This window comes from Schistocerca nitens, chromosome 7 (assembly GCF_023898315.1).
Source record: "Schistocerca nitens isolate TAMUIC-IGC-003100 chromosome 7, iqSchNite1.1, whole genome shotgun sequence".
NCBI lineage: Eukaryota > Metazoa > Arthropoda > Insecta > Orthoptera > Acrididae > Schistocerca > Schistocerca nitens.
This window is the reverse complement of record NC_064620.1, coordinates 196,955,950-197,028,038: the sequence shown is the minus strand read 5'-3', so window position 1 is coordinate 197,028,038 and position 72,089 is coordinate 196,955,950.

Sequence of the window (72,089 nt, the reverse complement as noted above, 5' to 3'; positions counted from 1 at the left end):
TAATTTATCAATCCTGCTACGAGATGTTGCCGTGACGTTAGTGAACTCATCAATGGAGGGGTATTTGATTTCCCATATATCCTTTAATTCTAAACCGGTAATTAATTGTTTTAGTTCACTTGAGAAATTAAAATTAGGTAACTGATCTTTTCGATTTAAAACGCAATTAAAATCACCTCCAAGTAATTTCTGTCTTGGATTTTCCTTAACAAGTACAACAGTTGATCTTTGAAGTAACGTGCCCTGTCAGCTCGGTGAGAACTTCCTGAAGGAGCATACAGATTGATTATAGTCACATCATATATACCTAGTCCTTTCCCCTTCCGGATTCCAGTCGTTCCACCTCACTTCCTGGAATTCCTTCCCTCACCAAAACAGCTATTCAAACACTTGTTTCGTGAGACATTTATGTAACTGACATAACCGGGAAATACTAAATCCGACATTAGAACTTCATGTAACTGGGCAACATCAGTCGCGGATTCGTACAAAAGTTCCTGAAGTGTCGATAGTTTCCAACCAGACGTAATTTTATTTAAGTTTGTAGTGGTGACAGAATAAGACTGCGTTATTGCGCTGTCACTATGTAGTTGTTTCGATGAACTAATTTAGTTTCCTGTGGTTCAGAGTTCAGTTAAACTATTAACAGCTTTCTCGGAAAGATGAACACCGAATAACACTTCAGTCAGTTTATTTAGTTACTGTCCCGTCCTTTTCCTATTTCTGAGGTTTTCTGTTGTACCGCTAGCAGAGTGATTGCCTTCTAAACTTTCTGATTTGTTTCTCCAGTTATTCGTGTAGGTCTGTTTCGTACCGAACATTCTTTGGGCTTGGGTCGCCCTTTTCGGATTTTCGCTTCCCTTGGTTACGAGCTACATTCACATTTGGTTGCGTTATTATTTTACTTTACGACTCATCTGGAGCAGCAGCAGATGCTTTCTCAATTTCTGTTGCTGGCGCCTGTCCTGCGGTGTTGACCGTGATTTCAGTTTGGCCGCCGGCCGCGGTGGTCTAGCGGTTCTAGGCGCTCAGTCCGGAACCGCGCGACTGCTACTGTCGCAGGTTCGAATCCTGCCTCGGGCATGGATGTGTGTGATGTCCTTAGGTTAGTTAGGTTTAAGTAGTTCTAATTTCTAGGGGACTGATGACCATAGATGTTAAGTCCCATAGTGCTCAGAGCCATTTGAACCATTTGAACCCATAGTGCTCAGAGCCATTTGAACCATTTGAACCATCAGTTTGGCCACCACTTCCTTGTTATTGATAAAATATCACTTACTTGATGCTGCAGTTTTGCAGTTTTGCAACCTCTCCCTGAATTTGTTTACTAACAGATAACTGCTGATCTTTGCAATCGGCTACTGCACCTGTTGTCTATTGCAAATTAATACTGACTACACTTTCTTCATTTCCTGGTACCATATACGTATTCTCTTTCTGTTCATCAGTTTCCATTCGCATTTTGCCTTCGGGTTCCTCTGCCTCATTATCGCACTGTTTTTGCTTGCTGAGTGAGGGCGTTGGATAGGACAGCTCGTCCTCTGAACAACTATCAGTTGCCTCCAGAGGTCGTTTTTTCGGTTGCATTTCAGTTTCACGAGTAGTGGTGAAAGGGGCTTCCCTTTGTTGTTAACGGAGGACATTGATTGTTATCGTGGAGGTGGACATCAGCTTTGCCTGCTGCTATAACATTCTCAACCAGTTGATCCGAGCTATTCTTTGGTAACAGATCATTAAAGGTAAATTTCTGACACCGTATCAAATTACTTTTAACAACAACAGTTGGCCGCGGACATTCCTGTCTGAAGTGGCCGATTTCGTTACATATATGACATGTAGCTTCCTGTACATACAATTTGCGCCTTATACCCACAAACCGTTATGTGAGACGGAATATTTGTCTTGACGTCCATCTCTACACAGCGTACTACGTTGAAACATTGCAGTTTAAAGCGAAGCGACCGTCTTTCATTTGCAATTGATTTGTCGTCCCCATAGTTTCAATGAGCTTCCTGAATCTTATCATTTTCAGTTTCAATGGGAAGATTCAAGCTGTATAGATGGAAACCTTACTTTTATAACCATTTCTACTTCATAGCCTCACTTTGGTCACACGTTTTCAACAGTGGCAGCCCTGAATAACTTGAATAACTTGACATAAACACAGTATTTTTGTGATCCATTTGCCAGGTGTTGGCGGTTTCAGAGCTGAGACCAATTACCTTTGTTGAAAAATGGTTCAAGCGGCTCTGAGCACTATGAGTCTTAACATCTGAGGTCATCAGTCCCCTAGAACTTAGAACTACTTAAACCTAACTGACCTAAGGGCATCACACACATCCATGCCCGAGGCAGGATTCGAACCTGCGACCGTAGCGGTCGCGCGGTTCCAGAGTGAAGCGCCTAGAACCGCTCGGCCACAGCGGCCGTCAGTTACCTGTGTAATCCAGTCATCTGTTTCCAGGGATGTCGGCTAAACCGGGCGGGACACCTTGTTGAAAGCAAATACCAGAGTATTCTACCTGAGGTTTGTAGCTATGGTTAATCCAGCGACGAAATTTCGGTTAAACCCCCAAAATTTCAAGTAGCATCAGCACGACGAGAAGGAGCCATCAGATCACAAGGAATATGAACGAACACGCAGATTAAAGGACGGATAACACTTAGCGAAGCTGAAGTACAGCGATGTATACACGGAATTGCAAAACAGCAGTAAACAGCGTCCACTCGCTAACGCAGCTGTAACTGAACTAACACCAGACCACGAGCTGCGGACAACCTCTTTGCTACCTGATATGTGCTTTATGGGACTGGCTATTCAGCCACACTAGCAGATTACTTTTACTCTCACAGAGCTAAATATTGAAATTTGTCTTGTTCACTCTCATTCACGCTTTTCAGTCATCAGGTTAGATGAGGAAGGGATGTATATACCGACATTTGCACATAGATGTATTGAATATGCGTGGTCGTGCTCGGACAGTTATTTCACAGCTGGTTAGCAATCAGAATACATGAGTAACAATCCCACTGTATTTCTGTTTCTTCGTGAAATTTAGCCCTACTTTACGTTCCACTCTTAAAAAAGAAAATTACTTATTTCCAAGACTATGACCTTACAAATTGTTATCTACCTTGAGCTTGTATGCTAACCTTTAACAAAGTGTAACGTAATTTGAACTGAAATGTAACTGGTCTGAATACAACCTCTCTTTATATTAAATGTGCAACTGAAGTGAAACAGTTGCATGCCCCTAATCAAAATTTCCACTTAACTCGCGTCTTGTGACAACACTTTTGCAGATTTCTCGAAAGTACAACAGCAAACGGCAAGCAGGCAGCAGCTAAGCTAGATTTCTGTTTCAAAATGAAATTATCAAATTATATTCAAACTATTGCGTACCTCATGGTGCAATGTGGACAACGACACAAAGGGGTACAAAATTTGCAGATAATATCTATAAAAATGAAACAGCTTAATCAGTTGTAATGTTAAGTCATGATCAGGGAAGTGGGCTGGTATTTTTCTCAGCTGTGGGCAAGTGAACGAATTTACCTATCTGGCAATAAACATTTCTTCAAATTAGGTGCTGACTGCTGCAGTTATATCTCAGACTCGTCCATCCTTGTTGTCCTTTACAACACATCTTTCTTCATCTAAAAGATACAATCACAAGTGAACACAGCACTACGAAATACGTCCCTCTCCTACCCTACTTAAAATAACGTATCAGAGTGAGCAGAGGCCAAAACTTTGCACGACAAGACTAAAGATTGTTCAACGTCAACTGCTCTCTCTCTAACGTGCTTATACAAAAATAAAAACGACATGAACACCTTACAAAAATAGGTGCTACGATCTTCGTAACACCTACACAAATGCTCCTTCGTGCACACCCCGATAGCGGATAATTTCGTCTGTGGCCAATTTCCCTCGAGAGACTGCTCTTTCTACTCTATGCTGGGCCCATATATTCGGGCCCAATCAGGTTTGTCTGTTTTCTACCCTCCAGCATACCAGACTATGTCTACTGAAAGGTGTTGTGGTTCATTCTTCCACTGCTCCCTTCTTGCAGTTGTTACGTGGAAACGTTTATGAAGTAGCAAAAAATATTGTATGGTCAGTCGGCATTTCACAGACAGTTTCTGTATTCACCACATTCACTACATTGGAGTGAAATTTTCGTTACGCTAAAGGAATCAAGTTATTTCTAAATTTTTAACTGTATATCCCTGCTGCTGTCTCCATAGTAACCAAAAGATGCAATGTTGGCATGTCCAGCATGGTCTCCATACCAGCAGTGGGCGTGCTGCTAATTCCTCCCGTTATAGATAACCAGTCCAATGTCTGCACCTTACCAACCTCCCTAACAACCACCCTCTACTTCATTTCGCCATACTGTAGCCCCATCAGTTGTCATAGGTCTTATTACATTAGTGGAAATCCTAGGGATTTAGTACCTAATTTTTACGTCTGGCTCTTTTAGTACTCAAAAGAGTGTATTTCGCCTGTAACTGTTTATTCTTTACGTGAATAACCCATGATAGTTTCGCATCCCTCTGCTCATAGAGTTTCATCAAGAAGCTTGAAATTTCAGTATACGATGTATGTGATGAATGTGCTTCATCGTAAATGGTGCTACATCAGTTTTCGTGGACATGACACTTACATTATTTTTTCTGCGCCGGTTTCCCGAAATGTGTAGTACTCTTTGTGCTGTTGCATCCTTTAAAATTTCGGCGCGGTATTTGTGAATTGTTAGAATTTTATTCGTACCGCCTGCTGGCAGTATAGGCCTGCCAGGCCTATGTGATAACTAATAAGCCACTCGACGGTATTGTTGCCACCATGATAAAACAGTCCAGGCAGAGGGGCGTTTACGACACCTGTCAACGGCCGAGAGCATGGAACCGTATGACCAAGAGTGAAGTAATATTTTATTACTCGGGAACGTACGTGCTACCAAGAAAGTCGCACTTCGCAAATTTAACTGGGTATAGCGAACCGTGCTCAGTAGAGAGCGAGCTAGAAAAAGCTAACAGAACAAGTAATATAAAGAAAACCTACTCGTCACTCTCCGATAGGTCTACATCAGAATCATAGCTGTAAGCATATAAATAATCGAACTTCGTTGCTCAAAGCATTGAGTAGCACTGCCATTCTGTCTGCCTCTTGAACCAAAGAGAATGATGTGCTTTTGAATTTCAGAGAAACGACAGTCCACCCTTCTTGATGAAGATCTGTTGACTACCTGCCCAATGACGGACTCATCGAGCTCCGGCGAGGAGTAGTAGCTGCGGGACTTCGGGAAACTTCACTGATGTGGGAACTGGTGTGCGGCCAATGCAGAGCCAGCTGTTTACAGCCTGTATGGGGGAAAAGCGACCTCGACGCCTCGTAGAGACATGAACTTAGTCGGCCATCACTCCGGGTGATCCCAGGGGGAGTTGACAAGGGCATTAATGCTCAGCAAAGGGAATCTGTTGTCGCTACTGCCCCCAAGTGTGTGACATGGAGACCACAAGTAAGAGTAGGGGTGCATAGACAGCTAGACTCGGATTGACCTTACGCCACACCCTCGTTCTTCACTTCTGCTGGGCAGCTCAGCATCGCGGTAGCTACCACTCATGACCCAGGTCAACAGAAGTCACCAACGGGAAGGGGCGTCGACGTATTCCTCGATCGGCCGTGTTTGCAAGCACAAAGCGCGTCCGTGAGGACAGCTGGAATGCAGAATAAGGCTGCTTTAATAAACATCTGTAAATACTACAAAAGTTTGGGTATACAGCCCCGCATTAATTTGCCCTCTCTCTCACCATCTCACACATTATGAGGTGCAGAGATCAGGAATAGACCAAGCTCTTACAGCTGGTGTCATGAAGTAATCGTTACGCTTAACGACGCAGGTTGTCTGGGGAAGTGTTTTTCCAGCATACAAACCGTACAGTTTGCCAAGGGAAGTGATTGTTGGGTAACTCTTGAGCCCAAACACTGTTTCTTAGAGCCGGGTAATTAAGTAAATTACATTCGAGCGGCATATCACCAATTCACTGGTATTGGCTCATTACAACGGGGTGCGTTGAGCCACACTTTGTTTATAATTAATTCAGTATTTTTTCTCAGTTAAGAGACCCAATTTGTGGAATACTGGATAGTGTGTATGATAAGGTTACGTTTTCGAACTGATGTGATTTCCGTAAACTTGTCATTGTTTATTTTGCAGTCTTGCAGGGCACGAATTGCCGTGCACGAAGGCTGTAGCAGGCGCATGCTTTACATTTATACATGTTGATCATTTGTCTCTCGATTGTTCACATTGTAGATGGGTGACGACGCATGAGAAAAGGTAATTTACAAGGTTTTTCTTTAGTAGTGTTTTACTGGGTTATTTGTGTTTCTGGTACTGCTAGTGGTGAAATCAAGTGCAGGTGTTACTACAGAATCTGTTGCTGCTGTAACAGAGAAAGTGCGGATGTTAACAGAGGAAACGTTTCACCAAAATCTCGAGCATGTGGACCTTCTTCATAGATTTGCGGTTTTGGAAACCTTTCAGGTTCAGCAACAGCCTGAGTCAGGGGAAAATAAGACTGAGTTGGAGATAGATTCTTCTACTTTTGATCCAGCAGTAAACGCACTTACCAATCCCTTTCCAAATAGAAAAGGCGCCTCCAAGAATTTTGGGCTGATGGCCATACCGGCTGTTGCAATAAATCCCCAAGGTCCAGAACCGAGCTATAATCTGCCTTCCTGGAGGCCTGATACCCTAGTACTGCTCGGAAATCCTCAATGTAGTGCAGAAGTTTTCGTGACACTTGCCACTGCCGCACTGCAGGATATCTTCCCACCAGTACATTACCACGCGTCGGCAATAGTGGCTACCTCTTCGTTCCCTGCGATCATCTCTGGCTCAAAAAAACTTGGACAGACTTTGGTTCATTACACCTAACTACTGTAGTGTTGAATTACACGCAAATTTCGTTTCAGGTCTAGGAAGTGATTGAGATATCTATGGCACAGGGAGCGGGAGTGAATATCACTCCGCAGTTTCTGTTGGCACTTACGGGCAAGTATTGTTGTGACTACTTGAGAGTATTAAATATATAATAATGACGTTTTCCGGAGAGTACAGAAGTTTAGTGTGTTTTGTGACTATAGTGTCTTAGTGAAAAAACGGTATGTTTAACAGCGAATTTTTAATTTTATTAAAATGTGCTTGAAGATAAATCCAGTGCAATTCTTTACTCAGAAACCTTGCTCATAATATTATTAACTTGCATCAATATGATTTGCACTTAAACCTCTTTTGTACAGATTCGTGTAGATATGTAAAAGACATACATTAACTCAGTTTCCTGAAAAAACGCAACTCTATGAGTGGTTATCATTGGTTCTGAACGAGTCAACGTGTGTTTCGGATAGTGCACAGATTTTAAATTTTATTGAATGGATAAACAAAAATTATGATGTTTATGAACAGTTTCTTGACGTTCATAGCTTTCACGGGATTGCTACGAGAGAAGAACGTTTTAAAGGCACAGAAAATGCTGTTGAGAAAAACAGTCTTCAACGGAAAAACTTAAGGTGTGTCAAAACTGATGGTGGCAAAAACATTTGTGGAGAAAACACAAGTGTCATTGCTGTCGTGTCAAAGGCGGTAGAAAATGTCGATGGATCGAAACCATTAATCGCACATTCCATCATTCATCAACAGTTCCTGTGCGGGAAATGATTGGATATATCAGAAGTCTTGAAGACACTAAGGTCAGCTGTATAAAAGACCACATACTCTCAGTCACCGTCAACTCCGCGAGTTTACTGAAGAGATTGAAGAAAATGATTCACCATATTATGCACCAGTTCTCTGGCTTAGCCGTGGAAAATATCTGACTCGGTTTTTGTGCTCCTAGCAAGAATTGAAATTTTCTGAATGAAAGGAATCGATGTCTGCTGGCACAGAACGCTGAGTAGCTATGGAAGTTATCATTTTTTACAGATTTAACTAAACGTGTGAAGAACAGTAATTTGAAGTTACAAGGCGAAAACTAACTACTGCCTGATTTGCACACTCATATTAAATCCTTTCAAGAAAAAAATAATATTGTTTCTGTCTCAATTCAACAAAAAGTTTTTCATATATGTTAATACATGCCACAATTCATTAAGCAGTCAGAGACTCCATTACCGGTTGCTTTTGCAACTGAAACTTTGAATGCTTGAAAATTAATTTTGAGTCCCGTGTTTCAGATTTTGTTACAAATGATATTAAGATTATTCAAAACCCTTTTAATGCCGATATAGAAACTCTTACCTCAGAACTGAAAATGGAAATGGTTGATTTGCAATGTAGCGATTTTTGTAGTGATAAATGATTGTATTCGTCATTGCTGGCATTTTATGTCTTCCACTCACACAGTTTCACCAGTTGCATGTGTTTGCTTCTGACTTTTTTGCACTTTTTGCTCTAGTTATCTTTGTGAAAATAATGAACTATACAATAATATTAAATATCTAAACAAACCGATGAGCATTTGAAGCCGCTGCTGATAATTTCCCCTAGTGAGAGCCCCAACTGCAAATAGTCGCAAGAGGGAAGTTGCAGCTACGTAAATCTCATTAATTATAATTACAATACTTAATCTCATTATGTGAATTGCCTACGTATGTCAGTTATGGTAAATTTTCGAGAAATATCATGTAAGTAATTAAAGTGAAAACAATCAGTTCCTTTATATACGTCAGTTAATGTTTGTCTTAATTGGTAATAAATAAAAATAACTAATTATTGTATGTATTTTGTATGATTTATTCCCACTGTAAATTTTGCACTGTACAGTGTTAGTTCGCGTAATGATCAGGATTCGTTCCTGAACTTTCTCGTAATTGACCCTCGTAAGAGAAAGACTTGTTTTCACTAGGATTTCATGTAGAATAAGTCAAAGCTTTCCATTCCGAATAAAATAGATACTCAAACAGTTTTATAATACTGTGTAGTAATTTTTTTATTTGTGCTACAGTACATCCTGTTTTAGAAGAAAGATGTCTAAAGGTATTTATTCTTGCCTGTGCTTCAAAATGTGTCGAAAAAGAGACATACTTTCATCGTTAATAAAATTTGTAGCGAGCACGGCAACTACTTTACTTGCATCTTTAATGAATTCGTGTTAGTAAACGACGACAAATCAGAATTCGATTCATAAACAGATACTGAAAGGGGAAGGGTTACGATGCAGAAACGGAGAAAAAGACGTTGCAACATTGTTGTAGAGAGATTGCAAACTCGTCGCGGAAGCTCGGGCATTACAGATGACTGAACCGAGCATTGTCGCAGGCTCTACTTTCACAGTGCAGAGTTTACAGGAGAACGTGTGACTTACAAATTATTCATTTCTAGTGACCGAGGAGACCGATCTAGGCCATAAGGCGGTTTCTGAATTTTGAAAAGGATTTTTTTTTTAAATTTTTTGATCGCTGATCCAAAAATGTTTATTAAAAATGGTCATTCAACTTCGAAAAAAAAAAAACCACGAAACAGACTGTTTAAGCGAAACATCGTTGGGTAAGTAGTCGTTTTATTACATTTTCTTCTACTCATTGTGCGAATCGCGTCTTATGGGAGGTGCTCTATAAGCAATATTCGACTGCAATAAAAAACATTACGGCGGACTGGGTACCATACATGTCCCGCGTGTTACCGTAGATGGTGTTCTTGGGCCGGTGTTGGCCCGCGGGCTGTAGTGTGGAAACACGTGAACAACGGAAGGTCTATCGGTTTTCATTATCAATGTTACAACTACTGCTAATGAGCAGTTGGTCATACAAAGTGTGACTATAGTTTAACAGGAGAGGCCGAGACATATGCAGTATATCATCAGACTAAAATATTACTAATATTTATATATTACGTTACGATTTTTTGGAGGTGAGGGAGTTAATTTGAAATACTGAGTTTACTATCAACTGAGGAAGCTAATTTCTGATATTTTCTTTAAGAATTCTTGACTGAAATTAATTTAATTAATGTTTTTTAGCATTAATTAAACGTTTGGAGCATATTTTATTAATTATTCAAAGAGCAACGTTACAATACCTTAAGTAAAGCACAGTTGTTTCAGCAGTTGGCTGCTGGATTACTTCAGCGTTACCAAAAGCAAAATACCATACATATCTTTTTGCGAGAACTCAGTACTCTGACTCTGAAATGCAGTGAGTAGTGGAAGCACTTTCTGACAGGACTGGCAAAGTCGATGCTCAGACCTAAGTGCCTATCCACAATGCGGAGGCGAGCAAAGTGTTTCTGCAGGAGGCGGCAGCTCTTAGATTTATGGCGCAATTGGAGGAATTATATGTTGCTGAAACTGATGCGAGATCACCATTTTTTCACTTCTGAGGTCAGATGCTGTGGGCGTGGACGCAAGGGCCATATGCAGAAACGGTGCAAGCGACCAGAATGTTACTCATGTGGGTAAGCGGGCCACTAAGCATCTGAATATCACAAGAGAAGAACAGGAAGCACCTTTGGGAGCAGCAGGTGTTAAACTGTAGCGCAATGGTTCGACTGTCAGAAAGTAGTCCAGATAGGTCGTAACACTGGAGAAGTTAGTGCGCAGACGGAAAGCTTCTCAGAGGGCTTAGTAGCCGATGTGTAACAGAGGTTTCTAGTAGACACGTGGGCAATGTGTCCGTTAGCAGTCTGGACCAGGTAAACAGGAGGTGACAGGGCCACCACGATATAAGGTACATGAGCAGTGTGCGGCTCACGTTGATGCCGTTCATAGCTTTACATCTTGTAATAGCGATACTGGCGTCTCGTTTTCTTAGTGTGTTCACTGGCGAGACTACGTTTGCTCGCTTTGTCTGTCCGTGAGTGGCAGCAGCAGCGCTTATCGATAGCGCGTACTGTGGTACCATCTTTGGAGCAGCCTCTAGTATTTCCAGGTGGTCGTGTGTCGAGCTAGTGAGTTGGGACGGAGCAGCAGTGAGGTCCGGACAGCCAGTACTCGCCCGACAGCTGGCGACACACATGCACTGTCCGACGGAAGGATGCGGTCGCGAGAGTGCACGACAACGTCACTTGCGTGTGTGTGTTTGTCCGCCCGCCGAAGTGACCTCATGGCAATAAGTTGTCAATCCACAATTTATACTGGTACCTTTACCGTGCCTGGCTTGAGTGGGGACGACCGTTGGTTGGTCGTTCTGTCGGTCGTCGCAGCGGACGACGTGCATTTGGTCTTCCGACCGCTTCTGGCTTCTCTGTGTTTGTGCCGACTTATAATTCGTCCGCGAAGTTTCACAGTGACTGGTTTTAGTATTATGAGATGCTGGTGGAATTGTTCTCCAGGAGCCGAGTGTATCTTGTGGTTTTGAATGAGCAGTTATTTTAATGCTGTCTGCTTACTGGATTTGGTAAGGGTGGCGAACGGACATCAGTTCGGCTTTGGACGGGGCAGCGAGGAGGTCCGCAGCGCGAGGGCGGGCCGGGACCGATGGTGGCGTGCAGGCACTGTCAGAGCGAGGGGCTGTAGCCGACGACCGAACCCAGGACGTTTGAAGTTGAGTGACCTGTGTCCAGTACTGAAACCTCCATTGTTTGACACCTCGCCGTTGTTTGCGTGTTGCTGCTCCCAGGGTTCGTGAGACCAACCGCAAGAAGTGGAGTCTGTCAGGTTGGCGGAAGCTATTAGTCGCCTTCTACTCCTTCATGTTAGTTTGGATTTAGTATTATTCTTAATACTGATGTGCAACCAGCGGTATTTTCTGCCGTGTGCCGTGTGACAGATACCTGCCCTGGAGGTTAGCGTACTATTCTTGCAGTGTACCTTTCCTTGTCGTGTTGATGCTGTCCGACAATGCGTGTAGTTCGACAACCTCTTGAATTGTACTGTGAATATGTTTTTGGGAGGTATACGTTGGTTCCAGTGTTTCCTTCAGCCTTGGGTGTGTTTCTGAGGACGTGGTGCTGTCCATCTCCTCGCATTGTTTAAAAATAGTCGATCGTTGTACCAGTGATCGGATGTTAGCCGGATTGGTTAGTCGGTCGGTGGGTGCTTGAGCTACCCCTAGTGTGAGTTGCCATCCTGTTACGTGAGTACAACTCTTGGCTGTCTGTATCACCGCTTACACAGCTGTAGTCACCTTCCTCGGGTCGATCCAGGGAGCACTGTCTGTGGATCACTCCGTCTTATTTGAACAAGATGTCATAATTGTTTAAATTTTACCCAAATGTTTTAACGTGTTATTGCCTTCCCCACTTGTAATTCCGACCTTCAGCCGTTAATTGTTTGTAACACTGCTTGTGGCCTTCAGCCGACAAATTATTTTTAATTTTCTCTTAATAAAGCCTGCAGCCACCACCATAGCCTGTTACAGATCGATAAGATTGTTTCAGAAAGGTTTTAGTATTTTAACATGCAACTGCTTCCTTACTTGTAATTCAGGCTTTCAGCCATTCAGTATTCCGAAAAATGCTTGTAGCCTTCTGCCCCCAAGAATTTCAATCCTTTCTTAATCAGGGCTTCGGCCGTTAATTGTTTGTAACATTGTTTGTGGCCTTCAGCCGACAAATAATTTTCAATCTGGTTTTGGTTTTAGTGAGTCCTTCAGCCGTCATTATAGCTTGATTCAAGTTATGAAGATTATTAGAAAGGCTTTCAGTATTTTTAAAGGGTGATTGTAGACGTTATTTGTAATTCAGGCCTTCAGCCCTTGTGTATTTTGAAATTCCTTGTGGCCTTCAGCCCACGAATAATTTTCAACCTTCTTAATCAGGCCTTCAGCCTTTGGTTGTGTACGACATTGTTTGTGGGGGTCAGCTGATCAATAATTTGCTATTTTTTCTTAATACGGCCTTCAGCCTTTACTATAGCTTGTTACCGTTTGATTGTTAAAAAGAAAATACGTTTTAAACTGCATATCGCCTTCAACCGACGAATAACTTTGAACCTTCTTAATCAGGCATTCAGCCGTTGATTGTGTGTAACATTACGTGTGGTCTTCAGCCGACAGTAACTTGCGGTTCTTCTAATAAGACTTTAAGCCGCCAGTGTAGTAAAATCCTTTAAAATGATTGTTGAGAGTCTTGCTTTTTAAAAAAAGTAAAGATTATGTGTTTTCTGTGCAACCAATGATAACTGATTAGGACATGTCCACACCTTTTCCTGCTTTCCCTACGTCCCACGTCTCAGTATATGCGGTTGACGTAGAAATGTTGAGTCGTTGGGTTCGTGAGTTTACCATTGCGGAAATTAAGTTTACAGAGCGTATGGAAGTTTTGCCGTATGTGGGTGAAGAATATTCAGTGATTATAGGACTAGATTTTCTAGTCAAATATTGTGCGAGGATTGACCTTTGGCAATGTTCGCTTGAGCCCAGTGAAACGTTGTGAAGGTGATGCCAGTCGATTTCGTTAAAGATTGATCATCGGGATAAAATACCGACAGGTATTGGAAAAACAGTGTGGGTTTCAGTGGGTACAGAGTTCTCTTGCGGGATCTTGTATGTGGTTGGGTCTCTCTCGAGTAATGAAGAGTTGGATGTTAAACACTGTTTTGTTTGCAGAAGCGTGGCGCAGTGAGTAATGTTAATGGATAGTACAAGGGTTTCAGTTAACGTACATAATATTTGGAGAAGTGGAGTGAATGTGTCAAAACGTATAATGACAACACTAGATGAAGAATACATCGATAGGTTGGGTTTGAATAGGAGTCATAAGCAAGCATAACGCAAGAAGCTGTGTCACTTGTAGGACAATGATCGTACAAGGGTGGAAAAAGTATTATTGAAATTTACGACTTGTTTAGTAGAGATGGGGTGTTGCTAGCGACTCTAGTAACTCAGAACTGTATATATTTGGAGTAGTACACCAGTTTACAGCAAATAGTTCGTACAGCGAGACATTTACAGACATTAATAGAGCAGTTCATGGAACAGCAACTACGAGATGGGATCAAGAATGAAGTAACAGTCCCTGAAGTACACATGTCGTTATCATCCCTAAGAAATCATTGGATGGAACCAAGGAATATATGTTTTCTGAGATAGAAGATGCTTATCCAATCGCTAATTTTACGGAAATTTTGGATGTGTTGAGTGACGTTACTTTACTGCACTGGAACACCAAATTTATCGTCAGCTGGAAGTAGCAATTGAGCATAGGCCAAAGACAGGGTTTAACATATCGTGCAGATATTATCAATATAACCGGATGTCATTCGGTTTGGAAAACGCTCCTGCTACTTTTCACCGATTATTGGACGGAGTTTTAAGAGGGTAAAAGCCTAAGGTCAATACATGATCTGCCGGCCGAAGTGGCCGTGCGGTTAAAGGCGCTGTAGTCTGGAACCGCAAGACCGCTGCGGTCGCAGGTTCGAATCCTGCCTCGGGCATGGATGTTTGTGATGTCCTTAGGTTAGTTAGGTTTAACTAGTTCTAAGTTCTAGGGGACTAATGACCTCAGCAGTTGAGTCCCATAGTGCTCAGAGCCATTTGAACCAATACATGATCTATTTGAATGACTGAATAGTGTATTCAGCGGTTATACCAGAACGTGTGAGACGATTGGAGGATGCTTTTAGTGGGTTAAGTCAGGTCATTTGACAAGCAGATGCAGTCGTTCGTCTCTTTGAGCAACCACTATAGTAAATTCATAAGGGATTTGTTGAATACAACTGAACCATTGAACACATTGGTTTGTAAGCTAGATTCATGTTTCATGGATCATTTGCTACAACAAATAGTAATGAAGTGTAATGAGTCATTTCAAATACACATCGCAAATTAATTTGTAAAGATGGCTACATGGTAATCACTTATAACTATAAAATTTACAGATGTGAGCTAGTAATCCCAGTTCACTAACTTTTACCAATTAAAACAGAAATTCCTTTACAGAATAGAAGTGTGAACAAGAAACTTTTTCAGATTGTTTTCGAATTATACTTTGTTGTCTGTCGGAATGCTCAGAATGCTTAACTCCTTAAGCAGATGACTGCAAGATGATCATGGATAAGCACTACATGTTATTCGTACAGCACGTTTATGAGCGATGAAGAGTTTCTTTTTTAAAGGTGAATTGCCCCAGAACATTATCCCATATGACGTTACTGAAGTATGGGGTATACAGAAAGTTACTGATTTGCCTCTCCCTGAGGTTTGCAATGTGTCTAATTGCAAAAGTGTCTGAACAAAGTTGTTTTAGGAATTCCGAAATGTACTAATTCCAGTTTAAATGCTCATCAGTATTGACACACAAAAATTTTGAAGTTTCACCCTATTCATTATTTCCTTACTACTTGTTACCTTGACGTCTGATGTAGTGCCCATAGATATGCACAACTGAATATACTGCGCCTTTTCAAAATTGAGTGTGAGACCATTTGCGGGAAACTAATGATACTTTTAAAAACATCATTTGCCATTTCATCTATTTCTTGCGTATGCTTGGACTGGTTATATAACTAGTGTTATGTGCAAAAAGAACCATTTCTTCTTGTTGGGTATCACACCAAAGATCGTTTACACATATCTACATCTACATGATTACTCTGCATTTCACATTTAAGTGCTTTGCAGAGGGTTCATAGAACCACAATCATACTGTCTCTCTACCATTCCACTCCCGAACAGCGCGCGGGAAAAACGAACACCTAAACCTTTCTGTTCGAGCTCTGATTTCTCTTATTTTATTTCGATGATCATTCCTACCTATGTAGGTTGGGCTCAACAAAATATTTTCGCATTCCGAAGGGAAAGTTGGTGACTGGAATTTCGTAAATAGATCTCGCCGCGACGAAAAACGTCTTTGCTTTAATGACTTCCATCCCAACTCGCGTATCATCTCTGCCACACTCTCTCCACTATTACGTGATAATACAAAACGAGCTGCCCTTTTTTGCACCCTTTCGATGTCCTCCGTCAATCGCGCCTGGTAAGGTTCCCACACCGCGCAGCAATATTCTAACAGAGGACGAGCGAGAGTAGTGTAAGCTGTCTCTTTAGTGGACTTGTTGCATATTCTAAGTGTCCTGCCAATGAAACGCAACCTTTGGCTCGCCTTCCCCACAATTTTATCTATGTGGTCTTTCCAACTGAAGTTGTTCGTAATTTTAACACCCAGGAACTTAGTTGAATTGACAGCGTTGAGAATTGTACTATTTCTCGAGTAATCGAATTTCAACGGATTTCTTTTGGAACTCATGTTGATCACCTCACGCTTTTCGTTATTTAGCGTCAACTGCCACCTGCCACACCATACAGCAATCTTTTCTAAATCGCTTTGCAACTGATACCGGTCTTCGGATGACCTTACTAGACGGTAAATTGCAGCATCATCTGCGAACAGCCTAAGAGAACTGCTCAGATTGTCACCCAGGTCATTTATATAGATCAGAAACAGCAGAGGTCCCAGGACGCTTCCCTGGGGAACACCTTATATCAGTTCAGTTTTACTCGATGATTTGCCGTCTATTACTACGAACTGCGACCTTCCTGACAGGAAATCACGAATCCAGTCGCACAACTGAGACGATACCGCATAGGCCCACAGCTTGACTAGAAGTCGCTTGTGAGGAATGGTGTCAAACGCTTTCCGGAAATCTAGAAATACGGAATCAACTTGAGATCCCCTGTCGATAGCGGCCATTACTTCGTGCGAATAAAGAGCTAGCTGCGTTGCACACGAACGATGTTTTCTGAATCCATGCTGATTACGTATCAATAGATCGTTCCCTTCGAGGTGATTCTTAATGTTTGAATACAGTATATGCTCCAAAACCCTACTGCAAACCGACGTCAATGATATAGGGAACAATAGTAGACCAAAGATTGAGCCTTGGGGAATCATGTCCCTGGACTATACTGCTTGAATCATTAAGTACAACTTTTTGCATTCATTTGTTTACATATGACATTATCGATTGATTTTCTATGTCACCAGTCTCATAAACCTGCGATTTCTCTAAGGCAGTACTGTGATTCACACAGTCAACCACCGTAGATAGGTCGCAGAAAATATCAACTGGTGCTTTTTATCAATTAATGTTTTTAAAATTTGGTGAGTTAACAAGTAAATGGCGTTCTCAGTAGAGCAACTCCTCTGAAAGCCAAACTGTGATTTGCTGGGGATATTATTGTTGCTAAGGTGAGATACTATTCCGTAACAAATCACCTGATGTCAGCAGCGAAACAGGTCGGTACCTCTTGACACCTCTCTTATCACATTTATTAAACAGGAGCTTCGCAACGCGATATTTCAGTATCTCTGAAAAAATGCCTTCAGTTAGTCACGCATTGCATATTTCAGATAAGACCAGACTTATTATATGGAAACAAATATTTAGTACTCTATTTGGAACACCTTCAAAACCAGATGAGATTTATGTTTTAGAGAATGTATAATTTTCTTAATTAGATAACTCACAAGCAGAGTAAAGTTTCAGTGGATGCTGGAGTATCAGGTAGCATTGGTAGCATTGGAGAAATTGGAGGAGACAATGATTTTCGATCCCGTATTAGTTATTCCAGATTTTGACAAAGAGTTCATCCTCTCTTATGATCCATCAAATAAGACAATCGGCTGTATTTTGGGTCAGATGCTTGATGGACAGGGGCATCCAGTATTTGATGTATCGTGGCGGTTTCATAAGGCGTGAGGTAACGGCTCTAGAAACGAAAAGGAAATATTAACGGTCACATGTGATATTACTCGTTACTGATGTTTTTTGAATGGTAGAAGATTTAAAGTTGTGACTGATCATGCGTCACTGAATTGATAGTTCAGTCTGAAAGATCCCTCCACTGGTTTGCCACGTTGGGCTCTCAAGCTAAGTGAGTTTAATTACGGGTTTGTCGGGAATACGACACACAAATGCGGGTACATTAAGACGCAAAATAGCCATATTTAGTGTATTGGACAAGAGTTTATTGGAACTGCAGGGAGCACAGGCAGACGATAAATATTCTCAGACCTTTAAGTCACAGCCGCACGTTAGCATACTTGAAGATTTGTTGTACAGAGTCCCGAAATGGGGACCACGTATCATGGTCCTGACAGTTCTTCAAAAGGAAGTTCTACAACAGGCTCATGACCAGCTGTTGTCTGTTGCTGATGGCCGACGAGCAACAGAAAGGCTTATTGCGAAATGCTTTTGGTGGAGGAACAGCCAGCGAGACTTGGAGGAATATGTCAAAGAATGTGTACCATGCGCTAAGGGAGAGGATACTTTGCACTAGAGTATCCCTTCGCTGAGGTTAAAAGAGGCGTTGAAGCCATTTTAAATGCTTCAGCTCGACATTTGCTATCAACAGAACCCCTGCACGTATGTGCCTGCGGTCATCGACCTTTTTCGTGGTATCTAGTAATGTTACCAATTACAGATCAACAGACCAGTACTGTGGGACTAGTATTAGTTAACAATTGGATTTTGGTGATTGGAGTCCCAGATAACTTAATTGAGGCCCATGGTAAGAGCTTAGTTTTGGATACTACGGAGCAAATATGGCATGTTTTGCGTATTCGGAAGTTACGAAAGAGCCCGTTCCACCCGCAAACCAAAAGTAGAATGGAGCGCCACCGTAAGACCATTTGCAAAATGCTAAGTTTTAATGACGACTGGGATATCTATTTTCTATATATAGTTTTCACGTGCAACTCGAATGTCCACACGGGAACAGTAATGTCACTACTTGAGGTAGTGTACGGGCCGAAAATATCGCCCCACTTTGAAGATTTAAGTCCTAAATTAGGCGCCAACTGCGAACAAATGAAGAATTTTGTGAGAATAATTCGGGAGGTGTGGAGAAACGTACTAAAGGGGAACACGAAGGCTGTGGAATGCCAGGAACAGCCGAATAGGCGCATGGGCAGACTACCACATTACCGTGTACGGCAGTTGGTATTGGTCACTAATCCTAGTACACCAGAAGAAAAGACGATGAAGATCTTGATCAAACATCACGGACCGTATCTGGTCGTGGAGATTAACTCGTCGGTTAGCGGAAAGGTACGGTTTCCTACCAAAATGTCTGTCGTGCACATCAGTCTGGTGAAACCATTTAAGAGTAGTTTGGATGCTGTGCCACAGTACCTGTGTACCCGGTACGATAGGCTGCAGTACGCAGAATGAGGGAACCTCATCCGTTAGACAGTTCGAGGTAAAAGCATGACTTATACTTTGAGGTCACGTAATTAATTATGTTGTTAGATTATTTCCTGTGTTATGTTAGTGTTAAATTTATTCTTGATATATGAGTATTTTTTGCTTTGTGTTGTGTTCGGGCGGATTTAGCGTTTTCGTATCATTGCAACATATATTTTTCTTTTATTACTACAATGTTATTGTCAGATTCTTGTTACTGTTGTCTCTTCTTTCTGCTTATCGTTAGTTACTCTCTTTGGAAAGAGGGCGATGATGGACGGTTTCTTTCCTCAGGTGACGATTTTGTGATGACATCCTGAATGATGGAATGTTCCTGAGTTTATCATACATTATCGGGATTGGAGCAGAACGCATAGTTGTCGGTCAGCAACTGGTATGATTTGTATTGTTCTCTAGGCAATCGGATATCTTCCTTATGAGGCATCAGCGGATACTGAAATGAGAAATGAAATTCAAAGATTGAAATATTTTCTTTCAGAATTGTTTAAATTGGCACAGAGAAGTGTCGGTCATTTCTAGAATTACAAGAGAGCTGTCTTAGTCACAGTTTATCCACGGGAAATTAATGAGCACAGTTATTAGAGCTGGTTGATATTGTATCACAGACTATAGTTAAGAGGAAAAGAGATTGGTTAATTGGAGGAGATTATTAATAAAATTGTTGTTCGGCACACCAGATGAGGAGAATATTCCGAAATTAAATTATTCACTTAGTCATATTCAGAAAGTGGCGATTTCTATGATGAGTGCCCCGGAATGGCACTCAACTCGGGGCGGATTTCCCTCTTCCGTTTACACTCACTTGTATGACTGTCATCACACTGACTCGGAATAACTGTATTGGCCGGACACGCCATTAAGGGCATTACCCTTCGAGAATTTAGCTCACCTTAATGCCACCCTCAACCCTGAACTTACGCGTTCGTTAGAAAAATTTATGGAATCACAGCAGGGGAAAATTTTAATGTAGCAGATTAGCAAAATCGTCAGCACAAGGTTATATCGATAATTATTTCATCTACCCGTTTTGCCTGCTTCTAATAGGTATTTGCATATTTTATTTCTGTAACTAAAGCAGAAGGGGACAGAGTTTACAGAACAACCGGCACACCAGTTTCCAGCCGACTGGTTAACCGGCATAGACCATGGAACAACTGACGAAAGTAGAATCTCTATACTAGTTACCATAAACATTAGATTTAGGACTGTATTGTAGTTAGGTCCTGGAAACCGCAGCTGGGTGTTACCATCAGCACAGCACAGAATTCTTTTGGTTGAGAGTAATTTTAATTAAAGATTCGTCTTGAAAGATTCGGGAGATCTTTCGAAAGAAGGGAGGTGTGCAGCAGCTGGAAAAAAGTTCGGTGCTCCAATTGTGAATATTTTAAACGTTTTATTTTAATAAGCGGCCAGTATGTAGAGGCCAGCCCGGGCGATGTGCTAATCGAGTAAGGTTTTGGATTGCACTTTTGACATTACGTTAAAACTTTATGGCCAAAAAGGTTTGACACACTAGACTCAGGGGAGGCACACAGAACCGTGAAATCCGCAACACTTTGTTACCAACAGTAAAATGATATATTATATCTACATCTACATCTACATGGATACTCTGCAAATCACATTTAGGTGCCTGGCAGAGGGTTCATCGAACCATCTTCACAATTCCAATGTCGTATAGCGCGCGGAAAGATGAACACCTATATCGTTCCGTACCAGCTCTGATTTCCCTTATTTTATCGCGATAATCGTTCCTCCCTATGTAGGTCGGTGTCAAAATATTTTCGCAGTCGAAGGAGAAAGTTGGTGATTGGAATTTGGTGAGAAGATTCCGTCGCAACGAAAAACGCCTTTCTTTTAACGATTTCCAGCCCAAATCATGTATCATTTCTGTGACACTCTCTCCCATATGTAGAGGTAATGCAAAACGTGCTGCCTTTCCTTGAACTTTCACGATGTAGTACATCAGTCCTATCTGGTAAGGATCCCACACCGCGCAGCAGTATTCTAAAAGAGGACGGACAAGCGTGGTGTAGGCAGTCTCCTTAGTAGGTCTGTTACATTGTCTAAGTGTCCTGCCAATAAAACGCAGTCTTTGGTTAGCCTTCCCCACAAAATTTTCTATGTGTTTATTCCAATTTAAGTTGTTCGTAATTGTAATACCTAGGTATTTAGTTAAACTGACGGCTTTTAGATTAGACTGATTTATCGTGTACCCGAAGTTTAACGAGTTCATTTTAGCACTCATGTGGATGACCTCACACTTTTCGTTATTCATGGTCAACTGCCACTTTTTGCACCATCCAAATATCATTCCTAAATCGTTTTGTAGTTTGTTTTGATCTTCTCATGACTTTATTAGTCGATAAACGACAGCGTAATATGCAAACAACCGAACACTGTCTTCCAAATTGTGTATATAGGTAAGGAACAGCAAAGGGACTATAACACTACCTTGGGGAACGCCAGAAATCACTTTGATTTTACTCGATGACTATCCGTCAGTTACTACGAACTGTGACCTCTCCGACAGGAAATCACAAATCCAGTCACATAACTGAGACGATATTCCAAAAGCACACAATTTCAATACGAGCCGCTTGTGTGGTACAGTGTCAAAAGGCTTCCGGAAATCCAGAAATACGAAATCGATCTGAAATCCCTTGTCAATAGCACTCATCACTTCATGTGAATAAAGACCTAGTTGTGTTTCACAAGAACGGTGTTTTCTAAACCCATGTTGACTCTGTGTCAATAGACAGTATTCTTCGAGGTAATTCATAATGTTTGAACACAATAGATGTTCTAAAATTCTGCTACACATCGACGAAAACGATATGGGCCTGTAATTTAGTGGATTACTCCTACTATCTTTCTTGAATATTGGTGTGACCTGTGCAACTCTCCAGTCTTTGGGTACGGATCTTCCGTCGAGCGAACGATTGTATATGATTGTTAAGTATGGAGCTAATGCATCAGCATACTCTGAAAGGACCCTTTTTAGTATACAGTCTGGACCAGAAGACTTGCTTTTGATAAGTGATTTAAGTTGCTTCACTACTCCGAGGATATTTAGCTCTACGTTACTCATGTTGGAAGCTGTTCATGATTCGAATTCTGGAACATTTACTTCGTCTACATTTGTGAAGGCGTTTCGGAAGACTGTGTTCAGTAACTCTGCTTTGGCAGCACTGTCTTCGATAGTATCTCCATTGCTATCATGCAGAGAAGGCATTGATTGTTTCTTGCCCCTAAGAGACTTCACATACGACCAGATTCTCTCTGGATTTTCTGCCAGGTTTTGAGACAACGTTTCGTTGTGGAAACTATTATAGGCATCTCGCATTGAAGTCTGCGCTAAATTTCGAGCTTCTGTAAAAGATCGCCAATCTTGGTGATTTTGCCTCTGTTAAAATTTGGTTTGCTTGTTTCGTTGTTTCTGCAACAGTGTTCTCTCACGTTTTGTGTACCAAAGAGGATCAGTTCCGTCGTTTGTTAATTTATTTGGTCTAAATCTCTCAATTGCTGCCGAAACTATTTCTCTGAATTCAAGGCACATCTGGTCTACAGTTATATTATTCATTTGGAATGAGTGGAGATTGTCTCTCAGGAAGGCGTCAAGTGAATTTTAATCTGCTTTTTTGATAAGGTATATGTTTTGCTTATTTTTCGGGGATTTGGGGATTACAATATTCAATCTCGCTACGACAACCCTGTGTTCACTAATCCCTCAATCGGTTTTGATGCTCGTTATTAACTCAGGATTATTTGTTGCTAAGAGATAAAGTGTGTTTTCACAATCATTTACTATTCGAGTGGGCTCATAAACAAACTGCTCGAAATAATTTTCAGAGAATGCGTTTAGCACAATTTCGGATGATATATTATGCATACCTCCGGAATTAAACATGTATTTCCGCCAACATATCGAGGGTAAATTAAAATCACCACCAACTATTATCGTATGAGTTGGGTACGTGTTTCAAATCAAACTCAAGTTTTCTTTGAACCTTTCAGCAACTGTATCATCTGAATTGGGAGGTCGGTAAAAGGATCCAATTATTATTTTATTCCGGTTGCCTACAATGACCTCTGCACATACTAACTCAGAGGAAGTATCTACTTCAATTTCGCGACAAGTTAAACTACTTCTGACAGCAACAAACACGCTAACCGCCAACCGTATTTAGCCTATCCTTTCGGAACACCGTTCTTCGCAAAAATTTCGGCTGAGCTCTTGTCCGGCTTTAGAAAGCTTTCAGTGCCTATAACGATTTGAGCATCAGTGCTTTCTATTAGCGCTTGGAGCTCTGGTACTTTCCCAACACAGCTACGACAATTTACAACTGTTGTACCAGTGGTTCCTTTATTTACGTTCTTCCTGTGTTCAGCTTGCTCCTTTTGTCACTGAAGCCCTTCTTCTGTTATCCCTACACCCTCTAACCTAAAAAACCGCCCAGTCCACGCCACACAGCCCCTGCTACCCGTGTAGCCATCTCCTGTGTATAGTGGACACCTGACCTATTCAGCGGAACTCGAAACCCAACCACCCTTTGGCGCAAGTCGAGGAATCTGTAGCCTAGGCCGCTGCAGAACCGTCTGAGCCTCTGATTCAGACCCTCCACTCGGCTCTGTACCGGAGGTCCGCAATCACTCCTGTAGACTATGCTACAAATGGTCAACTCTGCTTTCATTTTGCAAGCAAGACTGGCAGCCTTTACCACTTCTGTTAGCCGATGGAAACCAGAGAGGATCTCTTCTGATGCGAAGTGACACACAATATTGGTACCGACATGAGCAACTACCTGCAGTTGGCTGCGCTCTGTGCCCTCTCATGGCGTCTGGGAGCACCCTTTCCACATCTGGAAAGGTTCCACCCGGTATGCACAGGGAGTGCACATTGGATTTTTTACCCTTCTTGTCAGCCAAGTCCCCAATGGGCCCCATAATGCGCCTAGCGTTGGAGCTCCCAACTACCAATAATTCCATCCTCTGTGATTTCCCAGATATTGCATGCTGAGTGGTTTTCTCTGGAACAGGACAGGCGACAGCATCTGGCTCAGCGAGAGTGTCAGCCACAGACAGAAACTGGAACCTGTTTGTCATACAAACCGGGGAGGCGTTAGTGCGGCCGCCTGGGAAGTGTTTCGCCGCCTGCTTCGCCCTGGGGCGACCTCCCACTCGACCACAGGTGAGGGGTCAACCTTAGTGCCAGAAGTAACTGGGCTGGCAACCAGTGAGGACAGCTAGGAGGACTCTGACGCGCTGGACGTCCGTTGGATCCCCACTGCCTTCCCATAACAGTGGTGCCCACCCGCTGCAGCCTCAAGATGTGTAACCGAAGCCATCACAGCCTGAAGCTGAGAGCGAAGTGTCACCAACTCGGCTTGTGTTTCAGTATCGAGACCGAGGGTAGCATGATCGACGTGGGTGGAAGTTTGCTGAGTATGTCCTGAAACGATTTAAGATGCGTGTTCCAGGTTTTGTGATTTCTGTGACAGTAAGTCTTACAAATCCCCTCATCTAGCGTGCCACTAGGTTACAGCTCGGTTGGCATTTCGTTAAAGTAAGACGTCTCATGGAGTTTCTTGAAGCGCTTTCTTTGCGCTGAAAATCCCATAAATAAAGTGTATGCTCGGTACTAATTTGTCCATGAGTACATCACGACTTGCGAGTTGTCACCGTGTGTCGTCTGGACCAGGAATTTTAAAGTGAATGCCGTCGCTAACTAAGTAGAAATGACGAATCGACGCATTGTCGCGATAGTCCCATTTTTTTTATCATCTATGAATACCGCATCTCTGTCCTGCTTGTGTGCATTGTTCCTGAGGCAGGTTGTAACAGCATTTTCCCCAGCTTCGCCTTCTAGATATAAGAAGCTGAAGTTATTGTCTCCATCACCACCATTTTCTGCACGTACTAATCCTACAGGTACACAAGAGAAGGCGTCTGCAATGATGTTTTTATCTATGGGAATGTACGCCACATGAAATCGGAATTCTTAGAGGTACAGTGCCCACCGCGCCAGTCTCTTGTGGGATGGCTTAGCTGTCTTTAAAAATTGCAGAGCTCGGTGGTCGATAAATACCCTTGTCGTTCGACCAATAAAGTAATATTAGAATCTGATAAACCCCATACAATTTCGAGTGCCAAAAATTGCGTGAGACTGTAATTTCTTTCACAGGGAGTGAGCACCCGGTTTGCGAAAGAAACCATTTTCGAAAAGGATGGATCGGTGATGTCCTCTGATTGGAACAGAATGACGCCCAAACCAGAGAGTGGACTGTCATACATGACACAGAAGTGTTGCTACAGGTCGGGGTGCGCAGGAATCGGTGCCTTGACTAATGCCTCTTTACGTTCGTGAATTCGTCTTCTGCCTGCTAGTCCCAGATCCATGGAGTATTTTTTCCTGTCAGGGCACGAAGACGTGGTCTGTAGGTAAAGTTAGATATCTTTTTTTTGGAAGTTTGTGGTAAGTTTCAAAGGGACCAAACTGCTGAGGTCATCGGCCCCTAGGCCTACAAAATACTTAATCTAACTTAAACTAACTTACGCTAAGCACATCACACACCCATACCCGAGGGAGGACTCGAACCTCCTATGGGGTGCCATGCGAAACGTGGCAAGGCGCCTAAGACCGCACTGCTACCAAGTTTCGATTCACAAAGCGCTGGTAGAAATTAAATAGTCTGAGAAAACCGTGTAATTGTTTTTTATTGGTTGGAGTTGCGCATTCCGCAATCGCACAATTATTGTACAGGTCAGGTTGGATTTCATCTGCGGATACAATGAGTTCCAGGAATCTTATTTCTTTTCTGCCGAATTGTGACTTGTCTAATTTCACAGTCACTCTCACCTGTTCAAAGGCTTCCAATAACCGATGCACCACTTCGTTGTGGACAGCCTATGACCTCACTGCCACGAGAAGGTTATCCACATAGAGTGCTATGTCTGATCGTAAGTCTGCAGGAATTATACTGTTCAGACATATAATACAAGCAGCTGACGATATATTTAGCTAAACGGAAGTCTTCTGAACTGGTAACTGTTCATTTAAATTTATCTTGTACACTCTCATTCATGCTCTTGATTGATTCAGGTGAGAGCAGGGAAGGATATATGTGCAGACATAGTACACATAAATGTATTGAATATTGGTGTGGGGCTCCGATAATTACCGTAAACATTGTAAAATGTGAAGTGAAATAAAAATAATATACCTTATATGCACTACAAACAGACTCAGCTCCTCAGTCTTTTTTAAGCAGTTTGCAGTTTGCGCCCAGAATTAAGTTGACAGAGGTGGGTACGTTAAGTTAAATGTTAAGCAAAATGATGAAGAGGCTCATGTGGAGACCCTTCAATTTGATATTTCTTATGCAGAGAGATAAAAACAACAAGGTCTTAGCCCACTGCTGCACCCACGGAAACTGACTTTATTCTGGTATTTCGATCCCAGTATTTCTAGTAAAGCAAACCGTTACCTTTAAGAAGTAGAAGACTCTTTACTATGCCCTTATTGGACATGTCTCCTTTTGGCTCTAAAGACTCGACTATTCTGTTTCTTTTGGCCGCCAGAGTTTCGCATTGGAAGATTAGATGCGGTGCAGTTTCATCTTCCTCATCACATAGCCCACACGTAGCGGCTTTTTGCTCTGTATCCATCAGATGAAGATGTTTTATGAAGTTCCATGTCCAGCCATAAGTTCTACGACGAGTTTGATCTGTTTTCTGTTCAAGTTCATTAGTATAGAACTCCTTTTCAAAGGTTTGACAACATTGACTTGCCGTGTTTTTGATTTTGGCTCGTAGTTTGAAAAACGTTCTACCTCCTGTTGGTGTTCCGTAGTTTTGGTGGTACTGTCACCTTACGTTATGACAGGTTCCGGTCCAATAAATCGAGACATTGTGCCTGTACTGGACATTCTACTAGCTTGTTCCTTGCCATTAATTCCTGAGTGTCCAGGGACCCACAGCAGGTTTGCCTGTACCTTTCTCCTACTCTGACAAGGGATTCATGTCGTTGCAGCGACTGATAGACATTTTGCAGCTGGTTAGCAATCAGAATTAATGAAAAACATCCCCACTACATTTTTTTAGTGAAATTTAGCCCTACTTTACCTCCCAGTACATAGTAGGAATCTACGTTTGAAGAACTGTTATCCACCTTAAACTCATATTCTGACCTTTCATACAACTTCTCTTTAAATCAAATGCCCATCCGAAATAAGACACTTATATGCACTTAATCAAAATTTCCACTTACCTCGCATCTTCACAACACTGATGCTGAATTCTAGAAAGCACAACAGAAAACAGCAAGCAGGTAGCAGTTAAGCTAGATTCCTAAGTAAAATTTCCAAACTATAATCAAACTGTTGCATACCACATGGTGCAATGTGAACAATGGTTTTAAAAGGGTACAAAGTTAAAATAACTTCTAAGAAACTCTAACAGCTTAATCAGTTGAAATCTTAGTGCGTGAATCAGGCAAGTGTGGTGGTCATTCCCTAAGCTCTGTGCATGTGCAAGTTAACTAGCTGATTATATATATATATATATATATATATATATATATATATATATATATATATATATATATAATCAGCTAGTTAACTTGCACATGCACAGAGCTTAGGGAATATATATATATAATTGTATAGGTCAGGTTGGATTTCATCTGCGGATACAATGAGTTCCAGGAATCTTATTTCTTTTTGCCGAATTGTGACTTATCTAATTTCACAGTCACTCTCACCTGTTCAAAGGATATATATATATATATATATATATATATATATATATATATATATATATATATATATAGGGTCCGGCATAAAAAACTCCCCGATTACAAAGTAACGTGCAGCGGACAGTAGAAGGAGCAGAGTGGTGGAGGGCGCGTCGTTAAGTAGCTGCCTACGTGCCGTTTTCAGTGTACGCCATTGCGTGGTCTGGTGAACATCGTGCCTTCGTAGTGGAAGATTTTATTCAAAATGGCGAATCGCCTATTAATACTCAACGTGCTTTTCGCGTTCGCTTTGCGCTCGGACGACGGGACCCTGTTACCGATAAGAAAACAATTTATTCTTGGGTTGCTAACTTTCGTGAGACAGGTTCCGCATTAAAAAGGAAACCACCTAGACGACCACGGACTGCAACAGGCCCCAGAAATGTTGATGCAGTTAGAGCTTCAGTTCAACAATCTCCTCGACGATCCGCTAAAAAGCATGCGGCAGCATTACGGATATCTGATCGAAGTGTGAGAAGAATCTTGCATCGAGATCTTAAAATGCATCCTTACAAAATTGTAACTACGCAGGAACTGAGTGAACGAGACTGTGGTGCCCGTGTAAGTTTGTGCCAAGACCTTCTTCGGAACATTCGTCCCAACGATATTGTGATTTTTTTCTGATGAAGCACACTTTCACCTTTCCGGAACAGTGAACAGCCAAAATTGCAGGTACTGGTGTGAACACAATCCCCAAGAACTTCATCAACGACCACTTCATAGCCCTAAAGTAACAGTATGGTGTGCTGTTTACAATTCCGGAGTGAGCGGTCCTTACTTTTTCGAAGAAAATGACAGGAATTTAACCGTCAACAGTGAACGCTATTGTGCCATGCTCCGCGACTTTCTCCAAACGCAACTAAGGGAGCTTTTTGGTGAAATAGAGAACGTGTGGTTCCAGCAAGATGGTGCTACAGTCCACACAGCGCGGCAGTCACTGGCATTGGTGAAGGAAATGTTTCCTGGACATGTGATCTCGTTGCGTGGAGACATTGGCTGGCCCCCACGATCGCCGGACTTAACGCCCTGCGATTTCTTTCTTTGGGGCTATTTAAAAGCAAAAGTTTATGAACAACGTCCACAATCTTTACGAGCCCTGAAAGAAGCAATTACACAAGAGGTTGAAGCTATTCCACCTGAAATGACTCAAAGAGTAATGAATAACTTCAGGGAAAGACTCAATCAGTGTGTCGACAGTGCAGGAAGCCATTTAAGGGATGTTTTATTTAAAAAGTAAGACCATAAGAGTATTTTCTAAAATGGCATAATATGTACTTTTATTTAGTATAAATAAAATTGTTCTACCTTATTTGGTTTTGTTTTTATTAGCTTTCCTTAAAGGGGAGGTTTTTCTGCCGGACCTTATATATATATATATATATATATATATATATATATATATATATATAGAGAGAGAGAGAGAGAGGGAGAGGGAATATATATATATATATATATATATATATATATATATATATGCCTGATTCATGCAATAAGAAGGGCTTATTTCAAGTCCATTACCTACACTTTTCTACTTATAATGCTTCTGAAATTAATGATCCAAACAAACAGAAAGAAAGGTTCATCTCTAGCATGAAGTCATATGCTTAAATATTTCTGGTATCTCAACTGCAGATTTTTCAATGCTCGTTTGACTTTAGGACTCCGTATCTCAAAATGAGCAAAGTGGACTTGTACCACTATTGAAATAAGCCCTTCATATATATCATTACTCATAATGTATATTCCTTTCACTTTTCAATATATACCTGTTATTAATCTTTGCTGTCCTTCACAGTACAACTTTCTTCATCCAATAGATGTAATCGAAAGTCAACACAGCACTACCAAATACGTCCTTCGCCTACCACACTTCAAATAACAACGTATCAGACTGCTGAGAGACAAATACCTTTCCACGGCAAAACAAAAAATTGTCTTCATACTAATATGTTACCTGTTCTTACAGACTATCGATGACCACGCAGCTAGTTAGAATGAAACTACAATGAAATGAAAATCCTTAGCTACTTACAGGCGTTGACATACGTCACCAGGGACAGATGAAAATTTGTGCCCTGACCAGGACTCGAACCCGAGATTTCCTGCTTACATGGCAGACGCTCTATCCATCTGAGCCACCGAGGACACATAGGATATTGCGACTGCAGGGATTTATCTCGGACTCGCCTCCCGAGAAACCCACCTTCTCAAAGTATTGTCCATCACTACATTCGTAGTACCCCCACCCATTATACTCATTACTCGTGGCGCGTTGCCGATTCCCGTAAGAGTTCGGGCACTGTTTGTGCATCTGCACAGAGGAAGAAGATGGTCAAGTGGTCACTGAGACTTAACTGTATATATACTAAGATGGTATCTGTTCTTTCGGACATACCGCACGGACCGGGGCAAAGTGCCCCAGAGTGCCCCAGACCACGCGGCAAATTCAATTTGAGAATCTGTAGATTCTTCCAAAATCTGTGATATTTCTCCTTCAGTATGTGACTGTCAATACAGTTTCAATCACAGCTTTATCTAACACTGGACTAACTGCCACCCAACCGGAAACAATAAAGAACCGAAGGGAAATGAATCACTGTTGAGATAATAGTTGCTGTCAACCCAGAGAAATACAATGTCCATGTGTTCTGAGGACACGTAATGCTATTATTTGTGGAGTAAGACGATCGTTATGGGAAGTCAGATCTGCTACCAAGCGGGGGAGACCTTATGACCACCTCCTTTAAACTTAAATTTTCCAACTACGCTTAAACGAAAAAACGTAAAACAATCATAGAATCTGGAAGAGAATTAAATACAATAAATATTTTCTTAAAAAATTTTAAAATATAATGTACCTGAGTAGATATCAATATTTTCAAAAGGTGGGCATAATGTGCCACTCCACTTCGTCCCCTCACACTTGGTATTGCTAGGATTAATGATGTTACAGCTACTGCAGCACTGAGGGGTCAATCAGACAAAGAAATACTTTGTGTGACTGAATTTGCGTTTAACATGGGAGGCCATTCGTATGTGGTATACCATGAGATCCAAAGTAAAGCACAGTCGTTTCAGCAGTTGGCTGCTGGACTACGCCAGTGTTAGCAAAAACAAAATACCATAGGAAATTTTCGCGAGGAGCTCAATACTTTTATTTTCAACTGTGATAAGTCAGTGGAAATATTTTCAAGCAGGATTTGTGAAGTTAATGCTCAACATATGTGCGTTCCACAAAGGAGAGGCCAACAAATTGTTATCGCAGGAGGCTGGAGCTCTTAGGACTGTGGCGCAATTTGAGGAAATATATTTTGTCATGAAGCAATGGGTAGATCACTGCTTTTTCCCCTTCTGAGGTGAGGTGCAACAGGTATGGGCGAAAGGACCATACACGGAAATAGCGGAAAAATGGTACAAATGGCTCTAACCACTATGGGACTTAAAATCTGAGGTCATCAGTCCACTATACTTAGAACTACTTAAACCTAAGTAACCTAAGGACATCACACACGTCCATGCCCGACGGAGGATTCAAACCTCCGACCGTAGCAGCAGCGCGGTTCCGGACTGGAACCGCTATAAACGCTCGGCCACAATGGCCGGCGAAATAGTGGAAGCAACTAGAGCGTTACTCATGGGGGGAAGTGGGCTACCGAGTATCTGAATGATGGCAGAGGAAGAACAGGAAGCATCATTATGGTAAACCGCCGCTAAACAGAATCGGGAAAACTTTGACCATCGGAAGGCAGTCCTGATAGATCGTAACTCTACAATAGTGCACAGGCGGAAAGATGCTTAGTGGGTGATATGGAACAGAGGTTTCTTGTAGACACGAGGGCACACGTTATCAGTCTGAACCTGGTAAACAGGGGTAGGCGGGACCACAACGATGTAAGGTACATGGGGTTGATGACAGAAATGTTGAGTTGTTGGGTATGACGGTACGTGAGTTTACCATTACGGAAACTAAGTTTAAAGTGTATATGGATGTTTGGGTGAGCTTTGGAAAAGCTCTTGAGCTCACTGAAACTTTGTTTCACTTAGGTAATACAGTTCCAAACGAGGCGACGTCGGAAGGCTTACGTGTCATGAGGGTGATAGCAGCTAAACTGCAGTCGAGTTCGTTAAAGATTGATCAGCAGGATAAAATATTCGCAGGTAAGGGAATGAAAGCGCGGGTTACAGTGAGTACTGATTTACCTTGTGGGACGTTGTATGTGGTTGAGCTCAAGTAATAGACAGTTTGATGTGTCAAGTTGTTTTGTTAGCAGAAGCATAGCACACTGAGTAATGTTAATTTAAATATTTGGTTCCTGTTAGTACAGCTAACTTTGACAGATCTGAAGCTAATCTGTCAGAAGGCATAGTGATAGAAAAAGGCATCGATAGGTGGAGTTTCGGTAGAAGCCGTAAGCAAGCATTAAGCGATGAACTGTGTCACATGTAGGACAGTAATCGTACAAGCATGGAAAATGTATTATTGAAGTTTAGCGACTTGTTTTATACAGATGAGGTGTCACAGTAACACTAGTAACTGAGCCGTATATGCAGTTATGGGGTGGAACTCAAGTTTATAGTGAACAATATCGTACAACGGGGCACTTAAAACCATTAACAGAAGAGATCATTGAACAGCCACTACGAGATGGGATCAAGAACAAATATTGTAACTATCCCTAAGAAATCATTGGATGGGAAGAGGAAACACATGTCTTTCTGTGATTATAGATGCTTATCATATCCTTAATATTACGGAATTTTCCGAGGATAATTTGGGTGAATGTCGTTACTTTATTGTTGGGGACCTCAAGACCGGTTACAATCAATTAAAAGTAGCTCTTGAACATTGGCCAAAGACAGCATTTACCGCTCCCTGTTGACATCAATATATGGGGATGCCATTGGGTCTAAAAAATTCACCAGCTACTTTCCAACGATAATCAGACGGAGTTTTAAGAGGGTTAAAGCCTAAAGGGTATATGATCCATTTTGATGACTCAGTTGTCTATTCAACCGTTCAACAAAGAGTTTTTTTGATAGGCTACAGTCAGCACGTCGGACGCCGTGCATGGGCAAGTACCGTTTTGCTCAAACTCCAGTTAAGAATCTGGGACACATAATTAGTGAGCGTATTATACTGACTGATCTTCCTTTTACAGAAGCAATTCAAAATTTTCCAGCACCGTGGACGGCCGAACAGATGCAGTCGTTCGACTGTTTGTTCAACTACTACCGTAAATTCGTAATGGATTTCGTGAAAGGATTTGTTAGTTAGTTAGTTTCATGTTCACGGGTGAGTTTGTACAATAAATCGCAATGTGGAATGAGTTACTTTACGTACACATCGTAAACAGGGCTATATGCTAAACATTTATAACTTTATGCTTTTCCTAAAATATAAATATGTTAGTTAGTAATGCCTACCCATCATCTTTTACAAGTTACAGTAGAAATTTTCGTACAGAAAAGAAGAAAGTGCCAACAAGAAACCTTTTTAATTTGTTTTCGAATTTTACTTTGCTTTCTGTCAGACATTTTGTATTGCTAGGCAAGTGATGAAAAACTTTTATTGCAACATCCTGCCCCACTTCTTGTGCTAACGGCAACCTTAACAGGCAATAATGAATATCATTTTTCCTTCTGACATTGTACACTCCTGGAAATTGAAATAAGAACACCGTGAATTCATTGTCCCAGGAAGGGGAAACTTTATTGACACATTCCTGGGGTCAGATACATCACATGATCACACTGACAGAACCACAGGCACATAGACACAGGCAACAGAGCATGCACAATGTCGGCACTAGTAAAGTGTATATCCACCTTTCGCAGCAATGCAGGCTGCTATTCTCCCATGGAGACGATCGTAGAGATGCTGGATGTAGTCCTGTGGAACGGCTTGCCATGCCATTTCCACCTGGCGCCTCAGTTGGACCAGCGTTCGTGCTGGACGTGCAGACCGCGTGAGACGACGCTTCATCCAGTCCCAAACATGCTCAATGGGGGACAGATCCGGAGATCTTGCTGGCCAGGGTAGTTGACTTACACCTTCTAGAGCACGTTGGGTGGCACGGGATACATGCGGACGTGCATTGTCCTGTTGGAACAGCAAGTTCCCTTGCCGGTCTAGGAATGGTAGAACGATGGGTTCGATGACGGTTTGGATGTACCGTGCACTATTCAGTGTCCCCTCGACGATCACCAGTGGTGTACGGCCAGTGTAGGAGATCGCTCCCCACACCATGATGCCGGGTGTTGGCCCTGTGTGCCTCGGTCGTACGCAGTCCTGATTGTGGCGCTCACCTGCACGGCGCCAAACACGCATACGACCATCATTGGCACCAAGGCAGAAGCAACTCTCATCGCTGGAGACGACACGTCTCCATTCGTCCCTCCATTCACGCCTGTCGCGACACCACTGGAGGCGGGCTACACGATGTTGGGGCGTGAGCGGAAGACGGCCTAACGGTGTGCGAGACCGTAGCCCAGCTTCATGGAGACGGTTGCGAATGGTCCTCGCCGATACCCCAGGAGCAACAGTGTCCCTAATTTGCTGGGAAGTGGCGGTGCGGTCCCCTACGGCACTGCGTAGGATCCTATGGTCTTGGCGTGCATCCGTGCGTCGCTGCGGTCCGGTCCCAGGTCGACGGGCACGTGCACCTTCCGCCGACCACTGGCGACAACATCGATGTACTGTGGAGACCTCACGCCCCACGTGTTGAGCAATTGGGCGGTACGTCCACCCGGCCTCCCGCATGCCCACTATACGCCCTCGCTGAAAGTCCGGCAACTGCACATACGGTTCACGTCCACGCTGTCGCGGCATGCTACCAGTGTTAAAGACTGCGATGGAGCTCCGTATGCCACGGCAAACTGGCTGACACTGACGGCGGCGGTGCACAAATGCTGAGCAGCTAGCGCCATTCGACGGCCAACACCGCGGTTCCCGGTGTGTCCGCTGTGCCGTGCGTGTGATCATTGCTTGTACAGCCCTCTCGCAGTGTCCGGAGCAAGTATGGTGGGTCTGACACACCGGTGTCAATGTGTTCTTTTTTCCATTTCCAGGAGTGTAGTTACGTACATCGTTGTTCCTTTTGAAGTGTAGTGAAATATTTACAAAACTCTTCAGGAGCGAATAAATAAGTTGTGTAAAAGGAGTCACAATGCTCAACCCCTTAAACAGATGTCTTAAGGTGATCATGGGTGAGAATCACATATTATTCTTACAGCACGTTTTTTGAGCAATGAAGAGTTTCTATTTTAAAGATGACTTGCCACAGAACGTTATTCCGTATGACGTTATTGAATGAAAACACGGAAAATACGAGGAGTTACTGATTTGTCTCTCCCCGAGGTCTGCAACATTTATAAATGCAGAAGTGTCTGAATTAACCTTTTTAGGGAGTTCCAAAATGTTCTTTTTCCAGTTTACATTCCCATCACTATGCACATAAAAGCATTTTGAAGTTTTCACCCTATTCATTATTTCCTTACTGTGTATTACCGTTATCATTGGTGTAGTACCTCTTGATACGCAGAACTCAGTATGTTGTGTCTTTTTAAAGTGGAGGGTGAGATCATTCGCAGGAAACCAGTCAACGATACTTTTGAAAACATTCGTGTCTTTTTAATATTGAGTGCGAGAACACTCGCCGAATACCAGTCAATGACACTTTTAAAAATATTGTTTACCATTTGTTCTGTTTCTGTATGTATGGTTGGACTGATTTTAGTCCCGGTGTCGTCTGCAACCAGAACGAATTCTGTTTATTGTATATTAGACCAAGGATCGTCTACATATGTGGGGAACAATAGCAGACCCAAGTCTGATCCTTGGGGATTCATGTCCCTGGACTATAATTATTGAATTATTAAGTACAACCTTCTGCATTTACTTGGTTAGATATGACATTATCCATTGGTTGGCTGTAAAATCAGTCTCACAACATTTCTATTTATCTAGGAGAATATTGTAATTCATACTGTCAGAGGCCTTAAGTAGGTTGCAGGAAATACCAACCGATGCTACTTCATAATTTAATCATTGTATAACTTGGCGAGTTAACATGTAAATGGCTTTCTCAATAGTGCACCTATTTTGAAACCCTAACTGTGATTTTCTGAGGATATTTTCATTGCTGAGGTGAGATAATATTCTAGAATAAATCACCTATTTTTTTCATATGATGTCAGCAGTGAAACAGCTCCATAGCTGAGTTAGTGATGCATTACATAGTTCGGATAAGACCAGATTTATTGTATGGAAACAAATATGTAGTTCAGTGGAAGGAGGAGAATCAGGTAGCATCAGAGAAACTGTAGGAGGCAATGAGTTCCGATACCGTATTGGTTATCTCAGGGTTTAGAAAATGGTTCATTGTCTCTTACGATGCTCGTAATGGTCAGTCGGATGTATTTTTTGTCAAATGCTTGATGGACAGGGGCAGTTAAATAATGCGTAACGTTACCACTCAATAACCGAAGTGTTAAAGGTCATATGCGGTATTGTACATTTTTGGTGTTTCATGTCTGGTAGAAGATTTTAAGTTTAGGCTGATCATGAGTCACTGAAATGGTTGTTTGGTCTAAGAGACTCATCTACTCGTTTGCCACGCTGGCTTCTCAGGTTCAGGGAGTGTGATTACGAGGTTGTCCACACAAATGCAGATAATTAATTCGCAAAATAGCGATGCTGAGTACTCTGGACGAGATTATATTGGAATAGCAGCAAGCACAGGCAGATAGTAAAGAATGTTAGGCTTTTAAGTCAAACTGCACTTTCTCATGCATGAGGATATTCGGTTCACAATTCCAAAAGAAAGTGTTACAACAGGCTCCTGAGCATGTTATTTCAGATCGTGGCGACCTACGATCAACAGATAGGCGTATTGCGAAATGGTTTTGGTGATGAACAGGAAGCGTGGCGTGGTGAAATATGTCAAAGACTGTGTACCATGTGCTAAGAGAGTGAATGCTTTGCACCAGAAATTCCCTTCACAGAGGTTACCAGAGGCGTAGAAGTCATTTTAAATGCTAGTTCTAGACATTTGCTAACCATAGCCAGTCCACCTGTAAAGAATACGTATGTGCTTACGATCATCAATGTTTCTCATGGTATCTAGTAATGATAGCAATTCCAGACCAAAAGGCCAGTACTATAGCACAAGTATTTATTAACAATTGGACGCTGAAGATTGGAGTGCCTGATACCTTAGTTATAGACTAGGGTTCGAACTTAATTTCGGCACCTACAACCAGCTGAGGTGTACACTCACTTGTATGACTGTCATTACACTAACGTGGAATTCACTGCATTGACGAGAAGGACCATTAAGGGTGTTACACATCCAGAATTTAGGGCACCTTAATGCCACCCTCAACCCTGAACTTACACATCCGTTACACACATTTATCGATTCGCAGCAGCGGAAAATTTCAGTTGAGCGGATGTTACATCATATCCAAAGCATTCAAGAAATTCGTCAACACATGAATACGTAGATGACTTTCATCTACCAATATGTAGTGTCTGTACTAGGTATTTGCATAATTTATTTATGAAATAATCGCAGAAGGGCACAACCTACAGATCAGCCGAGATGGCAGATGCCAGACGAGAGTATAGCAGGAAATGGCCGTGGGTACGATTGATGGAAGTAGAACTTCTGTTTTAGGTGGTATAAACATTACATTCAGGATTGTATTGTAGTAAGCTCCTGGGGAACGCACTTTGAGAGTGAGCTCATGCTGGAAGTGGATAAGGAAGGACCCATGTGAGACACCTTAGGACTGGAAGGCTCGGTCATGGAAGATTCGGGACGAATCCTTCGAAAGAGGGGATGTGTGTTGCACCCCGAAAAACTTAGGTGCGCGAGTTGCGAATGTCTTAAACGTGTTATTCCCACACGCTCCTAGGCAGTAGAGGCAAGCCTGTCCGAAGTGCTGACAGAGTAAGCCGGTGGACTGTACTTTTGACATTACGACAAAACATTTCGGTTCAGACAGGATTGCTACACTAGGGACGGGCGAGCCACGTTGAACCTCAATGGCGCATCACAGTATGACCAAGAGTGAGGTGATGTTTTATAAGATACGCTACCGAGAAACTCACGCGTTGCAAATACAACTGGGTGTAGAAACCAGTGCTCGGGACACAGCGAACTAGAAAAAGATGAAAGCCAAGTGACATGCAATAAACATACTCGTCTCCCTATAACAGTACTAAGTCGGACGCTTAGTTGTATGGTTATAAGTAAACGAGCGAAGGAACTCAAAGGATGAAGTAATGCCTCCATTCTGTCTGCTTATTAAAATGGAGAGAATGATAGCCTTTCGTGTTTCAGAGAAACTGCGACCCACCGTTGGTGATGGAAATCTGCTGGCAACCTGGCAACGAGGCACACCATGTCTGTGGCGTGATGGCTGCGGGATTTGTGGGAAGTTTCGATGATGTGGTTAGCTTGGGCCCAGTCAGTCTGTACCCTCCGAGCTACTTCGATCGACGGACTACCAGATATCTACAGTCTGGCTGTGAGAGATGCGCAGTCGCGGTCTCCTAGAAACGTCTTTGGCCTCCGGCAGCGCGGGATTAGCCGAGCGGTTTTAGGCACTGCAGTCGAGGATTGTGCGGCTGATCCCGGCGGAGGTTCGAATCCTCCCTCGGGCATGGGTGTGTGTGTTTGTCTTTAGGATAATTTAGGTTAAGTAGTGTGTAAGCTTAGGGACTGATGACCTTAGCAGTTAAGTCCCATAAGAATTCACACACATTTGAACATTTGACCACCTTCTTTATCAGTCTGTGGCAAGTGGGCGGGTGTATAGGGCATCGCTGGTCGTCATGAGGACATCTACCGTCAGCTGCCACACCCAAGGGCACGAGTGGTGACAACGAGTACAGTGTGGCTGCTTAGCCGACACACTCCGGAGGGCCTGGACAGCCAGCGCTCATCTTTGTCGCTGGCGGCCCACGGGCGTCGCGGCTGCAGCCACAGCGGCCCAGGATAACAGGCTTCACATTCCGAAGTCGGCAGAGTTTTCCAGCACAAAGTGCGGCTCTGAGGCTAGACGGAGTGCTGTGTACGGCTGCTTCATCAGACCTGTGTCAGTGCTATGACTGTCTCACTGCAAGTTCGGATTTGAACCTGCCCATTCCTTCACCATTTCTCTCACCCGTCTTGATGCATAGCGACGAGGAATAGGCCGGGTCATTACAGTACAGAGATCACTGTTTTCCTTGTGCTGATGAGGAGATTTCTCTTTTACCTTTTTGACGTATATTTCAGCATACAGGATAATGTTTTGTTTTTGTTTTTGAGGTCTTTATTCTTGTTACCTGTAACAATTTTTATTGTTTATTCATGTATACAGTTGTCTGGCATTTACGTTTCATGATGTTTTTGTTTATTCATTAGAATTGGATTTGCTATATTGATTAGAGCTGTTGTTTTTCTACCTGCTTCATAGGAACCAATAGTTCAGATCCAATTAGAGGGAGTCATATCTGGAGTACGTATGTTACTCTACAACAAATGATATCATTATAGTGGGAAAAGTAACATGGGTTTGCTTAATAAATTAGTGTTTCAAAATTAAAGTTTTCTTCAAACTACCAACTCTACACTCACCAGTGTTTGAAAAGGGTGACATTGTGAAGAAGTATGACTCTCGAAATGTTTTTGTGTTGTTAGAGCATGTCGGTTATAATGAGATATAGAACAATTTTTATTTAAATTATTTGTTTAATTACTCTTAGTATGTATGTGGACTTTATAAAATTATATATCTGGAGTGGGTATAAGACGGAGTGTGCATAGAGGCTGTCAGCTTGGGCTCCTTGTGCTTCTGTGATCATCAACGCAGGTTTTCCAATGAATAATTAATGTTTATGGAGCGATAATTTAACTTTTAGTACATCATTCCAACAAGGATTTTATGTTTACACTGATATGTTTAATTTGATACAATTTTTGAATCTAGTACTACATGTGGTATTCTGGAAAATGATCCTATTGCTCCTGTTGATGAGCAATAGAGAAGTAAATCAGTTTCAAAACACAATTATAAAATGAATAATACGCTAATGTTCCAAGAATTATGGTGCAAGGTGGTGTCTATGGTTAAGGGGCTTAATTAAATGTTCACCCCAGAGCTAGTGAAAAGGAACTTAGAGTGAAGTTACAGACAAATACCAATTGGTTTATTGATAACTTGCTGGCTGTTCTTAGTCAATAACGAGGTAGTGCTATTCTACTACGAAGGCGAACTGACAATTTAGTGAAGAAGTCTGAATTCACTGTGGAAGTCTTTTCGAGGAGATTTAGTGCACTTACCACTCGGTTAAGGTAAGAGCAGCAGAGACGCTCTCTGCTGTGAAAAAATAACACAGTTGTTTCGGTAGAAGAGAGTCCACTAATCCTGCAGTGGTGGGTAAGTGAACAGAAGTAGCTGTTATAGGAAAATATACAGGTTCGAAAGAATCGGCGTGAATGGAAGACTGGATTGACAGAATGTTTGATTTCTCTACCCAGTTAATAAGTAAATAGATTAAAAATTTATTTCCCTTAATGCTACATTATTATAAGGTTTAAAAACAAATTTTAAAGAATGAAATATTATTGCAGATTCAATGTGCAAGAATTAGAAGGCGGTACAGAAGAGAAATAAAAATGTGGCTCCTTACACTTTTGTTGTTGCACAATTAGCTCTTAATGCTGATCAGAGTTCAAGTGATACTGTATGTTCTTGTGTAAATGATTCCGAAAATGTTAGGATTTTATTCCCATTCTTTGTGTTTAATAGTCATAGATAACATTTAGTGAAACGTTTTTTATATTAATGGCATGATCCAGTAGTACCCGCTACAAAATTACTGTTCACTTTGCACATAAAAATGATTTATCATATATTAACCAGTTGTACAGAATTGTAATCATAATCCTAAATCACAACTTCTACACTATTACTCTCGAAGAACTCTCTTGAACTGGAGAATGGATTGTTTATTAACCAGTTATACAACTTACTTCTAAAACTGTTGAAGGATGTATTGATTGGAGTATATGTCAGTTCTTCAAAACGTTCCAACAGTTTACTTTGCGAAAGTTACCTGTTTTTGTGAGTCTAATCCTGGAATGTCAATACCCTTTTTGTTTCTGGTATAATGATAGAGTATGTTCTCTCTGGTGTCAAATTCTGCTATTTTGTTTACAGCGAATATCAATGACGAAAAGAGATAAAGTTTTATGATCGTCATTATTTTTCTCTTAGTGAACAAAGGACTGCATTGTTCCCTTGGACTAACCTTATAATTATTTGTAGCACCTATTCCTGAATCAGTACTACGTCACTGACATGAAATGAGTGACCACATAACAACAGCCCCTATGTGTGTGAAGCTGAAAAGACCAAATTAAGCTTTGATAAGATATTTATTTCTAACTGGATCACATAATTTCCGTACCAGGTAGGATAGCCTTGATATCTTTCTGAGGCATGATTAATGTGAGGTTGTCTGTTTAGTTTGGAATCAATATATTTTCCAAGCTACTGTCCAGATGTTTGGAGTTTCAGAGAAGATCAAATGGAGAATAACAGGAGAATAAATAATTAGGGCAGTACTTGAATGAGAGAGTTTCTAAAACTGAAAAAAAGTTTGGGGTCATTATTACTGCGGAGGTCATGTGCCAGATAATAGTGATTTATATTCTGTTCATGAAGATGAATAAGATCCGGTAGCTCGTTATGAAAGGAGGAGAATTCTTCACAACCATGGTCATTTTAATCATGATGCTGGAAGCTGTGAATTGAGGCACGGTTTTCAATATAACCATTTCTTGCCTGTTCTAAAATTTCAAGTTTTTATATTTATATGAAATGGAACTGATCCTCATGCTTGCTAGAGCAGTTTGATTTTGTATTTCCTTCCACATGGCCAGCTGAATACAGAACTGAGTTTATATGTACCGTTTGGTAGGTGACATACTGAGATTGACTAGAAACTGTGAGCCAAATGACGAGTTTATCAGATATTCCTGTTAGAAGATGGGTCTGAGGCAGCGCAAGACAGAATCTTTGGGATACTTGTTTACGAAAAATTTTAATAATAGTGATTTTATAAATCCTGCTTTATTCTTTGAATGCATGGTGTGGAAAAATAAATTTTTTAACAATACTTACAGTCCTACTGAATTGAATTATAATTGACTTGTCAAATTTTCTCCCAAGTTGAGCCAGATTATTCTTCCTGGTCAGGTGAAAGGGTAGTTAGTGGGCTTTGAGATTTTTCTCCAAGAATTATAATATGACAATGCTGAAGAGAATGGTTGTGGTAGAAGCAACAGTAAGTTTTGTTATACTAGTCTGAGGCCACAGAGGAATTGGAATAATGGTCACTGGCAATGTGATACATATTGTCATAGATATGGGAACGGAAAGTCGAGGCATCAGAGGAATTATGTGATTGCAATGAAAGCAACAATTTCAGGAGTGATTGAATTAGAAGACTGGTTCGTCAAATCAAGGTGGTAAAGGGAATGGTAGTCACTGACATTGACAAGATGGAAACTAAAGTTCCTATTACGTAGAGGTATGCTCACCTTACCCATAGAAAATTGTGCAAGTGGATAGCCCATAGCCCCATAGCCACATAATTGACAAGTGATGTGTGCAGCTGATTAGAGTGCTGAAAACAGGATGAAAACTGCCTATGAGTAATTGAATATATTTACTTTTCTATGCTTGAGTTACCTATTGCTAAGTGATAGTCAAGAAAATCTCAGTTCTCTGAAGAGTCCAGCGTTTCAAATGTAATTTACCTTGTGTTCCAGGTGTCGGAAGCCAGTCGTCTGGGTTGAGTGAGTCAGCATTTCACAGATCTGAAGGTGCGGCTTTATGAACTATTCCTTCTTCACAGTGGACTCAAGTGAAAGGGATGACTACCAGAAAAGCGACAAGTAGGTACTGATTTTCATTGTCAATGAAATAGCTTCATCGGAATTTAGTAACTGTGTGTAATTTGGCTAGTGATACTATTTTAGGGGCTGATATTTTGTTGACATACCAAGAAGTGTTGGGCTTGGGCTGTGGTGTGGTGAGTTTTAAGTATAATGATGGTATCTTAAAGCATGAGGGAAGAGTTGCCTGTCGTGACTGAGTATGGTGTTCATGCAGTCCTGTTATATCATTTGCCAATGAGGTCTTTGGACTTCACAAGAAATAAGGAGTTGGAGTATCTGTGCTGAAGTGGTAGGCGAATTAGTGAAAGGCTATTTATTTAGTGTACTGCGACATAATTCGTCAATGTTTTCAGTGCATCCAGGGACAGAAAGTTCTTGTGTGTGTGTTGTTGCATGATGAATATGATTTCCCTGGCTGTTACCATGTTTTCGATTAATATTTTTGCTGTACTGCTAGCTCTCTTTTTCTCCTTAGTGTCGATAAAGTGATTTTACTATGAGCTACAAGTGTAGCACAAAATTTTCGAAGAAGTTTTATGTATCAATAAGAAATGGTCAGGCATAAAAAGTTAAATAAATGTAGTAAAACTGGAAATGAAGACCATAAACGTGATCTGAATGTGGGACGTGCTGACAAGTAAAAGTAATATTTCAAAAACCTCATGACAGGTATGTAAATAGTGTGATGATTATCTCTTCACGCACTCTGCATATATCACTAATTATTGTTTAGAAGGTGATGTACATGTTGGTATTATATGTTTATTGATCAACTGAGGTGATGTATACTGTGATTCCATTCATAAATATTTTGAAGTGAATGGATTACAAGTGGATTATGCGCTGAAAAGACAAAGATACTGGTACACCTGTCGAATCTCGCCCAGGGCCCCACGAGCACATAGAAGTGGCGCAACACGACGTGGTATGGATTTGACTAATGTCTGAAGTAGTGCAACAGGTAACTGACATTATGAATTATGCAGCGCTGTCCATTAATCCGTAAGAGTATGAGAGGGTGGAGATCTCTTCTGAACAGCTCGCTGCAAAGCATCCCAGATATGTTCAGTAATGTCTATGCCTGGGGAGTTTGGTGTCCCAATGAAGTGTTTAAACTCAGAAGAGTGCTCCTGGGGGCTCTATGTAGCAATTCTGGGAATGAGGGGTATCACACTGTCCTGCTGGAATTGCACAAGTCCACCGCAATGAGCAATGGGTATCAATGGATTGAGGTGATCAGACACGATGCTTATGCAGATGTCATCTGTCAGAGACGTATCTTGTCGTATCAGGGGTTCCATATCACTGCAACTGCACACATCCCACACCATTAGAGAGCTTCCACCAGCTTGAACAGTCCTCTGCTGACGACCAGGCATAATTTTTCCAGTGATCAACAGTCCAACGAAGTGTTGATTGTTCTAGCCATAGCATAAAGTATTGTGTCGTGCAGTCATCAAGGGTACAGAAGTGGGCCTTCGCCTCCAAAAGACCATATCGATGATGTTTCTTTGAAAGGTTCGCACGCTGACACTTTGAAAAATATATTTTTGTTTTTAATGAATTATTGAAACAGATTCCACATGTGTGTGGTGTGAGAAAAATAATGTCACAGACAGCACTGCGAAAGATGTGGCAGTGCTATGTACATTGTCGTGATCGTCCCTTTCTGACAGTCTAAATTTTCAGCTCTTTACATCAATCACGTGATATTTTAGAGGACCCATCAGTGAAGTTGAGTTTTCGTTGTGTGTTTAGAGTAATGTATCAGCGGAATTTAGAACGACATTATTCGGTCACGTTTATTGTTAAACTGGGGTAATGAATGAGTGTGACCTTTGAAAAGTTGAAACAGACCTATGGGAGACATTCCTTGTCAAGAGCTCAAATTTTTCGCTCGCACAAATCATTTTTGGAAGGCTGATAGCACGGTGAAGATGAATCTCGCTCAGGGAGGCCTTCAAAATCAAAAACCGACGAGAACGTTTAACGTGTTGTAACACTCCCTTATAATTCGTTGTTATCGCCCGTTCGTTCGGGTTCTGAATAGCAGCCCAAATTAAGTAATTAATTAATGTGACCGTGTACCTAATGGGGCTGGCAATCGGATTGGACTGCTCAGGAGATGTTACATTCCATATTGTCCTTCGCAAATACTGTAATAATGTACTGTCTAGTGGCAAGAAGAACAACAAACACAGCTTCACTAATCAAGACCTATATTCATACCAAAAACACAAAAATAAGGAGACAGCCACTGCCTTCGTCAATACACTGTTAATAACGGCTAATCTCAGCACAGGGTTCCTCGCTATTCATAGTCGTCACACGCAAAATACAATCACTGTAATCCAACACTGTAATCCAAATAATGCCGGCGCGGTAGACGCGGAATCTCAATAACCGCACATAAATATCACTGAATCACTCTGCTAATTAAACTTCTTCACTTTCCCGTATAATACTAACACAAAGGGGTTAAACCGCGGAGATGGCCACTCCCTTTGTCGGTAATTCTTATCAATTGCTGGCTTATGCACAGCTCTGCTCGCCTCGCGGGAACCTACCCAACACAGCACTCTAGAACTGACTCAACTCTCGCTCTCGCGACCCGACACACACATCGATAGTTGCCCTGTCGACCTGTGCTGATGCAAACTTAGTAGTAAGGGTCTGCGGACCCCTTACATCCCCGCCCTCGAAAACTTCTTTAGAGCCGCAGGCGAAAAAGAATCGGCAAGGGATTTAAACATTGCTACATTTGAACAAACACACAGTGTAAATAATTAATGAAATTACAATTCACTAAATAATCCCTCGACTCCGGTAGTGGGCTGCCTCCACAATAATTTTACAAAAAGGTTATACATCTCATAAACATGGCATTGTCCAAATTACAATTTTTATATCAACCAGCAATAGTCCTCTCTAGTCCAATATTGAATGAAACACATAACATATACACTCAAAATTATTACTTAAACACAGGCCATATGAATTACTATACTACAAATTAGCTATTACAGGTTTTATACTCATTCTTAGATAATCTTCGACATGAAATGTGCAATTCTAATTGTAATACATCACAAAACACAATGTAAATAAACCTTCCCTTGTTCAAATGTCCATTTCACAGCTAAATGTTCTAACCATGTCCTACGTCACTACTTCAAGGAGCTTGAACACTCTCAGTTCAGACATTGGACCTAATCGAGTTCCTCTTCCTCATCTGGGTTATTTCTGCTCTCGTGTGAGTAGTACCTTTTTATGTTTTCCACATGCTCCTTACCATGCACTCTCTTTGTCCGTGCATATTCCAACTCCACAGTGTTAGGATGACCAATTTTTATAATCCTGTACGGTCCCTTATAAACGTGGTTAAACTTATGTATTTCAGAGTTTATTTTCTTTGATCTAGCATGAAACTTTACTAATACCAGGTCTCCCACTCGGTAAGTTATCGGTTTCACTAGCTTGTCGTGTCTTTCCTGTCTTTTCCTAGCCTTCTCCTTCATACTTAATTCCACCAGCTCCAATTTCCTTTCCCAGGTCAATGAACTTCCTGGTGGGTAGACTACCAACTCACGAAAAATACTATCGGGTTCTTGATCGAGCAATACTTCACATGGTGCAAACCCTGTAGAATCATGTGGGAGGTGATTCTTAACCCGCTCAAATTCTTCCAGATATTCTTTCCATGAACCATGCTTCCTATGACAGTAGGTTCGGCATAAACGGTTCAATTCCTTCATTGTTCGTTCCACTGGGTTAGAAGCTGGCCTATACCTAGAAATGGCAATTTTCTCTATTCCTTGCTCCCTTAGCATCTCTGTCCATTCCTTTGACCTGAACTGTGACCCATTATCACTCAAAATTCGCTTAGGAATACACACCTTTTGAAAATAGTCTTTCTCACAATGGTTAATGATGGCTCTACTAGTAGCTTTCTTCAATGGGCTAATTTTATATACTTATATAATTTTATATAATTTTATATACTTGGAAACCAGTTCTTCCACTACTAAGATTTGTGTGTAATTCCCTCGTGAGGCAGGAAGTGGCCCAAAGAGATCCACTGCAACTATGTCCTTAATTGCTGTTGGTACAATTGGATGCATATATCCTTTGTGCTGTACTGTAGTCGTTTTAGATTTTTGACAGGTGTCACATGTACTCAGTATTTTATGTATCCGCCTTCCCATGTTGTTGAAAGCACAATCCAACTTCAACTTTTCCAGACACTTCTTCGGTCCATAATGCGCATTAATATAGTGCGTATACCAAATTAATTTTTCTACCACATGCTCAGGCACACAGAGTTTCCAGTTCTCCTCACTCTCCCTGTTTCTTTTATAAAGTATCCCATTGTGAATATAGTAAAATGTGCGAATCCTTTCCTCTCCTGCACACCTGTATTTGTTTTTAATTGTTTTTAATTTCTCGTCCTCGTTCTGTTCCCTACGCACATTCTTTAGGAACTTCCTTATGAACTCTTCATACTGTACTCCCCTCATCAGGTTAATTCTAACTCCTTCTCCTTCTGGCCTGTCCACCAACATTCCTCTCGAGTCAGCTGGTAATCTTGACAAAGCGTCAGGTATTATGTGTGTTGCTCCTGGTTCATAAATTATCTCGAAGTCATAGTCCTGTAATGCCAGGGCCCATCGCGTTAGTCTGCTATGCCTCAACTTGCTTGTAGTCAGAAATGTAAGGGCCTTATGGTCAGTCACGACTTTCACATGCCTCCCGGCCAAAGAATACCGGAAACGCTTAAACCCCCAAACAATTGCCAATGCTTCCCTTTCAGTAATCGAATATTTCCTCTCCCAAGCATTTAAACTTCTGCTACCGAACGCTATTGTTCTTACACTCTCACCATTTCCGCTCCTCTCTATTTGGTACAAATGTATTCCTAGTCCATAGTCAGAGCTGTCTGCTCCTAAATAAAAATCCTTGGAAAAATCCGGGTGGTACAATATATCTGCATTACATAGTGCTTCCTTGATATTCTCAAACTCGGTTTGGCACTCTGCACTCCAATGCCACGGTATCCTCGCCTTGGTCAATTCCCTCATACTCGGGGTATTAAGTACAGATCCTTTGACAAATTTTCTATAAAACTCACAAACCCCGAAGAATGCTCGCAACTGTTTCTTATTATGGGGGGTCGGAAAATTTCTAATAGCCTCCATTTTACTAGGATCAGGATAGATACCCTCCTCGGATATTATATGGCCCAGAAATTTTATCTTTGATTTGCCAAATTCCGACTTGTCCAGGTTTACAGTTACCCCTGCGGTTTCAAAAGCTGCCAAGATTGCATCCAGTCTATTCAAATGTTCTTCCCATGATTCGCTTGCTATCAAGAGGTCATCCACGTAGACGGTGACCTTCTTAAGTAACTCCTCGCCTAGTATCTTATCCATCGCCCTTATAAATTCAGACACTGACACATTAAGCCCAAATGGCAACACTCTAAATTGATAGCACCTTCCTCCATAAGTAAATGCGGTAAACTGGCGAGACTCTGTGGCCAATGGTATCTGCCAGTAACCAGCAGTCAAGTTGATACTACTAAGCACCTTTGCTCCTCGGAATTTTTGAATCAGTTCTTCTATAGTCTCTGGTTTGTCCCTCTCCGGTTCGATGATTTTGTTCACTGTTTGTGCATCCAAAACTATCCTCACCTTTCCATCCTTCCTATCAACGACAAATAGGGGGTTGTTGTATTGACTATTGGCCCTTTCTATGACACCAAGGTCCATCATCCTCTGTATTTCTTCATCTACTGCTCTTCGTTTCGCCTGGGGAATGGAATACTGTTTTATATTGAACGGTTTATGGTTCTTTATCTTTAGCTTACACTCCACCCCTTTCATGATACCTGGCTGTTGAGAAAATACTTTACAACGCCTGTATAATACCGTGGCTAATTTCTTCTTAATCCTCTCATCTAGGTGTGTCATCTCCTCCAACTTTTTCCTGATCTTATCCTCTTTATGTCTATCCTCTCGTGCTAATCCCTCAAGGTATATCAACACTTCTCCTCCTAGTTCCTCTTCCCCGTATCCCGTGGTGGGTTCCTCTTCATGACACAAATTTATTCTTCTGAATTCTTCCTCTTCTTCGATTGCACTCCCCTCAGCAAACTTTAACCTCTTCTCTTCTCCCTTTCTTCCTTTGACCTTGATAGTACCTTCATCAAAACTCACTACTGCATCAACTTCATTCAACCAATCTATCCCTAAAATAATTGATGTGTTCAATCCGGCCACCACCAAAAATGTTGCTTCGTATTCTTCTCCCTCTATCTCGAAGGTAATCAACACTTGTTCTTTAATAGGTTTACTCCTTGCACCCAACGCGTTCACAATTCTCACTCCACTCACTGGGAAACTAGGCAAGCTAACATTCGCTTTTAGTATCTGTTCATATAACCTTTTGGATATTGCACACGCTTCACTTCCTGTATCGACTAATGCCTCGATATTCAGTCCACATAACTTGATCCCTATCATGGGTAACATGGGTTCTTTGGGAATCCCACTTCTTTCCTCCAGTAGATCTTCTCTTAGGTCTCCACCATTGTCGTGTCTTAGTAGGTTTACCCTGGTCCTCGTAGCTCTCACTCCCGATTGGACCTCATCTGGAGCGTCATTCAGTTTTCCGGTCTCTCCACCTCTTCTATATGCACCGTGTCATTCATTCGCCTATCCCATCTTCTCTCATGATCTCTCGGTTCTTCACTCCTTCTCCAATCATTTCTCCATTGACGTTCACCACCATGGTTCCTGTATCTATGACTGCCACCTCTTCCTCTATAATTAGACGAATTACCAAAATGATTCCTTGGGTCATTACTTCCCCCTCGGTTTTGATCATTAGGTTGATTGTGTCCCTGTGATCGAACAGATTCCAACTGTTCCAGTATTTTCATCAAGGCCTCCCTATCTTCAATTAGGCTCCCGGATACAGTTTCTTGCATCCTCTGGCTCATTCTTCTTTTTATCGCTGATATCATTACGTCATCACTCAGGGGTTGTTCCAAGGTCTCGTTCAATTCCCACAAGTGTTCGGCAAACTCTCTCAACGTTCCTCTCCATGTACTAAGTGACTTGCGATGGAGTAGGTCCTCAATTGCTGCACATTGATGACTTTTGGACCAGTATTTCTTCAAGAATTCCTCTTCAAACTGATCATAACTAGTAGTCCCTTCCTTCTTCCTGACTTCCCAAGTGAAGGCCTCACCTTCCATTCTATCTATTGCAAATTGAATCTTGTCTGAGTCCTTAAGATGTGCTGGGAAAACTCCTTTTAGCCATTTCATAAATATCATTGGGTGCAATCCTCCTTTCGGTCTAAATTTCTGCCCTGTATTATTTTGGATGTACCGATTATCACTGCTCATCAAGGTAATGACCTTACCTTCCCCAACGGTTAAGGTGGCATTGCTAATTCGTTTATCGATTTCTTCTGTCTTGCTCTCCAATTGCTGCACTCTCTTGTTATCCTCTTCTCGTTGCATGGCTATAGCATTTCTCAGATTGACAGCCAGTTGGTTTTGCCTATCTCCTATTCCCTTAACAGCATCGTTACATTGCTTCTGCATCTGTGTCACCTCTGCGATTCGATGATTGCAATTTGTTTCCACTTCGTTGATTCTTTCTCCCAATTCGGCTTTCGTTTCTTCAATGTCGTCTTCTATCTTTCTTGTTAACTTTCCTTCCACCTTCTCCACGTCTCCCTGGACTTGGTCTATGCTCTTCTGTAGCTTCCTCTCTCTCTCGTCGATGTCCATCTTCAGTCGTTCTTGTAACTCCTGCATTTCCTTCTTCAAATTATATTCCATCTTCATTTGTGATGTTTTGATCTCTTGTAAATCTTCCTTTAGTGATTCTCTTGTTTCTTGTGAACTCTTCTCTAATGATTCTCTGAGACCTTTCTCTAATAATTCTTGGGATATTTCTTCCCTTTCTCTAGCTTCTTGTGAACTCCTCTCTAACGATGCTTTAGTTTCTTGTGAACTCTTCTTTATCAAATCTACCAACATCAACCACCTATCAGCATCCTCTGAAACTAACCTAGCTCTCGTCGTTTGTCCCGGTGTCTCGGGATAATTAGTTGAATGTGCTGTTGGGCTTCCTAATGACAATCCACAATCACTGATTCCTGAATCATCTCTGTCCTCCTGTCCTATCCCTTTCCTTTCAACTACTGCCTCACAGACCTGCTTATCTTCAGTAGACATGTTTGGTTTATTTTTAATGCACAGGCAAGTAATACAGAATAACCTCTAGTAACCCAAAACACTCCTAATTATCATGAAGCTAATCAAACAGTACCTGCAGTCTTTTCAGTTAATCCCCAAAATGATACAACATGCATGGGTACCGAACATCACAACTCTCAAAAACCTACTAATTTCCAATAACAATTTCCACATACACAGTTTATGTAAAATGTTTCAAATAAGATAAATCACAACACTCATAAAATCTATAAATGTAAAATCCCCAAAAACAATGAGCATATCTGTATAATTACCATTTAGACAGTGCAGTGTGCATAAATAAGTATGTTATATTTCAGAGTATGCTTCGCAAATTTTTCGGAAATTACTGTAATTGGGCACTTTTTCTAATGTGAAATTCAGTTAAAAAACTGTTTATTTATCGCGAAGACTGCACACTGCAATTTAATGTTATGTCAACCAGTTGTCTTCACTCACCAACCGACGTTACCGCGAGTCGCGATGTTTTGACGTTTGAGGTGGACGTGGCGCTGTACTGCCGCTGGAGCTGTGTGAAGTTGAAGATCTGCGGCGAGACGTCGTAGTTCTCCGTAGGTCGCTCCGTGGCGCTGCAGGCAGGCGTAGTTTGTAGTTCGGCCGCTAGATGCCGGTACTGCGCTCGGTGTCTCGAAGTCGCGTCGCTCAGCCGGCCGCTCCGTGGTGGGGTGTCGTGTGAAATCACCTCGCGGATCGAAGCTCTTTGGTACAACTGCTACACGGGTCTGCGTGACGTCACTCAATAATTGCGTCGCCACAATACATTGTCGTCCGCATAACAGTTTATCGGTCCACACGAAGCTGTCCGATTTTCACTGTTCAAAAAGCAATTTCAGTCAAAATAATACCGCTAAACACCTTTTTAACAACTTTCGTGACGAAATCTTAGCTCTTTTTGCTACTTTACTGTTCACACGTGTCTTTCTTTAGTGTTCACTTTTCACAGTTTTTTCGCGCGAATTTACGCATTTGCACTTTACAACACAGTTTATTGACACTATTGTTCTATTTAATATGGCAAGAAAAACAGTTTAGTCACAATCGTAAGATATTATTACTTCGTATTGTTCAAAAATGCACTGTTCCTGTCGCGATTTTAAAGTTTATGCACTGTTCCGATCCAAATTGAAAAATTAATTTTCTCGCGTTAAGCAAGGTAAATTATCTATTGTTCTTTACTATTCGTCCGAAAATTGCACTTGTCCTTTCACGGTAAGCCAAGGGTGTAACACTCCCTTATAATTCGTTGTTATAGCCCGTTCGTTCGGGTTCTGAATAGCAGCCCAAATTAAGTAATTAATTAATGTGACCGTGTACCTAATGGGGCTGGCAATCGGATTGGACTGCTCAGGAGATGTTACATTCCATATTGTCCTTCGCAAATACTGTAATAATGTACTGTCTAGTGGCAAGAAGAACAACAAACACAGCTTCACTAATCAAGACCTATATTCATACCAAAAACACAAAAATAAGGAGACAGCCACTGCCTTCGTCAATACACTGTTAATAACGGCTAATCTCAGCACAGGGTTCCTCGCTATTCATAGTCGTCACACGCAAAATACAATCACTGTAATCCAACACTGTAATCCAAATAATGCCGGCGCGGTAGACGCGGAATCTCAATAACGGCACATAAATATCACTGAATCACTCTGCTAATTAAACTTCTTCACTTTCCCGTATAATACTAACACAAAGGGGTTAAACCGCGGAGATGGCCACTCCCTTTGTCGGTAATTCTTATCAATTGCTGGCTTATGCACAGCTCTGCCCGCCTCGCGGGAACCTACCCAACACAGCACTCTAGAACTGACTCAACTCTCGCTCTCGCGACCCGACACACACATCGATAGTTGCCCTGTCGACCTGTGCTGATGCAAACTTAGTAGTAAGGGTCTGCGGACCCCTTACAGTGTGCATGGTCTTTCAAGACCAGATGGACATTTAACAATAAAGGTAATGGGTGACGTATCAAACTTGTCCACTTTCACCTTAAATCAAAGATCTGACTGAAGATTTGCACATGTGGAAGGTTTATGTCAAAATCTTGCTGAGAAACCTCACAAATGAGCAGAACAACAATCGAAGAGACACGTGTGTTGGTCTTCTTGAGAAGACTGCCATTAACTGCGAATGTTTGAGTAGTGTGATTATCGGTGACGAATCCAGGATTTTTAAGTATATAACTCGTATTTACTATTTTGACTGTAGGAATATCATGCACAATGAATTTGTTCATCCGGCCTGGGTGACCGAGGGGTTCTAGGTGCTACAGTCTGGAATCGCATGGCCACTACTGTCGCAAGTTCGGATCCTGCCTCGGGCATGGATGTGTGTGATGTCCTTAAATTAATTAGGTTTAAGTAGTTCTAGGTTCTAGGGGACTGATGACCTCAGAAGTTGAGTCCCATAGCGCTCAGGGCCATTCGAACCATTTTTTTGAATTTGTTCCTGCAGGACAAACTGTCAACCTTGTGTTATACAAGGATGTCATTCAAACGCTCAGGAAAAGATTAAATCGAGTGAGACCGACTGGACACGCACACAAATGGGCGCTGAATCATGATAGCGTCCCATTTAATACAGCCATTTCCATCACGGATCTTTTCACCCCAAAAGGCATTCCTGTTGTCTTACAGGCTACCTATTCACCTGATCTGAATCCTTGACAGGCATTTTCTGTTAGCGGAACTAAAAATTTCTTAAAACGACGTCGTTTTGGGACTCTGGAAACATTTGAAAGAATGTGACTGACATATTGAAGGCCCTACGTCTTAAAGCCTTTCGGCGCTGCTGCCAGGCATGGGAACAACGATTATACCGACATGAAGTTGCCGAAAGAAACTGCTGTGTAGGGGCAAATACTGTTGTTGGAAAAAAACTTTGGTAGATAAACAATCAGTCACATTACGTTTCTCATGCACACAGCATGTTTTAAATTTTTCATTTAATCTCAACCGAAAGAATTAAGTCCCAGTTGTAGATGCCACTCTCTACAATGAAGGTCGTTTTCAGTATTTCCAAGTTGAGGGCCTTAGTTAAACATCAGTATCTCTCTAAAAAGTATACTCAGAGAAAACGTCAGAAACAATGACCGAAATTGGCTTTTTTATATTTTTTGTGGTGTTCATAAAACCGGCAGTACACCTTATTGAAAGTGTGTTGTTATTGCTAAGACTGTGCTAAAGGTAGTTTCAATTTCTGGACCCTGATCGCATATCAGTGGAACTTTAAAAAGCATGATGTTAATATCGTTCAACAACAATTAACGAATTTTTAAGAAAAAATTTTCAGCATGGGCACAATGTGCCCCACCCCCCTCCTCTTGGTAATGCACATTATGTAAAACGTCTTGGCATTACGGGGGTTAATCGGTCTTTTAACGTAAACTTTAGTGTCTACATTCTGATACTGTACCTTTTAACAGTTCTGTATGTAACAATTAAATAAATATATTTTTAGATATTTGTCTTCGAATAATCGTTTGATTTGCAATATTGTAGAAGTGACTTGACTTTTACTGTGGAACTAAAGAATTGGTACTCATAAATTAGATTTATATAATGTCAAGCATGCAGTCCTAATCATGATGTTACCGTTAATCAAACCTAGCTTCAGTATTATCACACAAACTTAATATTCAGTGGTAAGTGGCTTCCTTTCTTTATGTGAATATAAAGGATATTTTTTTGTTTTGCATGAGTTTATAACATCCTGAAATGAATCTTTGCAGAACACATTAGAGAATTGCTCCTATTTATAAGGAGAGTTTTTTCTTCTTTAGACAGTGAAATAAATATTGCATGCATTTCAAAAAGATGTTTTATAGTTGGTAACGATAGGTCACGAAGCTCTTTGAGCAATATATTTGCGAAACACTATTGTAGTTCAGTGATTCACCTACAGCTATAGCCAGTCACGTGTTAGGCAGGTCACTTGTGTCATTTAGCCAATCCAACCTAACTCGTACTTGTGCCCTGAACGGGGTGGTCATGAGGTCTAAAACTGATCATATGATGATATTGCAGTTAGGGATTTGGTGAGACCGTTACAGTTGTTTGCAGTAATACAAACTGCGTAAGCAGTAATACTCAATGTGTTGGATATTTACATATTGTGATGTTTACACATTTAAATTGTAATCGTTTTCTGTGCTGCAGTGATGATTAATTCAGGCACGGTCTAGCGTTCAGTGAAATGGTGCTGCAGAGCCTCAGAGATCGATTATTTTTCGTGTGTTGCTACATGACTACATGGAAGTATTTTAATTGTTCTGTCTAATGTTTTATGCACTCCATTTCAACATTCTCCCTTGCATTTCAAGTTACTTAATTCACTGCTGGAATATGTGTATAGGAACCTTATCTCTTTGTGATTTCTAAAAATTCGGAACAGGTTCACACTTAGTGTAAAGCCTATGTGACTTAATCTATTGTTTGATTATTTTAACCCTTGCAGGGTGTACTTCCCTCTGTAGTGTATATTTACAGTGCGGAACTATGGTTACCAATAATATAGTTTCTGGAAGCGGCTTGGGAAGTATACTTCCCGCAAAATTAATCTTTCATTTGTGGTCCTTGGGAAGCATACTTAGCACCAACTAAGGGGTATCCATAAACTTTTGGGAATAGTTCTTACCACCTATGTCTATGCGAGGCATGTTGTTGTAGTACACTGCACAAGATGTACGAAAACTGCTACAACAATTAGTCATTATATCTAATTTTCGTGAGTGATTTTGGAGCATGTGTTATCTGACGCTATCTGCACTATACCTATTGCCAATATCCCCTTTGTGAATTTAGTGAGCATCTGCGATACAGTTCATAAAATAATTCAGCTACATAATTGCTCTTTTTTTACTGTAGTGTTTATCATAACAAGGCCCTTATAGAAAATAGTATCGTGGACAAAGCAATATGCTGAAGATGTGATGCATGTGGTGGATACAAAGAAGGCTATTGAAACACTTAGCAAGATGGACACATTTCTATGTCTAGGTTCTCGACTACAGGTAAGAGGATGTGCGAGCAGGATACACAGTGATCTGGAGCGATTCAGGCACATCACTGGTATTCTTTGTGAGAACAAGATGCCCATCCGTATAAAATAAAAGATATAAAGCACAACGGTGAAGACAGTTGCATTATGTGGTACTGAGCGTTGGCGCACACCCAGGAGTTCTGAAGTTTCACTACATGTTATGAATATTTGGATGCTGAGAAGACCATTTGCCATTTCCCCGCTGGACCACAGTAACAAGACAATCACCACACTAAACAGATCTTATGTTAGCCATCTAAATTTCGGACATGCAGCCGCGCAAATAAAATTTCTTCCGCCGATAGTTCGGGTGAGTATCGTCTGGCCGTCCACAGAGCATGCGGTAAGACTGACGACAATGTGATACGTTCGGCCTTATATGCTCCACCGCTGCGGTGTTGCGTATGCGGGTCACAGACGCTGGTTCAAAAAATGGCTCTGAGCACTATGGGACTCAACTGCTGTGGTCATAAGTCCCCTAGAACTTAGAACTACTTAAACCTAACTAACCTAAGGACAGCACACAACACCCAGCCATCACGAGGCAGAGAAAATCCCTGACCCCGCCGGGAATCGAACCCGGGAACCCGGGCGTGGGAAGCGAGAACGCTACCGCACGACCACGAGATGCAGACGCTGGTCACCTGCATTAAGATAAGCTTATATAAGCGCCGCCTTCGGTTAAGAGGTACTGACATTCGATTCGCTTATCGATGTATGTTCGGCGGAGCTGAAACCGTGACGACCTCTCCGTAGTTTAATGACCCCAAGAGCAGTGTTCCATGCTTTGCCCAAACGGAAACCACTATCTCTGTTTATTAAATTATTGGCTAATCTACACCGAGTAAAGCTGCAATCTTCGTGAGAGGCGGGAAGATAAGGTTAACACTGTGTTTCTCAAGAATATGGCCTATCTTAGAGGAGAGAGCACCAAAATAAGGGATAACAGTACTTGATTTGAAGGAATTACTATCTTCTTTCCCATCACTCACCTGCATTCTAGGTTTTGCATTGAATACTCTACGAATTTGTTGCGGAGAAAATCCATTCGCTTTAAAAAAGCTCTTGAGGTATGTGAGCTCTTTTTGCAAATTATCTTTATCGAATATACAGTACGCCCTGCGCACTAAGGTCTTACGGACACCAGTGGTCTGTGAAGGGCGATGGCATCTACTGGCGTGTAGATATTGATTTGTATGTTTTGATTTACAATATACGGCATGACCTAATGTGCCATCAACTTTAGGGCGAACGACAACATCCAAATAGGGGAGGCAGCCATCTTTTTCTATTTCCATAGTAAATTTAATACTAGCTTGACAGAATTCAAATGCTCAAGAAATCGATGTAATTAATCCATCTCTTGCGGCCACACTACAAATGTGTCGCCCACGTACCTAGGAATACCGGTGGTTTAAGACTTGATAAGTCCAGTGCCTTATCCTCGAAGTCTTCCATGAATAAATTAGCCACCAGAGAGGAGAGGGAGCTTCCCATAGCAACTCCATCAATCTGCTAATAAAATTCACCATTAAACTGAAAATAATATGACAAAAGCACATGATCAAGCGTGATGTTCTTACCTAAAAGTTGGCCGATATGAGATACAGAGAACTTTGAAGGTACTTTAATATATAATGATACCAAGTCAAAACAAACGAGCACATCCGTACTATTTAGCATGACATTGCTAAGTCTCTCAACTTAACTCATAGCACTAAATCCATGGAATTCAATCATAGAATTACATATGTGGTGTCTACATTTTCCTACCATTTATTTTAATATGGATTTTAAATATTTGGTAGAAAAATGTGTTAGTGAAGCAATAGTGCTCGTTATAGGCCTCATATTGTCAACTCGTTGGTAGGATCTTTGTTAATCTCCGGGATGCACCAGATCTAGGTTGACCACATATATTTTAGTTGTGGACTTCCTGAAGCAAAGGCACAGTGGCATTACCTTTATCAGCACGCAGCACGACTGTGTCAGCATCCCCACGCAGCTTTTATACCGCAAATCTCTTTTCCTTGGAAACATTACTTCTTTGTTGGCTGTGTTTCCTAATTGCTCGGCAGCTTTCACGTGTGATTTCTTCAGCTGAATCCTCTGATGGCGTCGACAGCTTCTTCAAGGGCAGTGACGAAAGATGATATCAGCAAAGTCTTTGAAAAAGGGGCATCTTTGGACTAGGAAGATCTTTAAAATCGAGGGACCCCACAATCAGAATAAATGACCTACCCACGTAAAGAAAAGTTATATACAGGAACCTTGGTTTAAACAGGGAAGAAAAGCTTGATACTCGTGCAGATGTAGATATCGTCTGCCAGAGAGACATTAAAATCTTGCACAAAATAAGAACAACAGGCCAAAGAAATTTTCATATGAATCTAAGTGCAGTAACAACGTACCAAAAAACAATACTGCCACTGTTGTGAGGTACAGGTTGAGTGTCTGGGCTCGTACAGCGAGAAAGGTAAGGACAGCCCACACTCTACGGGAAGCACAGGGAAGCGTGCTTCTATGCCTTAGAGTTTTGTAGAGAACAATACCGAATGTGGCACTCCTGGTGATATTAGACTTGCTAATCTGGACACAGCGACATGAAAGTAAGGTATACTGTATTGGTTCACAAAGGGAAAATATGGAACAGTAAAGGAGATACGGGGCACAAGAGCCACATCGAATAAGGAAATGAAGGCATACACCGATAGAAAATGGCAATATTTCTGGGACGAGGCAAAAACAGGAAGGAGAACTAAACATTTTCAACCTAACATATAAGAAAGATCCACATGTCATAATTTCTTCCCGACCAAGGAACCTACACACTGGCTGATGGGTCATGGCCCATATCCTTCTGTAATGCAGAAAATACAACCACACATCACAGACCCTTGTGAATATGGAGCAGTTGTCACACTTGAGCACATCGTCTGAGAATGTGCCACTAGACAAAATGTTGCAGACTACGATAGGAGCATCTTTGGTAATGGAACAGTCGATGACATATTAAGGAAAGTGGAGGTGTGGCACAAGGGGAATTTGCTGACAGCGAAAACACACGTAAAAAAAAAAGAATTGCGTCAATTCGGTTCCCAGAGTTCCAAACCTGTACAGAAAAATGAAATAGAAATTATCAAAACCATTATTTCCCCCCTTTTTATTCCTCATGAAAACCAATCATTGCATTTTGTACCACTAGATAGCGAGACGTTCAGAGGTGGTGGTCCAAATTTCTGTACACACCGGTACCTCTAATACCCAGTAGCACATCCTCTTACATTTATGCACGCCTGCATTCGTCGTGGCATAATATACACAAGTTCATCAACGCACTGCTGATTCAGGTTGTCGCACTCCTCAACGGCGATTTGCCGTAGATCCCTCAGAGTGGTGATGGATCAAGTCATCCATAAACAGCCCTTTTCAGTCTATCCAAGGTGTGTTTGGTAGGGTTCATGTCTGGACAACATGGTGGACACTCTAGTCAAGCGATTTCGTTATTCTGAAGGATGTCGTTCACAAGATGTACACGAAGGATGCGCTACTTGTCGTCCATGAGGACGAATGCCTCGCAAATATGCTGCCCATAATTATGGTTGCACTATCCGTCGGAGGACGGCATTCACGTATCGTACAGCCGATACGTCACCTTGCAAGACCACCAACGGCGTACGTCGGCCCCACATAAACCACCTCAAAACAGCAGGGAACCTCCACGTTGCTGTAGTCGCTGGACAGTGTGCCTAAGGCGTTCAGCGTGTCCAAGTTGCCTCCAAACATGTGTCCGACGATTCTCAGGTTGAAGGCATATAGCCTATCGCGCACAGTTTGAGTTGTAATACGACGTCTTGTAGTAGCACGAAAAGCATTATTTAACTCGGTGGAGTTGCTGTCAGTGTTCCCCCGAGCCATAGTCCATAGGTAGCTAGGTAGCTGTCCTCCACTGCAGTATTAGCCCTTGGGCGGCCTGAGCGAGGCATATCATTGACAGCTCCTGTCTCTCTGTATCTCCCCCATGTCCGAACAACACCGTTTCGTTTCACTCCGAGACGCCTGGACACTTCCCTTGTTGATAGCCCTTCCTGGCTCAAAGTAACAATGCGGACGTGATCAAACAGCGGTATTGACCGTCGAGGCACGATGGAACTACAGACTACATGAGCCGTGTACCTCCTTCGTGGCGGAATGACTGGATCTGATCGGCTATCGAAGCCCCTTCGTCTAATAGGAGCAGCTCATGCATGGTTGTTTACGCCTTTGGGCGGGTTTAGTGACATCTCTGAACAGTCAAAGGGACTGTATCTGTGATACTGAATCCACAGCGAATGTGTATCTTCAGGATTTCTGCGAACTGGGGTGATGAAAAACTTTTTTTGATGTGTGTATTAGCATATGAACTGCAAGCCTACATTGGCTAGAGACAACAATGAAAACGCCACACATAAAGACGACTAGTTGCACCATAGCAGAACATCCAGCTACAGCAACCTTTCACAAGGATAGAGGAGATGAGCCTCGGGGATTAGTCCCTGACAGTCGCCTCCCAATCTATACAACTTGGGTGGCAGTAGCAGGGTCCCTGTGAAAGCTGAGCTGTGCCTCAGTCTGCCAGGGGTCAACTATCCAGACAAATGAAAAATCTAGCTTGGTTCTGACACCGGTTGGAGTAGTCTAATGTAGTGTGCCGTTAATGTAGTATAGTGCTGCGAAGTGTAGTGTTGTATAGTAACTTAGTCAAGAATCACAAATTACAAAATTTTTGATGTCTCAAAGCAGCATAGTACAATAGGCCAGTAGCATGTGCCTCTGGATTCCAGACTAATGTACGTTGTATGTGTATGTGGAAAATGGCCAAAGGGTAGCCGGCAGCTGTGGCCGAGCGGTTCTAGGCGCTTTAGTCCGGAACCCCACTGCTGCTACGGTCGTAGTTTCGAATCCTGCCTTAGGTATGGATATGTGTGATGTCATTAGGTTAGTTAGGTTTAAGTATTTCTACGTCTGGAGGACTGATGATCTCAGATGTTAAGTCCCATAGAACGTGGAGCCATAAGAACCATGTTAGAAGTCAATGATTAGAAAATAGATTTGGGTTTCAAATTATTATTTACTGACTTACATATTTCATACAGACTTCCAATCAATAATTTACGCAGATATTTAATGTAGACTTTTCCAACTTAAACACTACAATGATTAGTTACACTAACACATCTGAAATTATGTTAAAACATTACGTGCTATGTTCATGTCAATTCATGTACAACATCTGGTTTACTGTTGTATTTAGATAAAAGACTAAAGGAAAATACGAGATAAATGAGCAAAATCAAATAAATAAATGTCATGTTTGTACTGTAAGCAGATGAGCGTGTGGTACTCAGCGCTGGTGCAGAGCCTACTCCTTCCTAATACCACCAACACGGCAGCAGTGGTTACCGTATGCAACTGCCAGACGGTGGTGACCACAGCGCCATGTGCTCTCACTTCATACCACTACATAACGTTTCGCTTTCTAAACCTTCAATCGTGTGTGTGTACATGGTCTTTACTATAGAGGGTAATTCGCATTCGGGACTCAGTATTTACTACCGTATACGACTTTTGAAACCGTTTTGAACCGGAACTTCACACGCTACTTGAAATTGTTCTTAGAATCTTCTCCATCGTGCTGAAACTGTCGTCATTGGGAACTACAGTGGTACTTGAAGCCATTACATCCTTTTGTTAGTCCCTTTTGAAGCTCGAATGATTCGGACATTATACAAACTTTTTTCAAGATCAATAAGAAGCATATACACACCGCAACGAACCACAGATACACTAAGTGCGTCGGCCAACAAATCTAAAAATGTAGTGGTAAATGTCTGGTGCAAACATATTTCGTCGAACTAGAAATTAAGTGTTATCGAAACTTCAAAAGAAGCAGATGTTTCAAAATTGTGCATATTCAGAAGTAGCCCTCACCACCACCGCACAGCTCATAACAACATGGTCTACCGTAACAGTAAGGTAAACCAAAACGACGTGTTGTAGTCAGCGAAAAATAAAACTATAGCGATAGTGGACTACGTGCCATTAAATAAAACTTATTACCCCAATTATTCTCACATATGGTTGCAGCTGTTCTCGTTTATAATAGTTTATATCACCTCATCAGCATCATTTCGAGGCTTTTCAAAGAGAGATGATTAATAAATTTTACTTAAGAGGAAAATAATATTTCTGAGAATGAACATTCCAGTAACTTATTATGTATAGATAGTAAGGTACTATTGTACTGCCAGAAGAGGTCGTCGCTCTTTTGCTTGGGTACCAGGGGAATTTGTCAACAATGAAATATCCTACGTCATCAGGCGGGCAGTTGCGTAGCAACATTGCGATTGCGAATCGTGTTGCGTAAACACATTGTCTGTGCTTGCGTGATTTTCGTTGTGCTATTCTTTGTGCTCTAGAGTGTCTTCTTGGTGAGAAAAGCTCATTGACTGAATATCTGAACAGCTTTTCGAGAACAGTCTTCCAACAGAAGAACTTCCAAAGCCAGCGTTGGGTGTGACGCAGTACGGAACCGTAAGTGAACATCGACATCTTCTCTCCGTAATCTCTCATCCACACTAACATCCTTTGCCGTTAATGTCACTGTCAACTACTGCTGCTGCGCACTTAGCACACGCATGAAATCGCTTGTATTTGATTTTATTTGGATGTTTAACGGCACAGCTACATTTTAATGAAAAAGGGAAAAGAAAACCTTTCCAGTGATCCGACTTGAGCTTCAGCCTATGAGAGCAGTTTTACAAAATCGTGGGTATTATTTCGGTAACTGTTGCACCCTGCTGAACTCTTTATATCCTTCAAATTCCGAGAGGTGTATATGTCCACCATCAAGAGGGTTTAGGGGTTACGTGTCGGCTATATTCTGTGTCATAATAACATAACGTATCGCTTTTTATGTCTTACATGTTCCGGAGATTGCCAAGGTTCTTTATATTGTTCATAGTCAACGAAGACCAAAAATATGGGGTCAAAATTTATATTTTTGAAAGTTTGTGCTTAGTGGTAGCAGGGACTGATATGAATATTATAGTTAAAAGTCCAGACCGGCGAGATGTGAGCTAGAGAGTATGGGAGGGAGATGGGATGGGATGTGATGAGGAAGAGGGGGGGGGGGGAGGGGGCTGGGTTAAAGATGAATTTTTTACTTATCATAAATAAATCGGAATGGGTTGCTTGAAGCAAAAATGTATTCCTGTAATCAGTAAGCTATATTAAATTAGTTGGGAAAATTGGCCTATTCAGTTCTCTGTAGCACTGTTGTGGCGGGTGTGTTTATTGCACACACGTGAGGGAATGCAGTTAGCTGGTATTTGATCAAATTCTTTCCTCTTTGTTAGCCTGCAAACTGAAGCGCTACCAGGCGATTCCCCTCTCTCTCTACTATACTACGTCACCAGAAGCTACACTAAAAACCGCCACTTTTGACCACGGTTTTATTAGGTCGCTTTCTGGCTCTCTATCTGTATCTCTCTCACTCTCTCTCTCACCCTCACACACTTACAGACAGTTCGTTTCACAATGAGAGCGAGACATTTATTTAGCTAAAAGGGGCCGTGCCGCCTAAAGGCATATACCTAGTTTCGAATATGTCAGCAGTAAACACCATTAAAAATTTGACTTCATTATACATTTCACAGTGCATGCTACTCTAAGGGGTCGCACAGGTTCCGATAAAGTGGACGAGCATGTGTTCTCCTTTAAAGGGTCTGTCTGTGTATCTACATTATCTACCCTCTTTGGTAAAAAGATACACATTGATACAAAGATCACAGTGTAGGTAGCTCTTATATTGGGTTGTGAAGTTGGTAACTGAGTAGTGAATGAGGTGAAGTGAAGGCGACCAAACATCGGTTGGACGACGGCAGTTGACCACCTACGAACAACTAAAAGAAAACAGAAACAATTTGCAAACTTCACAATGCGACATTAGGGTTGGACGGAGTAAAACGAATTCCACCTGCTGCTAAGGAAAATAATGTTCTGTGTCTGTTCGCGGACGTCACATTTTGTTCGAGTAGAATCCATGCACTAAAACGTGTTCCTGTTGTAGATGTTTTGACAATTTTCAAGGAATTAGGGTTTCCGTGAAATACTTATGTTTGTAGAATCTATGGAAAACATTGTATGGATAATTTCCAAACGCAGCTGCACGCTCTCCACGTCTGTCATTGTATTAGATGTGTCGTCTTTGAGAATTATAGTTGCCTCTTGAAATAATCGCATCTTATTTCTTAGTCTCTTTCGATGCTCGCGCTATTCGGACTCCATCTTAATTTTATTCATGCTTTAAGGAAGGGTCATCTGCACATCGCAACGAACCACAGACGCACTCAGGGTGTCGGCTTATAAATGTCAAAATTTCGTGTTAAGTGTCAGATGCAAACATATTTCGCCCAACTGCTTTCCCAATGTTATTCAAACTTGAAAAGAAGTGAATTTTTAGATATGTTCGCATTCATAAGTAGTTGTCACATCATTTCACACTACATGAAAAAATGAATTCAGGTACCCCCGTGGCCAAAGAGACACGTTGCAGTCGTCGAAGAAATTTGTAAATAATGTGTGTACGTCAACTGCATCTTTTTGTAGCAAAATTATTACACCGTTTTCCAGGCACCAACGCGTAGGTGATCGGAAAGTTAGCGGCTTCTACCAGCATATTAGCTTCATTTTTGGGGTATTTTCAGTATTTTCAACATTTCGCGGCCCTGTCAGCAACTATATAAATATTAATTTTGAATTAACAACAGTCTCAGTTGCAGTATTTACCTAGATTTACTTATGTTTCAGTTGGGATAACCCAACCTTCTTCATAAGAAAAGGAGCAACCATTTGTCCATAATGTACAACGTCAAAAACTAGAAACTATAATATGGTAATACATCGTCACATTGCAATACCTTATCCGTTGCTGCCGTTCTGCGATCGCGAATTGGGGCCGAAGCTGTTTCCCGGATAAGTTATTGCAATATGACGATGTATTACTATTTACAGTTTCTAGTTTTTGACGATGTCCATTATGGACAAATCTCAGTTCCATTTATTCTGAGGAAGGTTGGGTTATCCCAAGTGAAACAAAGGTAAATCTAGGTAAGACTGCAACTGTAGCTGTCGTTAATTTAACATTAATATTTTCGATAGATGCTATTCCTTTATCTCGCTTAATAGGCAACAAAGAATTTGAGGGTAGATGTTGAAAGCCGATACTAACATGGTCAGCTGGGAAAGTGACAAATTTCATAGTTTATAGTACATGCACTTCTGAATTGCAGTTGATCTGGGAATTTGTGCTTGGAAGATCAGTCACGTATTACACGTATGGTTAGTAAACCGTCTGGTTACAGTAGGAAGTAATCGTCGCTATTTGATTTAGGTCCCAGACTAATTTGTCAACAATGAAATGTCGCACAACATTAGGTGGACAGTAGCACAGCAACATTGCGTTTGCGAATCGTGTTGCGTGAACATATTGTCTGTGCTTACGTGATTTTCGTAGTGCTTTTCTTTGTGCTCTAGAGCTGCTTCTTGGTGAGACAAGTTCATTAATTGAATATCTGAAGAGCTTGTCGTGAAGAGTCTTCCGACAAAAGAACTTACGAAGCCAGCGTTGGATTGACGCAGTACGGAACCGTAAGTGATCAGTCAACATCTTCTCTCGGTCATCTTTTAGCCACGCTAACATCCTTTGCTGTTGATGTCACTTTAATCTGCTGCTGCTCAACGCTGTAGCTCACACATCAGATCGCTTGTATTTGGTTTTTCTTTGGATGTTTAATCACATCAGATACATTTTAACGAGACAAAAGAAATCCTTTCCAATGCGGCTTGAGATTCAATCTACGGGAGTACTTTCACTAAATCGTGGGCATGATTTCGATAACTGATGTAGCCTGCTGAGTTCTTTACATTCTTGAAAGTCAGGAAGCTTTTTATTTTCATTTTCGAGATGATTTACTTGCTTTTTGCCGACTTTATTCTGCGTCGTATTGGCATAGTGAATCATGTCTTACATCTTCTGTTTATTATCAATATTGTTTATATTGTTCATAGCCCAGCCAACGAAGAACAGATGGGTCGAATCAAGAAAAAGTTCCTACAGTTGATAATTATTGCTTTGTAGTAGCAGGCACTGACATGAATATTATACTAATGGTCCAGAGAGGCGGACTGCTTTGAGAAAAAATGCAATCCAAAGTTCAGTTCAGCTTCATTAAATTTCGTAAGACAATTGTCCTGTTCAATTCTCTGGAGACAAAATATTCTTAGCGTTGCAGCGGTTGGAAAAATCGTAGATTATTGAAAATAATACTTTGCGTTGTGCAATTAATGTTTGTTGTTAAACGAAGTGGATAAAGTTACTTATTAAATGGATGTCCCACGTCTAAGTGCATCATAACGTTGTTAAGGGATAAATTATGTTCTGTTACTATAACAGGGTGGAGGAGTGTGGGCGGATGGTACACACGTGAGGGAACGCAGGCCGCTGGCATGTGGTCAAACTCTTCCCTCTTCGTTAGTCTGCAAAATGAAGCGCGGCCAGCCGATTCCCCTTTCTCTCTCTACCCTACTATGTCACGAGTCATTACAGTAAAAGCCGCCACTTTTGACGATGGTTTTATTAGGTCGCTTGCTGGCTGTCTATCTGTATTTCTCTCTCTCTGAAACACATTTCGTTGCAGGATGAAAACTTCATCCTCGGTCTTACACTCTTTCCCACAGACGCTAATGCAGTTAAGCATTTCTTCAATTAATAGGGGCCTTGTCGCCAAAAGGCATATATCTGGGTATGAATATGTCAGCAGTACACAGTTTAAGACTTTTTGCTTCATTTTTCATTTAATACTCCTTGCAAGTGTAGCATGTCGCTCAACATCACGTATCATAACACATTTTCGAAAACTGTGTGCCTGTTTTAATTGGTACTGTATGTCCCTACAACGAGACTGGTCTCGAATCATCGATTTGGTTCTTAGAATATGTTGGGTCTACATGTATTATTCTATTATCTATACCGTTACTTTGATCAGAATTTGCAAATTATTCGTGAGCTGATATTTGAATTTCGTTAAAATCCTACAGTATGAGAGATACGACGTTTCTGGTGGTGTTGTCTCCATATGTGCATACTCATTAGTAAGAAATCTTCTTAGGACACTGGCCCTGTTCCCATTCCAATCTTTCTAACTGTCAAGCAGTCCATAATGGACACGCTGTAATTCTGTCTGGTCAGTACGTGACGTGATATCTATTTTTTTCTTCACAGATGTTCCGAAGGCTTTTGGGCGTGTTCTGCCTCCGGTCTCGGCGGGAGGCAGAGGAAGACTTTTACGGAGACCTGATAGACGTCGATTTAATTGGAAAGCCAGAGGTGAGGAACACTGAGATTTACTGGAAAAACAGTAATGACTCTTAGGTGCACGCACGTTTACTAAGATAATTACTTTACACCTCTGATTACTGTAAGGCCTTCCGGATTTAGTAAATCTATCTTAGCTACTCCTCGTTATAAATAGGCCATCATAGAATAACAACTGTTCTTTTGCGCCTTCGTGTAAAAGTACTTGTAACGGTAATAAAGCGAAATAACGTTCGGCTGACCTTACGAGTACATCCGTTTAATAGGAACTCTGTAGCCAATAGTCTGCTCAAATTGTACTTTGTACAGGGAGAATGGACTACAAATAAAAAAGAAGGTTACGTAGAACATTAATAGAAAGAAATCACTTAAGATTCTGAATTTTAGTAGTAAATGGAACTTTTGGAAATAACGAGACTCACACAAGAATTTACAGAATGTGGAGAAATGTCTTCATAAAGTGGTTGCTGTTGGTTACAAAAATGCAGCACCGTAGTTACACTACGTGTAACACCAGCTAATACAGCATTTATCACTGCTGAAGATTGTCTCTAAAATTTGATAAAATTAGTGTAGGAATTGTATCAGGTCTCACTTATGCATGATGATGGTTCGTTAGCTGATACTTGAAAAAAATTACTAGGCGGTGATATTAGGACCGGCTTAGCCACTTGTATGTTTTCAAGTCGACCGCTGCAACTGAATGGGTGTAAACGTGCTCGATATTTAAAAGGTCCCAAAGCAGTGAGTGGATCCATTAGCTTATTCTGTTTTGTTTACGGGTGATATTATTAGTGTGAGATGTTAGGTACCAGTTGGAGGTAGTTTATGTGACTATTTCCGCTACTCCTTCTTGGTTCTGGTGTCAGATGCGAGATGTTCTGAAACTAGTTCGATTTGCTAGAGACCATTTATGAGAGACTTTCTAACTGCGTCTCACCGTCACAGTAGTGTTTCAGTAGAATCCACGTTCAACGACTTAAACGTGGCGACCCACGTTTTAGTTACGTTGTAGAGAGGTGGGACCACATCGTTTTAGCTTGTTAAACTAATTATTCTCTAATATGACATTAATTTAATTAATTCTGCGAGTAAATACCCACAAAATATTAGACGTTAGATAAAAGTTAGAAAAATAAAACTGAAAATCAACAAATGAATGAATTGTGACGGTGGAAACAAATCTCCCACAGAGGATGAGCGCCGCGCGTTGGCGGCTGCGCTCAGACGTGGACGAGTTGGTTCTGCTGGCAGCGCAGGCGGACAAGTCCCGGCCACCGCCTGCTGCTATCGATGTAGCCTGCGGCAAAGTCATCGGCAAGGTAAGGCGGCACTAAAGATACAACTTCATTGATAACTCGCTACTAAGTGATGAGTTGATCACATACAACATACCCTTTTCTGAGACCATTACAAAGTGGCTCAAGTTTGGTTCATCGTGGAAGATAACAAATATGATCCTTGTCACCGTTAATGATTATATTTGAAAACACTTCCCTTTCTTTCGATCACACACGAAGGAAGAAAGTTGTTCTCTCTTAATACTCGCTTTGTCCATACGAGTCATCTTATAGAATTATTGCTATTGTTGTGTCATAAAGAAAGTCTTATGTATTGTAAAGGGAAGAATTGCATTTGTGTGCAGGTGAACGATGGCTGGATGATTGTGACGACTGCCGAGATCCACGAGCCGCCTGCGGTGGAGTGTGGCGAGGACATCCCACCGATCCCTCGCCGCCGGAGAGGGTGTCGGAGGTGCTGGGCGGAGAGAGTCGGGGAGAAGACCGTCGTGAGCCCTCACGGTGGTCGGGCACACCGCCTCTCTACCCACTAAACGTATTCATGACGAGGACGTCTCACCAGTTCCTCCTCGTCATAGAGAGTGTTGGAGGTGCTTGGTGAAAAAAGTCAGTGCAAAAACTGTTGTGAGTGTATAAAGTGGACAGGGATAATGACTCACTAACCAACAGACATGTTCCTGAGGAACTGATTACAGTGGATATCCCAACAATGCCTCAATGTTGGGGACGTGTTAGAGATACTGGCCAGAGAATACCCCGGCTAAGACTCTTGGATGACTGCAAATTGGGTGGTGACAACAGCTTTTCTACTAGCCAGTGAACATATTGATGAGGAACTTGGAACAGTGTATGAGGAGGGCTTATCATCAATGCCTCATTATTGGAGAAAGTGATAGTGGTGCTGGATGGAGAATGTCAGGGCTGGGACTCTTGCGTGTGTGCAAAGTGGACGGGTATAACGGCTCACTAGCCAATGAATATATTAATGTGGAACCAAGTACAGTGGCTCAGAAGGACATCCCGCTGATGCCTCGTCATCAGAGACAGTGCTGGTGCAGAGATAATCAGGACTAAATCTCTTGTTCGTCTGAAAAGTGAATGGGGACACCTACTCACAGATATTTAAAGTGAATGAATTATTAAATGAATTAATAAAATATCGTCGAACTGTGACTTTAAAAGTTCCCTTGTAAAAGAATGTTAATTAAGCTTTAATATCACTGAACTCCATTTAAACAAATAATAAAATAAAATTAATAATCTCTATCAAAGATGTACGATTATTTCTCTCTCTTTACATGTGTGACTACATTTAAACAAATATTTGAGAATGTTATCTTTTTAGGTGTCCATCTGCCACAGCAATATTTTACACAGACTGCCATAACCATCAGTACATAGGATTTTCATCTTCATCATGCAAATGACAAATTATAGTGAGTTCATTTGGTTCACGACCAACTATCAAACAAATTATACATCTAGTACATTTTACCTGTCTGCATTGATGCTCAGTGCAGTTGTATTTTTACATAAATGCCTTTCTTCCTGACCTAACGGAAATTAAATAGCCATACAACATTATAACACAGCTGTGAGTGAAAGTGTGTCATTCGCTCGAACGCCTACGACAGAAGAGAAGTGAAAACAGAGGACGATCAAACTGAACATCGATTGAAGCGTGCGAGGAACTAAATCCCGGCAACGATTCGCTTAAAACTCTATTGCTCTCCTTTGAACTTCAGTGATTCGATTCTAGGCGTCAATAAAATTAATATTCCATACAAGTAACTAATGATAGTTTCTGATATTACAGGGTGACTAGGGGTTAAAGAGTCACATTTTTTAATCAATCATTAGGTAATGTAGTTTCTGATTTGGAAGTCTCGAGCGGAACTTCTAGTGTTACTAAAGATTAGTGACACACACACTTAATTCTGTCCATTCACATTCATTTATCGTAAAGGCAAAAATGAATCCATTACACGTAGTAACTAGGAATGCCACAAGGGGTGCACTCAGTAGCGGCCTACTGAACATTTAAGAAGGATAATATTCACACATACCGTATACTGAACACTGGAAGAGTTGACGTACACAGAAATGGTCCTACAGCCACATAAGTAACAGCACTGTACTAAGTGGCGAAATTTAATTAGTCTAATTAGCTGAATTAATAAATACACAAATAGTATAAGCGAAGTATGTACAGACAGAAATATTAATGTATTATAAGTATCCCGAGGCCACCGGACTTATCATTATTCTCAACTGCACAACTTTACTGTTTGCACAGCATGGATATTACGATGTCTTGCAGACCCTTCAACCAGCCTAATACCCTGTTGCATCTTACGAGTGGGCCGGACAACAACGAAGAACATTCGCCGTTGACAACACCAACGCTATTTTATTCAATAGAGCATTAACACAAATTCATTTGCCCCTATTTTTTCTAAAAAAACAAAAATTTCACCAAGTTCTTTACAAGAAAAATTTCCCATATTACCTAAAACTGTCTTTTGTTTATAAAACTTTGGCAATGACCGAAAATTCCCCTTTTTTAAGGGCTTCGAAATTCGTTAGACTGACTTTGGATATAAAATTTAAATAATGCTATTAAAATTAACCGCAAACTAGTAGTAAACACAAAACAAATGCGTTACGCCCGTTGGCGACGTAAGTTTAGAATAAGACGAAGCTGTATGAATACAATTCAGATATCGCTTATGTGGTGACAATGCTGCCCAACATAACTTCGTACAAACATTTGCCCAAGATTACTCATGATGGTAAGCAAACTATCTGTAGGCGCAACTCAGAACTATAATGGACTGTACAGTCCTCTGTAAGACCATAATTACGGTAACACCAGAATTACAGTAAAAGGCGAGAAGACAAGGCTTCAATACTCCAAAATTATTTTTCTATGTGACTACCCTTAATGACCGCCCTGAAAATAATAGCTTTTATTAAAGTGAATCTCCATATTTTTATTGGCATGTCAGACAAACTTTAAATGCCCAAACAAGATGTACTAAAGCTTGCCCGGAATTATTGCAATGAAAAGGGTCGCTCCCCTTAAGGTAAACTGCACTGCTTTTAAATAGCAGACACGACAAAATTTCAA